Source organism: Scleropages formosus, chromosome 11, assembly GCF_900964775.1.
Source record: "Scleropages formosus chromosome 11, fSclFor1.1, whole genome shotgun sequence".
Classification (NCBI taxonomy): domain Eukaryota; kingdom Metazoa; phylum Chordata; class Actinopteri; order Osteoglossiformes; family Osteoglossidae; genus Scleropages; species Scleropages formosus.
In genome coordinates this window covers 22,528,171-22,589,118 of record NC_041816.1, presented here as the reverse complement: position 1 = coordinate 22,589,118, position 60,948 = coordinate 22,528,171, and the positions used below count along the sequence as shown (strand labels likewise).

At 42.4% G+C, this 60,948-nt stretch overlaps 4 protein-coding genes across 9 annotated transcripts; 1 reads left to right on the top strand and 3 right to left on the bottom strand.

Moving 5' to 3' along the window:
* Positions 1-1,057: 1,057 nt before the first annotated feature.
* On the bottom strand, positions 1,058-22,723 carry LOC108940995 (dysbindin domain-containing protein 1-like). The gene is made up of 4 exons (XM_018763420.2): positions 22,368-22,723; positions 18,737-18,877; positions 13,228-13,365; positions 1,058-2,318 (listed from the first exon to the last, which is right to left on the bottom strand). The coding sequence occupies exons 1-4, from the start codon at positions 22,396-22,398 to the stop codon at positions 2,164-2,166; spliced, it is 465 nt and encodes a 154-aa protein (XP_018618936.1). The 5' UTR covers positions 22,399-22,723; the 3' UTR covers positions 1,058-2,163.
* A 2,390-nt stretch (positions 22,724-25,113) lies between these two features.
* On the bottom strand, positions 25,114-34,302 carry drc4 (dynein regulatory complex subunit 4). Of its 3 annotated transcripts, none has more exons than XM_018763405.2 (11): positions 34,193-34,302; positions 32,942-33,034; positions 31,963-32,160; positions 30,581-30,787; positions 30,351-30,405; positions 30,008-30,213; positions 29,436-29,603; positions 28,918-29,004; positions 26,723-26,932; positions 26,368-26,433; positions 25,114-25,896 (listed from the first exon to the last, which is right to left on the bottom strand). In XM_018763405.2, the coding sequence occupies exons 1-11, from the start codon at positions 34,193-34,195 to the stop codon at positions 25,747-25,749; spliced, it is 1,443 nt and encodes a 480-aa protein (XP_018618921.1). In that variant the 5' UTR covers positions 34,196-34,302; the 3' UTR covers positions 25,114-25,746. The 3 variants fall into 3 exon arrangements, with proteins under 3 accessions (XP_018618921.1, XP_018618923.1, XP_018618922.1); XM_018763407.2 differs by lacking the exon at positions 34,193-34,302 and adding an exon at positions 33,865-33,915; XM_018763406.2 differs by lacking the exons at positions 32,942-33,034; positions 34,193-34,302 and adding an exon at positions 31,027-31,076 and having other exon boundaries at positions 31,963-32,038.
* A 4,678-nt stretch (positions 34,303-38,980) lies between these two features.
* mthfsd (methenyltetrahydrofolate synthetase domain containing) lies at positions 38,981-44,193 on the top strand. Of its 3 annotated transcripts, none has more exons than XM_018763409.2 (9): positions 38,981-39,158; positions 39,275-39,378; positions 39,936-40,049; positions 41,177-41,290; positions 41,462-41,552; positions 41,924-42,036; positions 42,115-42,240; positions 43,396-43,824; positions 43,973-44,193. In XM_018763409.2, exons 1-9 carry the CDS (start codon positions 39,131-39,133, stop codon positions 44,051-44,053), a joined length of 1,200 nt encoding a protein of 399 aa, XP_018618925.2. In that variant the 5' UTR covers positions 38,981-39,130; the 3' UTR covers positions 44,054-44,193. The 3 variants fall into 3 exon arrangements, with proteins under 3 accessions (XP_018618925.2, XP_018618924.2, XP_018618926.2); XM_018763408.2 differs by lacking the exon at positions 39,936-40,049 and adding an exon at positions 40,106-40,219 and having other exon boundaries at positions 39,006-39,158; XM_018763410.2 differs by lacking the exons at positions 39,936-40,049; positions 41,462-41,552; positions 41,924-42,036 and adding an exon at positions 40,106-40,219 and having other exon boundaries at positions 39,006-39,158.
* Positions 44,194-46,731: 2,538 nt separating this feature from the next.
* Positions 46,732-52,757, bottom strand: LOC108940820 (forkhead box protein F1). 2 transcript variants are annotated; one of them, XM_018763203.2, is made up of 2 exons: positions 51,421-52,757; positions 46,732-48,354 (listed from the first exon to the last, which is right to left on the bottom strand). In XM_018763203.2, exons 1-2 carry the CDS (start codon positions 52,400-52,402, stop codon positions 48,191-48,193), a joined length of 1,146 nt encoding a protein of 381 aa, XP_018618719.1. In that variant the 5' UTR covers positions 52,403-52,757; the 3' UTR covers positions 46,732-48,190. The 2 variants fall into 2 exon arrangements, with proteins under 2 accessions (XP_018618719.1, XP_018618718.1); XM_018763202.2 differs by having other exon boundaries at positions 46,734-48,357.
* Between the last annotated feature and the right edge of the window lie 8,191 nt (positions 52,758-60,948).

Here is a 60,948-nt window from a genome sequence, read left to right as displayed (position 1 = left end):
CAGTTTACCACTTGTCTGTTTTAACATTGTTGCAGTAGCAGTGCCCGGGGAGTGTGGTACGTGTGTGAAGTGGTACAGCATTTCCCTATCCACCCTCACACCTGCTGGTGTGGGCAGGTGGACTAGAGCCACACCTACTGGACCCGCCGCTGCTTTCGCCTTTGCCTTGTGAAACCTGGAGGACAGAGCTCACCGTTCGCGTGGCGACAGCGGGTACGTGATCGGAATCCAAGCCAGCACTGCCTGCTGAAGACCTGACTCGCTGGCTGGGAGGAAGGACAGAATGATGGAGGGGGTTGCTCTTGTGCCATAAGAACAGTTGCAAGTCTGTGTGTGTGTCTGTGTGTGTGTCAAGTGGCATGCTGTGCTGAATGCTGACTAGATGGATGGTGTGTACCAGTCCCTTGGCATGTTCCCCCTGAAAAGAGAGCCCATGGCACTGTAGCCTCACTCCCAGGCCCATCATTCTCCCTTTTGGGTCTGAAAAAAAGCCCGAATAACACTTTTCAGTGCTGGAAAGAGTCCGTGACACACACAGTCCATACCTGGACAGTGCTCTGGACTGGTGAATTCAACACAATTCTTTGCTTCTATGAACAACACAAGCGGGATGAGTCACCTTTTGTTGTGATGCTTCACGTCCTGTGCTTTGAATGCTGCCTGGGACGACAGGCCGTGGGCATACGGCGGAGGCTTAATGACCTGCCGGGGATGTTCGGGTGACTGCTAATTATCCCCTTATTATCCCCTTTGCCGTGTTGCGAAAGAAAACATTTTATTTCAAGGCCAGGTGACCGCACGTGTTCTTCCCGACAGATTTCTCCGCAACCTGTGTTTTCCCTGAGCTCGCCGCCCCGCCCCCAGTCCCACATAGCGAAAAGGAGGACAATTGTGCGCTCGGCCACATGACCGCGAGGCTCCGACTCTGTCCTCTCCAATGGAGGTATTGTTTGCAGTGCCATTGTGAGTGTTCAGTACAGCGAGGGGTAAATGTGCTGCTTTTTTCGAACTGGAAACGATGGGGGTGGGGGGGACTTCTTTAAAGAATATTCTTATAAATGTTTGCCTAGCGCACAGCAGCATACGCTGCATACTTACTGACAATCAAACGCTGTACAATAGGTCATTCTGAAGTAAACACAACAGGTTTTATGTATTTCACCGCATTTTATATTTACCAGCAATGCAAATGATACAACATGATGATTCGAAGGAGTCCAGTGTCTCAGAACCTGAAAACCTCGCTTTTCCTAAATTCTTATGTTAATAGTAATTTTTCTGTCGCTTTCGCTTTCATTGCATGTAATTGGAAGCTGAAATCTGAACGCTTTGCAAGAACCGGATAAAACTTCATATGTTTACTGCGAGGAAACTCCTGAATAATTTTCTTCTTATGAATGGCAGGGTGTTGTGGATTTTGGTTCCCTATGGCAAATGTTTTTTTTTTTTTTTTTTTCCCCCCCTTCCTCTCATTAATGCTAGAAGGATGGGGGGGAATTGCTAAATATTGGCATGGGAATGGTCCACTCTTGTGTTTTCACCGAGCGAGTTTACTTGTGTACTTTTAAAATTGATCAACTAATCAACAGGCACATGAAAAAAGGTGCTCTGCTACCGCAATGCTACCAAGTGTGTATGTGTCTCTCTTATATTTTAACTATCTGTTGGCTGCTTTGACACCAGAGCTCCTCTAAAGGCAGCGCAACACACACTGGTGTTGAAATGGGTCACAGCTGACGTGGTTCACATAATGACTTGTAGGAAGCCCACTTGACAAGCATTGTGGAGAGGACAGCACTAGGAGACTCTCCTCATATTTGTTCACACCAACAAACAGTCCTAGCGGGTGCAATCCTAACCTAGTCTTTGTGCTGATCCCTCTGGCTCCTGTAGCCAGCTCCCAGCATGCACCACGTCTGGGTGTTCTTGACACAGGTCTACACCCAGGAGGTGCCTAAGTGGAGATCCGGTACTCGACCCATTTCGCTTACCGAATGACGAGTGACGATAAAATGAGCGCGTACATATATGCCGAAGGAGCGTGTGCATGTATGCGTGTGTGTTATGGATATTTCACTGGCATAGTTTACAAGGCACAGCGCTTAGCTGAGCCAGTTTATTTAGCACCATTGGTCTCCGGGTTGCAGAGCCGAGCCGAGCCGCTCACGGCTGCTTAGCCCGCTCTGTCTTCAGGAAGGGTTCTGTGTTTTCCGAGTCACTGTGGTGCTTCCTGTCACGCGGCTGCTCCCCTCTGCTGCAACGGGTCCAGGAGGGCGAGCGTGCGTATCCTCCCCGCGGCACAGGGGGTTGGCGGTGACCTGGGGGAAAGAATATGCGTGAAACACAACTGCGGGGATCACGGATGTACGGCCCGTTCTCTCGTGAGATGGGCTGCGAGTCGAGAACAGTCAGAGTTCCAGGTTGGTCTGCATGGCTACAGCACAGTAGGTGGTGTAGTGGTTAGAGTTGCTGTCTTTGTACTTGGATGTAGCAGATTCACATTCCACCACCAACCGTTGTACTGTTGAGCAAGGTACTTACCCTAAATTCCTCTAGCAAAAATTACCCAGCTGTATAAATGGGCTAAATCATTGAGTACATTAAGTACTTTGGGACAACTGGTAGTGTAGTGGTCAGTGCTGTTTCCTTTGGACCCAAAGGTTGCAGGTTTGAGTCTTACCTCCAGCTGCAGTACCCTTGAGCAAGGTAGTTAACCTAAATTGTTTGGGTAATGCTACTCAGCTGTATAAATGGGTAAATAATCGTAAGTACCTTAACGTTGTAAGTCACTTTGGAGAAAAGCACACCGAGTAGCGCTGCTGTCTCACAGCACCTGAGTGGTCCGAGAGAATGTGGGTTCGATCCCCGCTCAGTCTGTGTGGAGTTTGCATGTTCTCCCCGTGTCTGCGTGGGTTTCCTCCGGGTGCTCTGGTTTCCTCCCACAGTCCAAAGACATGCTGTTCAGGTTCACTCATAGTGTGCGAGTGACAGAGAGAGTGTGTTCCACTGATGTATGGATGAGTGACCCATTGTACGTCGTGTATTTAGCAGCGTAAGTCACCGCGGTGAATAAAGTGTGTGGACTAGTAACACTGCATAGTATCCATTGTAAGTCACTTTGGAGAAAAGTGTTTGCTAAGTGGACAAATGTAAAAGGATCAGCTAAATGAGTCCACTGAAAGGCTTATATAATCTGAATTATTATACCTACAGCTGCAAATGTATGTTTTATCCATTTAAGGTGGCTATTGAAAGAAGACCATTGAGATAAAGTATCTTCCAATGCACCTTCTCATCGCAAGTCCAGTTTCATAACTTTGTTGCCGGCTGATAGTCAGGAGGAAGAATCCTGTAGACAAAAACCACGCTCAAACTGCAAAGTGGCAACTGAGTGTTACATAAGTAGCTGAATAATGCACGGAAGGGCTTTATTGAGAGAACTCATCTAATTTATTAAACAGAATTTTGCCTGTAGGCGTCTTCAGCTGCCTCTCTCTCTGTGGTACCACAGTCGCTCAGGTTTTCTCCAAATGGCATCTCTTTGTGTTCGTGCGGGGGTGGTGGTGAAATTACCGCACGGGGAGTCGAACAGCACCCAGTCAAACACACTGATGGTAAAAGCTGGGTACAGCTGATGCCGTTTTCTTCCAGAATATCCAGTTTCCTACTGCGCTCTGCACTGGAATACATTAACCTCTGGTTTTCCGGTACGCCAACATAAAATATTACCACCATCGTTCCCATAAACGGAAACTGTGCCTCGAGAGTAGATTTGACAGAAAAACTTATTTTAATTAAATTTTTTCTTGTAAATTCTGCTTTGTTTTACAAATGCAGGCAGAGCGTATGAATTAATTCTCTGTGAAAGAAGAATCGGTCACCTTTCGTTAAGCACTTTTTGTGCACAGGTACAAGGTAAAAATATAGGCAGCTCTTTATTTACTTTAACGAAAATAATGAAAAGGACTCTGGCTAATGCTGTGTTTCTCACATTTCTTTAGAGGTTCTCTGTTGCTGTACTGTCCTGGGAAAAACGTTATTGATGTTTCAGTACTTCAGCCTTCAAGCCCCTGCTTTTCCAATTCATGCGGCATAAGAGAACATCCGAGAAATGAAAGTAGAGTGAAAGTAAGTTTTGGGTTGGTGGAGGGATGTGACTGAGTGAGATCAGCATGGTGCGAGAGCAGGACGATGAGGACTCTTGAACTCATTGCTCTCTCATGGCTGGAGTACTACAGATGAACTCTGCTGCTCATCTTTCTGTCCCGAAAGCCACAGAGTAGAAGTCCAACAAGGACTACTGTTCTTTACCATAGTGAGGTCATGTTCTGAACGCACAGTTTCTCGTTCTACTTAATCCTAAAATCCCAATAAAGCATTTTTGCTGTTATGATTAAGAGGTTAATTGGAAACATAACAGGAACAGGACATATTCATTCATTAATTCATTCATGTAAAGTATGGATGATGGCTATGGAAGCATGAATAATGGTAGTTGTGTTAAAGTACAGACCTACATTATCCAAAAATACATAATACAGAACATAGTTATATGCATATTTGCATTAAAGCCGGAGTATCTGGTCCATAATTATACTTTTATCTCATAGCCACTTATGCTATGAATGACTGAAGAGTGAGATGTCCTTATTCAACAGCATTATTTAGATGAAATGCCCTATACTTTACTCTTGTAGCTAGAAAGACAATGTTTTACTTACTGTATTACTTATTGTGTATCTTCATATTTAAAAAAATTGTAAGAGTATTAGGATTTGTCTATTCTGTGTTTTATGCACCTACTTGAACGATGAACCCTGGTGCAGCAAGTGGTAGGTAACAATCTAGGTTTACTTGAGAGTCACGTCTGCAGCTGTCTCTCTCAATGTAATGCATAAATTGTACATCACTTTGGACAAAAGCATCTGCTAAATGAATAAATGTGTCTGTCCAAAACCAGCTGGTACATGCTGTATAATGGTTTCACATGCAGAGAACAGTCCAAAAAGGAGTTTAATAGTTAATACTGATACTAAGAAAGTAGTTTCCAACCCTGGTTCTGAGGAACAGCAAATTACTGGTTTTTGCTTTAACTTTGCTCTTTATTGAAGTTGATTCAGACAATAAGTTTCATCAGCTATTATTTAATGTGGACATTAGGCACAAATTAAACTTTTTTTTTTTTTTTTTTAAAAACCTTTATAAATAATCATACTGCACAGTTAAGGTCCTCCATCTAGTTGAGGTTCTGGAACAGGTGTATTAAATAAAACTGCGTTAGTTATGTATTCCGTGCACTCTTGTTTCTTGTCAATCTACCAAGGGTGAAGATATCGATCTCCTTGACATTGATTGTGTTGCTTTCGAGACAGAATTCAGACTGTCCCACAAAGCCCTCCCAGTCCTCCCTCCTCCAACTGCATCGCAGCAAATAGCCAAAATCTCTCTGTCCGAAGAGCCCCGGGGCCATCAGCAGTCCTGTCAGACCCCTGGAGTGCTGACGCGTCATTGATGGCACGGTGAACGTGGAACGAGGACGAGCCACATCTCTGCTGGACTTTGACAGCGGGGATCAAATGTATAGCAGCTGCTCGAGCTCCCGTGTCTTGCAGATTGCGCTACACGCGGCGAGACGTGTCACATTTTCCCCCCTCGCTGTAGCTTTCCATTTACATTAATTAATGCAAGCAAGCCAACACTTTTCTCCACTGACATCATCAAGCTCCTTGCACCAACTGGCCCATTTAAACAAGAGGGTACTTTTACCGGAGCGGTCTAGGGTAAGCCCCTTAAAGGTACTACAGCAGAAGGTGGGATTCAAACCAAGGTCTTTTGAGTGCAAGGTGGCAGCTCTGCTACCCCTTCCAGGAGCAGCACATAACGGAACCACTCCACACTTCTGCCTGGGCTCTAGAAGGCTGGCAGCTAATATTGGCCGTTACTACAGGAAGCAAGTGTTACGCCCCACACCCTACCCCACTTTAGGGACATCCCAGGCGGGAGACAATGTCACCTCTCCTGTGGGTAAGGGCAAGTGAAGAGCAGTTACTTGTAAGGAAAAAGCAGAGCAACAGGTGCACTCTGAGTTCTGGGAACAATGTTAGTCTGCCTTTCAAGGCTGCTGCTTGTTAAACCTCGGGGGGGCAGGAGCCTGTTAATGGTCCAGTGTTAAATTCCTCTTCTAGCTGCCTTAAGACCTTTTTAATCTTGCAGCTTACAGCGTGTGGCTTAGCCTAATTTATTCTGTGACACATTCGATCAGAATAATTCTAGTTGTATTGAAGTGATTAAAAGGCTTGTTTATGTAAGGTTTTGCAATTATTTGTTTCTTCAACATGAATGCAATCGCAGCCTTGTGACTTCTCTTAAAGTACAAGTTAGAAATATTTGCAACTATTTGAGTCTGGGTACATTTTTAAATAAATTAAAAATAGGGGGATGTGGCGGGCTTGGCTGGGTCCTGCCCTCTAGCAGGTTTTGGGTTCGAGTCCTGCTTGGGGTGCCTTGTGATGGACTGGCGCCCTATCCTGGGTGTGTCCCCTCCCTCTCTAGCCTTGTGCGCTGTGTTGCTGGGTTATATAATTGTAAGTTGCTTTGGAGAAAAGCATCAGTTAAATGAATAAATGTATCTGATTTAAAAGTGCAAACAAATGATGGAAAAAAAAGAACAGAGGGCCACTATGTCTGGGCCCTGTACTTCATGTATCTTATTCCCTGTGCTAAAGTCCCTGCTTTTTGGTTATATTATACAATATGTAGGGAGTGCGGTGGCGCAGCGGGTTTGGCCGGGTCCTGCTCTCTGGTGGATCTGGGGTTCGAATCCCGCTAGGGGTGCCTTGCGATGGACTGGCGTCCCGTCCTGGGTGTGTCCCCTCCCCCTCTAGCCTTGCGCCCTGTGTTACTGGGTTAGGCTCCGGTTTGCCGCGACCCCGCTTGGGACAAGTGATTTCGGACTGTGTGTAAATTCGCAAGGAAACCGCACCAGACTGACGATATACCGCCAGTTACATTTAGCAGACTTTTCTTCAAGGCAGTATATACACTGATTAACTAGCATTAAACTATTTATCCAACATGACTTACTTTGCTAGATACACTGAATTACCTAGTCATCCACCCATCTATACAGCAGAGCACTGTAACATACAGTTACACACTGCAGAATTTGAACACGGGGAGACCATTCAAACGCCAGACAAACAACTGGATTCAGTCCCATCTGTCAAAGCCCAGGCACTGTGCTAATCACTGCTTTTTATTTAACCAAACAAGTAACAACTAATAATGAACTCTGCGACAGTGGACACTAAAATACTGTATACAATTCATTAACACTACATTTACATTTTAAAAAGCATCAGTATTTGTGATCATCTTACTCTGTAGAACTGGATACACACTGAACTTGGAAGTAGCTTTATATAGCTGTAAAGTTTCCTTAGCCTTGGTGTGTGCGCGACTGGCACTGCTCAGACCCCGGTTACCTAGCTCTGCTGGGCCTCGACTCCACACAGACACGGCTGGAGTTAAAGGAGCAGCCTGTCCGTCACAACACTTCTGACACGCTGAGTATGTCCACTCAGACACCACTGCCTGAGCGTTTTGGATTCACTTCCGAATGTGGCATCTGTCAACACGAGCGCTTTCCTGTCCGACTGACTCTGAGGCAGTGTTCCCACCGGCGCTGTGCAAGCAAACCGCTCGAAGGGGACACAAAGAAAACGTTCTCCTGCACATCATATGTTGTGGACACTACTGTGTAACAAGTCCTGTATAAAAACAAATGACAGCGACATCATTTCAGATTCTTTACAGTGCTGTGTTTCAGTAGTACAGTACAGCTACTGTCACATCATAATTATAAAGTACAGTATTTATCACTTTTCTCTGCTTTATTAATCTATTTGCTTATTTTAGTTTACTTCTCTTGCCGTTTTAGCTCTACAAATTAATACACAATTACATGCAGGAGATGTGTATCATTTGTGACCTTGTCAATGTGGACTCAGTCTGAGTATCGGTGTACAAGAATACATTGTACTCTGTTGTAAAATAATGTGTGTGTGTGTTGTTCACAGTCATTGTATATATGTCCCTCTTACTTTTCTTTCAGTGACTCCAGCCAGCGGACACAATATCAGAATTACTGCTGGCTCCCGGGTCTTCGAGCGGCGCTGGATAAGAGGGACAAGCCGACGTTACGTAATCCCGCAGATGTTCTACCAAATCTTACTTTGGTCTCTGCGTTAAGTGAAAACAAAACAAAGCGAACCCCGAGGGAGCTCGAGCCGTGAATAATTCAGCACTCTCCCTTTCGACAAACACAGTCGAAAGCGTACATTTTCAGCGCCCGTGGGATTTTCTATTTCTTTCCCGTAGAATTCCCTTCGTCAGCCTTTCGATCGGACCCGATAACCCCCTCTTGGCTGCAAGCCCCTTTTGGTCGTAATCGCTGCAGCGCTGCGCAGAGTCTAGAGTAGACTTTTAAAAAGTAACGTCCTTGTGGTAGATGCGAAAGCGACGCTGTCAGCAGTACTGGACAGCGCACAAGCATCAGACACGTAAGGGATGGATGCAGTCTGCCGTTCAGATTTTTAATGAGCGCTTTGAGTGTTGTGTAGCATAAGGCTTCTGCCACGTAAGTTCAACACGTAACCTTCCCAGTCTCTTGGAGGTACCAGGACTAGCGTTCCTGGAGAGCCTCCCTCCCATTCACCCATCCGCCAGTGGTGCCTTGTTCCAGAGAAAGGACACAGCAGCGCCGGGGTGTGGGCCAGCCCCCTCCCAGCAGGCCCGGTCTCACCACATGCTATATTTGAGGAGTGATGCGTCAGAAGATCAGTACAGCTGGAGGTCTGGCGTGCCGTCCGACAATTGCTGAGGATGAGGGAGCGAGGGGAGGGAGGGAAGCACTGCGAATCCCTCTTGTGCCTCACCACGGCTGGTGCGGAGCTCTGTTTTGGACAGGCATCTGCCCTGCTAATTGGCTAAGAGCAATCTGGGGAATACACGTTTACAAACGGAAGCAGTTCCAGAACAACGGGGGGCCCATCCTGATGCATTCCAATTAATTGCCATGATCTGGGCTCTGCCTAGCAACCAGATGGCCTTCAGGCCAACCAGACAGCATCTGTGACCAGCTCTGGATTGCACGCATGATCGGTGATTTATTAAGACATTGTAGCCACTATGGAAATGGGGGAAACCGGAGGGCTTTTGTTTAGTCTACAGCGATGAATATCTTTTTCATCAGGCACCGAGAATGGTCTGCATGGGTGTAGCCAGCAATGTACTTCGCAGATGGCTAATGACCTTAGTGATTTATCATCACAGGCAAGACTGCACAAGAAATGAGGTTAGCGTGAGACACGGGGCTAACACTGCGGCCCTCTTTCCACAGACCTAATTTCAGCATTGTGCTGTACTCCTAGTTGCCTCTCAGTAGAAATTAATAATCCTGAAATTACATTACCAAACATGAACTGCCAGATATTTACTTGGGCAGTAGGTGGCATAATGGTTAGAGTCACTGCTTCTTGAAGGACTCAGGTGTGGTGTTTTGTTGAGTATAACATTCTGAGCCATTTCTTAGTTATGATATTAACAAAATACAGCTTTTGCTCGTGTAACAAATGCTCACATCACGAGAATTCGGACTTGAGAGCTCAAGTAATTTCTCCTGTGCATCTCCCAGACGTCTCATGACTTGAAGCGATGAAACGCACAGAACTCTTAAAAAAGGCGACATTGTTAGGAATGAATTGTGCGATTTCATTTACCCTTTATTTATTGCAAATGACACCTCACGAATAGCTCAACAGAGAAGGCTTAAGAATTACATTTTCTCTAAGAGATAAGGCAGGAATTTTCCACGTTTTGTGAAAAGAATGGGCAAACTTTTGCCGCTTAGAAACCCATTGTTTATATTTCCCTTTTAAATTAACGGTAACTAAGTTTCTATTACAAGAATTCACTTCACAAGCAGATTTTTCAGGAAGGAGCTACGCTCATTATGCAAGGGAACCTGTATTGACAATGATGCATCTCGTAGAAGTAAACAATGGACCAAACCTGCTGAGACACTCAAATTGCTCAGATGTTTAAATTTTTCCCATTCTGCAGACACCACCATTCCAATGGGTCAACATGCAATTCAGGCTGTTAACAAAAATATTTTATACCCATACATGTATATAAATAAATAAAACCGCTACTGCGGAGCAAATTTCATCGTCTCTTGTGACAAGGCACAGATTTAAAGCACATAAAAATACTACATTTTCATTCCCAGTCTGTTTGCGATAATTACATCAGTTATGTTTACTTACATTTTAATGGAGATTTCTGTCTCATGGCGTGTGAAGCCTGAAAGCGTTCTTACACCCCCCCCCCCACATCAAATCCTGCGTTGGGGCGTCAATATGCAGCTTCTCCGTTTTAACCAGACTGTTCAGTTTCACACCAGCTGGGGCAGCTTGTTGCACAGGCCTAAGGGCTGGCGTCCGCTTGGACTGCAGGGGGTGGTTTTACACCAGCCATATGACTCATCCTTTTGGGCCCTATAGCTCTGCCACAGTGGGACTTACTCTCACGCAGCAGGGCATGATGGGGACACCCCAGGTGGTGCACTGTGCTCCAGGCACGAAGCAAAGGTGAGCCACAGTGAGGAGGAGGAACGCGTGCCCCTCTAAGTCAGGAGTCGGAAGGTGGCACTGCCAGAGTCCATGAGCTGTAACTCATCTAGCCTAGAGAGCATTTTATAACACATTTGCAGAATCATGGCTCCCCTTCTACTGTTTGCAACAGTTTTAATGGACACCATGCGGCATCTCAGCGAGCGCAGCTGGGGGGCTACTGTGTACACAGGCTGCATAGTCTGGCTTTGCTGTTTGACAGCGATGAATAAAACATGAGTCTTTTTTTTTTTTGGTCACAGAAGGTGGAGAAAAAACATAGGTGGCTGCCAGTTAATGTCTGAGCTTGAATGCTGGTTAACATCAGTGACATTTTAACCAGTACAAAAGCGTAATGCTCTATGATAGGCTGCGTGAGCTTTTTCGGAGGGGGGGACTCCTGCCTGCGGTCGGCATGCATGGCTGGCTTTCGATTACCTTACCTCAACTATTTAATTTAAGGTCAGCCTTTTTAAGTAGGTCTTAACTGAAAGGTAATTTAAGGTACTCTAAATTCACTGTGTGGCACCGCAATGATAGCTGGTAGTGTAATGCTTAGAGCTGCTGCCTTTGGACCCAAAGGTCACAGGTTTGACTCTCACCTCTGGCTGTTGTACCCTTGAGCAAGGTATTTACCCTAAATTGCTACAGTAAAAGTACCCAGCTGTATAAACAAGTAAATAATTGTAGGTACACTAACACTAAGTCGCTTGAGAAGAGCGTCAGCTGAATGACGCTTCCCTCTTTACGAAGGAAATTTATCAGTTCCCAGCTTGACACTAAATAACCCAAAACATACGTTTATATGAATAATGTTACTATACTAAGCTTTACAAATAAAGCCCTAACCAGACTAGTTGTCCCATAAAACATATTTCATAAAGTACTACCGTTGGTGTAGCTTGATGTGGCTCAAGAGGTGCGATACGGATATTCAGCCGTGTTCATGTTTCATGACATTTTTCATAGTTACCTGGAAACAGCAGCACAAGCCCGATTTAAAGAATATATTATTGTAGTATTCAATTAAAAGGAAAGTCAGAGTGGAAAGGAAACTAACAGAGCGAACCCTAGACATGGTTTTCAAGAGCTAGAGGGAGGACTTTGTCTGTAATTTAACGTTACATATGAAACGGATTTTCTTTGTATGGCAAATTATCACAACCCCCCCCACCCACCACACTCAATCCACAACAGTTCTAAATTTACACTTACGCCATTACTGTTCTTTTAGCTGATGTCTTTGTCCAAAGTGACGTACAGCGTTAGTTTTGTCCACCACATCCATTTATACCACTGGGTCTTGCGTTGAATCGGTTTAAAACTCTTTGCTCAGTCTCAGTCCAGCAGGAGAAGCGTTTGAACCTTGAGGTTGCAAGACAGCCACACTAATCATGATACTGCCTGTATAGATAACTGGAAACCGTTTACAATAGGATGGATGGTGCAAAAAAAAAAAAAAAAAAAGTGTCACAGGGGACGGCTGTATTAATTTAATGCAGCACAAATGTTATCCTAATTAACAAGCCAGTCCATATACTCTCTACCTATTTTACACACACATACAGTACTGCCTAAAAGTACATGAACCCCTTGTGTCCCTCGGTTTTACCACAAAACAGTTATGTAATGAGAATCAGTGTTTCTCATGTGACACACTATGTGTCACGACCAATTCCATATGTTTATTTAGAGGAAATCGTGTGTAGTAGAAACATGCAAGTAGTGCAGGTGTAAAAATAAGTGAAGCCCAAGTTGTACTGATTAAACCAAGTAAGTAGAATCAGGTATGTAAATCATGGTCATTTTATAAATTTGTTGGTCATTATTCTTGTATAAAATATTACATCCCCACAGGGTTCAGATACTTTCAAGCACTGTATACCACTGTAATGTATGCTGGTAAAAGGGTAGTATTACAGTAATTGACTGCACTAACAGAGTTGCACCTCTACATCTATCCCTGTCTGTTTCTGTCTATTTTCTCCGAGTTGTACATTGGTTTTAAAAATAGCTTTTGCTAAATGAATAAACGTGAATTAATATAATATTCATCCCTCTCACATGCAACACGCCTAACCTGGGTCCGTCACCCCTTCTCACAAAGACACACCGTGTTCTCATTACGCTGCCCACAGCGGGGAAACCTTTAAAAAAGCTTTTCAACTATTTTTTTTTTTTTTTCTTTTTTTACATTTTAATGGCCACTCATGAAATTCTGGTTACATCTCACATACTTATGATAGCAATGCTCAAACAGTGGAAACAAAAAAAAAAAAAAAAAAAAAAAAAAATTCAGATGTTTCTGTGCTCAGGGCTTCCAGGTTTAAATACAAATCCACTTATTCTGTGATTTGTGGGGCAGAAAATTTGCATGGTTTAATAAGACGGTTAAAAAAAAAAAATCAGATTTGCAAGTTAAAGTCCTAGGAAAACAATTCTTTTCTATCCACGGATAAATGTCACCTTGGATTAAAGTTAGGAAACACAGTATAATACAGGTAATGCTAGTAATGATTACGATAACTGTATGAATGCAGCGTACTGGACTCACCAGCAGGGGATTCGTTGTGGTTCTCCTCATCGGAATCGGCAAAAACCTCTGCCAGCTCCTGGTCAGACATGTCCGTCAGCTCGGTGAGGTCCAGGAGGTCAAAGTGCACCTCCAGCGATGAGACGCTGCTCAGGGGTTCTGACCCGGTGAGAGAGAGAACAAACAAAGGGGCAGGGTGAGCAGCCTGCAGAGAGACTGCTCTGCCCCAACATTTACACTGCCATTCTAATCTTGCACTTGGCAGGCGTGAGCAGCGGTCACTCGCAGGTCATGATGCGGCAGGATTATTTTCATATTAGGTGACTGGTTTCTACTGTGTGCGCGCAGAGAGGAGAGGAGAGGGAAGAAAGAAAGAAAAAAAAAAAAAAAAACCACACACAGGACGGTCAGATCTTTGTGTGTTTATATTTAGTTTGTGTACCCGAACACAAGTTGTGTTTTTTCATTGTTACTGTGTAAATATTTTATCGTTATCATTTACCTCCAATCCGTGGAAAGCATAAGAAGCATTAGTTGCGTTTAAGTTCTCTCTGCACCGACATCTCTGGAAGTGTGTGTACGTGTGAGACAGGAAAGGAAAAGGGTGGCAGTTCCCGTGGCAACATTCGCAGCGTGCGATGGTGTGGACAGCAGGTCCTGGGTCTGCAGTACAGCCCGATTCTGCTACCGGCCTCCCCAAATACACAAACCAAATTCAGTTAGAAAGGATGAAATGTCTTGCCTGGTCTCTCAGCATGTCCTAGCCCTCCTGACCTGTCGCAACCTCCATAAACTGCTATGTTTCTCCCCTTGATTAAAGCTTCCTAATCCTGTATTTATTTAAAAAAAAAAATAAAAATTTTTTGAAAAAAGCTAAGTCATGATGCAGATAGACATCAACTTGGCCCCACTCTGTGTTCCCAGGCACCGGCCAGAGGACACGCTGCTAGCCCCAGCTGTTCCAGCTTTTCCTGCTGGGCATCAGGCCAGCACATGGCTGGCATCTAATCAGCTGATACCGCACCCCTGGTGCTCCTTCTGCAGCTTGACGGCGACTCTCAGAGCCCTCAGCACCGCCATGTTTAAAGCACCCCTCCATTGATGTGTGTCTTGCTGCTGCACTTTAGCCTCTGATATGGCTGCAGCTTGCAACTGGGAGCAGCGTGTTCGTTTCGCCGAGTCTGTGCGCGCAAACGCCTTGTCTGCGTGTCCGTAATCTAAAAATTGCACCCTCTTGGTAGGGTGTGTACGAGCATGTGGGAGTCAAACAAGAATATCAGTCCCCTTTGTCCTCTTAGACCTCTGCAAGGCACCTGGGACTATGGCAACACATCACATCTGATACTTCTATAACATGGTGTTCTTAAGGTAATTTTAGATAACCCCCTACCACTTTATTAAAATAATTTATTTGGAAAACTGCTTAGGATTTCATAATGTATTTAATAATGATGTTTGTTTTTGTTTCACAATCTGGGAAGGTAACATATCAGGAGGACTGGAACTGAGCAAGTTGGCAGTCTCTGACCAGGCCACAAAAGCCATCGCGGACAGGAAAGGTGAACATGGACAGAAGCTGCCCATCTTACCAGGACATGTATTTCAAAGGTTTTTACCAGTACGCCTGATATGGAAAGTGAGTCAGCTGTAGCAAATTACAGCAAGCTCTTCTTCTGAGGGCTGCACTCGAGATTTTCCTTTGTTCAGCACCACTAGTAAAACAGTTCTGTGTCCCATATCCAGAAACATATATGATAAAGGAAAATATGAAAGGTGTTGGGCAGGCTTTATAAAGCTTTACTTTAAATAACCACTGTTAATTGCACAGTAGATCTGTGCACAAATCTATTGCTCACATAAGACAGTTTTTAAAGTTCAAAATTAGCTGTACAAGAGGTAAGTGTTCTAAGGAACCCACATGTGAGAAGGGCTTGACTGACACCTTTAAACCACATGCAGATTGAGGGAGGCACTCCACTGGCAACATTTAAAAATGACAGGGTTGTGGTGGTGGGGGCGGGGGCATGGGCCGGCATGCTTGTTTTGGAAGCAGGCACTTTTGTGCGCTCAGATGAATAGGTGTGGATTTAGCATCTTTTTAATAAGACGAGCTGCCCCGGTTGCAGCGGAGGAGCCCCAGGCTGCTCAGACAGACAGAGGAGGCTTTATTTTAGGAGCAATTAGGGACAGAGCTGGAGGGACTTTGTGCTCTCTGTCACTCAATGAACCCTCGGTAAAAGACTGAAGGAATCGCAGATGGTTGATGGCTCAGAGCTTCCCAAAACAGCAAGTCAGCATGGAATGGAGCCTTGGACCAGGCACTGGCTGGGCTGATCCATCTTTGGGGACAGGTTCATGACAGGGTTGACATGATGGGGTCCACCTGTGTTCCCATGAGCACTTCTCATAACATGCAAAACCAGAATGGAGGGACAGGGGAATGGAGACAGTGGACAACCATCTGCTAGTGACATGTCCTCTTTAGGTGACCCTAAACAAGACTAAATAGCTCACCTTCTGCTAAGGCAGCCCACCTTAAACTGCAGTTCCCACAAAAGTACCGGTTTACATTTACTCACGTAGCACACAATTTTCCACAGTAATAACGTGGTATTTAGTGGACACCTTTACCACCTTGACCCCCGACGGGGGACTTACAATGCTCAATACACTGCACTCAACTCGCCACAATCATTCATACACTTGTACAGCAGTGCAACATAATACACACTACAAGGTGAGGACAGACTACAGGACTTAGAGGAAATCCACACAGGGTGCTGGAATAGACAAAATTTAATCCATTACTTTTCTTGATTCCTGGTTCTCTGAAGGTGAGGAGGAAACAAAGATTTGATTCAGAGCTTCTTCATTCCATTACCACAATAAATGGGAATCATGAAATTCCAATGCACATGTCCCACTGCATCCTCCTTTTTATCTTCTGCAATAAAACTGAACCAGACTTTTAGGTTGCTCGGTAAATATATACATTCTACACTGAAAACTGCAAGAAGTCTATACTGACACCTGGGTAACCGCAAACTTTCAATACTGCAAAGAGCATTAAGCCTCTACAGAATATGAGCACAAATCAAAACAAAAGTTTACATATTAGGGAGAATGTACATGCAAGCTTTGCGCAGCCTTCGCGGAGATTGAACTTCACCCAACCGGTCGAACTTCATCCACACCACCTGATCCAGCACGGTCCAAGTGCTATGAGAGACAAGCACTATCTGCTACACAACTGTTCCATCACTTAGCTGCTTTCAGCTCACTTACAATTTACTGGTATCCCAAATTCCATAACACTGGTATCTAGGTTTTTGTCTCCACTCGGGGTCATTTGACTCATCTCCCATCCTGCATAGGCCACTTATTTCAATGCTAGCTACAATTTTTACACCCATCATGCAAACCCCCTCACTCGCAAGCACTCTCATCCACTTACAAAACCTTGCACTGTCTGTAAATGTCCTTTTCAGTTTTTCCAAAGGCTTCACATCATTTTCACAAGTGGTCAGCCAGGTACATAAATGCAAGTTTTTTTTTTTTTAGCAAAATGACTTAGTGTCACAGTGGTAAAATATCCCCAACATTAATATGACCCAATAACCAGCAGCATTAGATCTACCAGCCCAACAGTCACACGTCCCAGGAGGTATTCAGTTTAGATTTGTCCCTACTAGAACACCTGACTACATCAAGCAACATAAGTCACCATGAATCATCCCACTTCGCAGGCGGATTTGACGGAGATGAGAACTGCTTCTCCAAACTGGTGCGATTACACGAAACAAGCAGCGACGCACAGCCAAGTAGGGACACCTGCAGGAGATCCATAATGCACCAGCCCCTTTCCCCTAATTGTTGTTTCAAAGGGACTCAGCGGAAGGTGGGGGGTGATGTCAGGGTGCAGAAACATCTCTCCCAGCTTCCCCAGGGATCTCTCCCTCTCTGAAGGAGCAGGATGCCGCTGTCTGTCTTGGAGCCTCCCGGCAAGAGATATTTAAATGAAATGCAGGACTGGGGGGGGGGGCTATTTAATAAAGAGGTGACACCCCCCCCTTCCTGGTTTCTAGTCAGTTTTCTTTGTCTTTTTTGTTTGAAACCCACCCCCTCTCTGTCAATAATTAATGAAGAACACACGGTAGGGACAGACAGATGAATCGCTGGCTTCATCTGAACTCAAACTAAGCGTCCCAGAAGGTAAGGGTTACTGAACAGTCATCTTGAATCGAGTCTGGTCTTCGTTTTAAACTGATTACAGCATGAAGTGCTGTACAATATTTTGCCAATGACAAAAAAGTGTGCGCGTGCGCTCGCTCATCTATTTGAACAACACTGAATGCTCCTATCGCAGGACTGAACCTCAGAATCACCATCCCAGGTCAGGTACCTTGGTCATGACCCCAAAGCTCCGGCCTGAGTTTCACCTTGGGAAAAGGGCTGTTTGTGCACTACAATGTCAACACTCGTTGTTGATGTGTTACCATAGTTACGCTGACTACCCTCATTGACGATTCGCTGATATTCACTAGTGATATGCTAAGCCATTGGTGCCACGCACAGGGTGGCTCCTACACGGGGGGGAAAGAGTACTAGTGTTGGTACTATGGCTCTTCATAGAGTTTGTGTCTGAATGTATATTCCAGGAAGCTGGTGATGGGGCCTCCTCTCTCGGATACTCATAACCCTCCAGTGATGGCTCTGACAGGAGCAAGCACACTCTCCTGTTTGTGATACGGCACTAGAAGCATTTACAGTCTCCTGCCATCTGTAACGATGGAACTGTCTCACAGGCCAGCAGGCGACACACACACACACACACACACACACACACACACACACAGTCTGAACAGGTGTTCCTCTCTACTAAAGTACCTGAAATCATATAAAATATAACCGTCTTTCATAGGTTACACAATGCCACAAACATTGTCCATTTTTTGCATTTTCTATTCAGTTTTGCTACATTAAATGTATTTTTGGCATTATTTGTACTACATGTCCATTTTTACAAAAATATTCCGCATTCTTGAAATTAGCTAATTTTGGCACTGGGTTCCAGGCACCATATATTCCATACCTTTTAGAATCAGACGGCTTCTGAAACGTTCTGGTGCCTTCTAAAATCTTCCAATGACTGCATAGTACTTCAAATTAAAGACACTCTAGAAGAACTAGTGGTATTTTTTAATTGGTAAACTAATCATAATCAACATAACTAAGAACTTTGTTACATTTTGTCATTATTAGAGGGAAAAGCTGCGCTGTGCGGTTCAGAATGTTTCCATGGGAATGGTTTACAATAAGCCCAGGCCCTGCTACAATAACGGAACCCTACAGTACCACATTCCTTCAGCAAAATACACAGCTATAAAAATGGATATACCAGAGGTACCGCACCTATTCAATGGGGGGGGGGGACATCTACATACTGGAGCCACATTAAAAATAATATCCAATTTCACACATCATGTGCCCTTGCCTCATACCCAACCCCCAGCACAAGCCCATCACTCACGTCTCCTCTCCGTGACCTGGAGCAGCCCAGAGGTGGGCACGGAGATGTCATCCTCTCCTGAGGGACTGTGGGATGACTCCGTGGTCAGGTCTCCCGAGCCGGACGGCTTCAGAAGGGTCTGGACGTCTTTGTTCGGCTCGGCTGCGGGAGGCAAACAAACAGGCAGCGAGGAATTCTTCAACAGGCTCGGAAAGTAGCGTCCACACTTATCGTCTAGTAAACGTGCATCACCGCATGCGTGCTATTTCGGGGCCCTAACATCTTGGCGTCTCCTCTTAAGAAGTTCTGCATTTCATACGTCATTCACACGGACAGCTCGAAAAACGGCGTATGAAACACAGGTAAAGGAATAAGGGGGCACAGCCAGCAGGATACAGACTGTTAGGAACGGATGGCAATCACTGCCCTTCTTTTTCACTTCCATCTCTCTGCTCACTCTGCAGTGTCTCTACAACTGAAAACTTCAATGCTGCAACTTGAACTAAAAGAACTTGAGTCGCTGTGTAAATAAACTAAAGTATTAAAGTGTTAACACCAGACCTTCCAGTTGGGATGACTCAAAAACTCACTTTTATCGTCCTGATCAATATTATTGCTATTATTTTTTATGTCTCGAGGGGTAAAATGTTTTTCCATAAGACCTTTTACAAGGCTAGCATTTGACTGAGCCGTACAGTTTAATGCCCTAAAAAGGTGATTTATTGGGCTGTGACCTGATTTAGGATTTTCTCAACATGACTACTGTAGGCAGCTATTACCACAGAATCCCACAACATGGCCCAAGTACAGCAGGGCAGAGAATAAAATCATCTGCAGCACACAACAGACTATTCTAGCATTTACAACAGCTCAGCAAACACTGTTGTATACTGTACACTCTTGAATAACATATTCCTTATGTCCAGTTAATATTCATGCTGTGTTCTGGATGTAGGTATTCATTCCATCTCTGCATTTTAATTAAATAAGTGCCAACATCAGCTGTGACGGCAATCTCTTTCTCAGCTCTGACTACAGGTGGATAAGTGCGTGCGTGTGTGTGCGCGCGCGCGCGCACACACACACACACACACACACACACACACACACACACACACACACACACACACACACACACACACACACACACACCTCTGTCCCTCAAACACAACCACCCACAGTTTCCTTCCTTAAAATATCACACGGTGATGCTCACATCTGACCAGGGTGTTCAGGACTCAACAACATGTGTATCAGACTATCATTTGTCTTGCCTGGCAACAAGAAGCAGAGCACTTGCTGGGCCACACTGTTTTGGAGAGGAGCTGTCAATTAGACCAGACACATGGTGCCGGGACATCTTGAGCGAGGACTGAACACTCTGTTGGAGTAATATTCATATGCAACAGTAAGATATATCAAAAGCACATTTCTTTAGCGCTGTGACTATAATTGTACATTTTCAATTAATTATGAAGTTCTAACATCCTATTTTATGTTCAGAGGTGGATAAACAGAGCAATGTGACAAATTCCAATCATACTTTTTGTTGTCCTCACTCATGACGACGACACTTCACTGTGTATGTCAGAGTTACTCACCGGAAATATTTTAACATAAAGCCCTATACTTAGCAGTACGGAACGAGTAAAACATTCCTCCAGCCCCACATTTATTTCCGTTGTCAACGTACTACGTCCATGATTTAATGTTGATACGTAACCCCAGCTGTAAGCGTCTTGGGGCGAAGTGAGTTTGGCTGGGACCTGCTCTACGGTGGGTCTGCAGTCCGAGTCCTGCTTGGGGTGCCTTGCAGTGGACTGGCATCCAGTCCAGGGCGTGTCCGCTGTGCCTCCAGCCTTGCGCCCTGTGTTGCCGAGTTAGGTTCCAGTTCGCCACAACCCCACTCGGGACAAGCAGTTGTAGACATTGTGTGTGTGTGTGTGTGTGTGTGTGTGTGTGTGAGAGATACAGTCTTTGTGTCCTTCACATGTTTGTGGGTTTCTCTGGCATTCTGACACACCACCTAGAGATGTCATAAACTCACCTGAAGGACCTTTACTGTGCCACTACATTTATGAGGACAGTGCAGTGGACTGGCTTCTTAGACAGGAGCAATTCTGCCTCAAGCCCTCTGCCTCCTGCGATCGGTAAACAATCACTCCCCCTCTCATTCACAGCCAATTACTTTTTATCCTAAATCAGGGTCACTGAGGTCCAGAACATCGTCTGGAAGAATAGTGCACGAGGACAGTCAGGGTACATCATGGAGTACACCGCTCCGCTGCAGGTAAAAGACCACTTTAACCCTAATTTTGTAAGCTTTTAATGCAAATTAACTGCAATAGTCCATTTTAACTGTGCTTAGTCAAAATTAAAGAATTTAATTTCTACAGGTTTTTAAACACAGGGAATCGTAGCGGTGCCGCTACCTCGCAGTGCCTGGGCTGCCCGAGTGTGGGTTCGAACCCAGCTCATTTTGTAGTTTGCATGTTCTCCCTCTGCCTGTGTGGGTTTCCTCTGAGTGCTCTGGTTTCCTCCCACAGTCCAAAGATATGAAGTTCAGGTGAACCCTACTGGTGTCCCAGTGCACCTCTCTCCCCCCATCTGCAGAGCCCTCATTATAAGGCTTGGTTTTGGATGCTCCCGTTTCAGAACCGTTCAAAGAAACGCCTGGTGTTGGATCCCTAGAGCGACTGACACCCTACTCTTTTTCAGAGCGTCTCGTGGGTGTGAATTAATTGAAGGTAAATTAATTTCAACATCTTTCTACAAGAGGAAAAATGCAGGTTTTTGTGGGAGAGACAAAGGGTTTGGAGGTTTTACTGGTCAAACAGGTCATAACGGCAGATCTGATCACCTCCAAGGTTACTTACAATCACAATGTCACATAACTCTACCATGATTTACCCATATGCATATCTACGCAAGCTATTCTCGCTGTACCCATTCTGGGTAAATAACCGTGCCCTGATCACACAGGCTGAGGCTTCAGCGCACGGGTCGAACCCGGGACCCACACGCCGTAAAATGAGGGTTTCAACCGGGACACCTGGTGCCTTTGCTTTGGCCACGTCAAGCGCGAGGGCGCCTAAGCCTTAGGTGTCTGTATTTATTACGGAATTATTTATTACTGTACTGGGACACAAGGGTCACATGATTTACCGCGGAGCCCCTGCGCTGTGGCCTCTCCGCTCGCGGTGTTTTAAGCAGTTTTACACTGTTAATTGTGCGGCTTTAAACAGCTGATGCCGGAAGGAAGAGCAGCGCTGTTTGCAGCGGAGCGAGCGCCTCGCTCGAGCCCCCGGCTGTGCGCGCGCCCTGCCTCAGTCCTCCTCCTGCCTCGCGCTTCGCGCCACTCGGTCCGGCCCCACACCAGCTCTCCTCGCTATCGTTTCTCTACCCGTCAAGAGGAAAAGTGTGTCGTTAAAACGCTCAAAACCAGTTATACAGCCGCATGTCTGGGCAGGGACCAGAAGTTAGTTTAGATGACACTTAATTTACCTTGCTGACCAGTAACGCAGCGAGTACTTTTTTTCCCCTTTTTTTTTTTTTTTGCGACACGTCTCCGTCTGCCGTATGTGGCTCTTTTACATCCACCGTTCATACGCGTATGTTCCCTTTCCCCGCGCGTTCCCGATGCGACACGTACCTGGGCTCCCTGCCCCTCCTTGCGCCTCCATGCAGTCGAAGGGGGTGCGCGCGGCGCTCTACGGCAGCACAAACGCACCGGCTCTTCGCTCCGCGGCATCACACTCCAGCGACACCTCCTTGTTTGTTTGTCCGTCCCCCCTCACCGCCGGCGCATCCCAGCAGCGCGCTCGCGGCAGGGAAGCCCGCGTGCTGCGGCAGCCGGACCGCACCGCCGCACGCGTCAAAACGGAGGGCGGATGGACGGACGGGCGCGAGTTCGCTCTGCTTGCTGCGCTCGTGCAGGTACGGCGGGAGATGATGAGAAACACTCACTGCCCGGGAGGGGCGCGGCTTCGCTACCCACGTGCACAGTTCGTGGGACCGCGCCTAAGGAGGCTAGTTGGTTCGCGCAAGCGGGCGCAGCAGGTGACTCTGTAGTCCGGTCGCCTAATGCAATCCGGAGAGCCCGGGTTTGAGTCTCCCTCCTGCTTATAAAACCCTTGCGAAATGACAGTGTACTTACTCTGAATTAGTAAAGAATACCCCGCTCTATAAACAGGTAAATAAAGTATATCGCTGATTGTGCCGTCACTGCTTTGATGTAAAAGAATGACGCCGCAGCCTCGTGCGATTTCTTTTGGGCGGTGACATTATTCATATCTGCAAGGTGCCTCGGAGCAAAGCGTCAGCTCGGTGGGGGTTCGTTGTGCTGTAGTTTCGGAAAACATTGTTGCGTTAAGTATTTACTGTATATTTCTCGTAAGTGAGCAGTCAGTGCAGGCACGACCTTACTCTTGTCATACTGCGCCGAGTGAACGGTTTTTTATAACTCCTACTTAGTTTATACAATCAATTGGACTGATAGACAGGTAAACCTTCATTGAAAATTGCACACTGTTATACTTTTATTAATACCATCGGTTTGTAAAAAGAAAACAGTTTCAGTTCTCAGCCTTTTTCTTCAGATAGATATAATGGATTACAGTGAGTAATCGAATGTCTCAGTTTAAACTATATTATTTTAGCCAGAAATTTACCTCACGTGGAAATGTGGTTAAACTGGTAATATTGAATTTTAGGTTAATAATGGACGATGCTGAAGGTTTTTCAGATACAAAATTATGTACTAGTGACAGATATTGGTATATACTGCCCTCTCGTGGTCAGAAAGCAAATTAGGTTATTATTTTATCATTACTTAATGAAACTTACATTTAAGTATACATTTAGATGTGTAAAGAAATCAGTTAAAGGAATTACACGGCAAAGAATAAAAACAGCTTCGGTTTTAAAATCAGAACAAGTTATGTTATTGCAACACCTCGATTGTCTTTCTGGTAGAAATAGTACCTGTTTTGTGGTGACCGGACACGCGGGAAGGTTCAGTTCTATTTCTTATTCTGTTCACACCAAGTGGATTTCTTAGTTATGCAGAAAAAGTCCGACAACTCAGCTTCCAGTGCCTGGCAAAACAGTACTGTTAATAATTAATTTAAAATTAAACACTGCGCTAAGGAAAAACTACATCCTAATGCTGCCCGCACTTGGTAAAATGCGAATGTAACTGCTGTTTAAAACTGCACTCATCCTTCCATAATTTTGATATCACAGAATTCAAACACTAGTCCATCAAACATTGATTCTTCTTGCTACTTGGCAGCAGAGGATCTTGAAATGACATATCAAGACACATGTAGATGGAGGTTTTATTTGGGGAGAACAATTTCTTTATTAATTGTGCTCCGGCTCAGAACACCTTATGCGGACAGTGTGAGCCGCAACAGCGCAATTTCACCGCACGGTGGCGCCAAAACGCATTTTAAACATCCCCCTTTTTCAAATGTCAGGGTCATTTTACTGTACTCAAATCTTAATCTTATTTTATGCACCCATTGCTCACATAATGGGGTTATTTCGCTCCATGAAATCAAACAATTAGGCGAATTACCACCGTGAGGCAGTTGATTTGTCGTTTTTGTTCTGGAAAAAATAATTAGTTCCCACACAAAACGTCACCTAAAATTAAAATACAAAAAAAAAAAAAAAAAAAAAAAACATTATTCATGCATGGCAATGATAACAACAATATATTTTATATTTGTAATAGAAATGATCATTTCTAGCTGTCTTTTAATTTTTTTTGTCATTGATTTTTTACTTGCTTATAAGTAGTTTACGGCGAACAAATAACCGATATATTTGCATCCTTTAAGCCCTTTCCTGTTCCAACTCACCTGTGACTAATAAAATAAAGTACATCCTTTAAAGGAAAGAAAAATGTTATATACATACATGAGCATATACAATCTTTTAATGTTATATTTTCATTAATTTTCCAGCCCCAGCCGTCCAGTCTGGGGTCGTGGTGATACAGTACCTGTCCAGGATGCATATAGGAGGGTACAGACTAATTGGAGACATACTGATAATATGGCTCATGGACGTTTAGGCCATAAAGCCTTTATGCAGCTACTGGTTCATATGGGAGGATGTGGAAAACTCAAGAATCGTGTCTGTATTCAAATCTCTCCAGCTGATGTAATGCGCTTGTCATATTGTTGCTTTAGAGAAATGCTTCTGTTAAAGGAGTGAATAAAAATGTAACGTTAATAAAGAATTAAAGTTCACAATACCACTACCTACAGTATGTTTCACTCAGCAAAACAGGTGGACACCATGCCTTTAGAGATGCTGTGAAGCATTATTAACAAATGTGATGTTTGATCGCAACTTTAAAGCTTTATTTATGCTACTACAAGGCCATAAATGCGTATTACTGTTATACTGATTAATAAAACTGTCTTTTGAAATTGAAATGCTCAGTCTGACACCCATACCTGCATGTGGATCATTAGAAGATGAGCATCTGGTACAAACCTCATATTCACCTCATTCCTCACTATCGAGAGAAGGTGGTAGTGTTGCTGCTAGAAGTTTAGTAATAGAAAACTGCTGGACTTGAAGAGAAAGGATGTGGTTCAGTTTGAGAGTTTTGGGTTTTTTGGCCTCATGAGGCTGACGAGCCATTATTTTGCCGCTTCATTGATTTCGACAGTTTTGTGTTTTGATTTTTTCTCATCGTTGAGCTTCCCAAACAGAATCTAGTGGAAGTGCAGCCGCTGTCACCCGTGGCCTAGTTTCTCCTCACACCTGGTGTGCCCTGGTGTGTCACAGGCCTGTCCACCTGCTCTGCCATCACAAAATGCAATATTTTCGTGTCACCTGGAAAGCAACGCTAAGTCTGTTTTATTGGAAATTTAGAAGATGCTCACATTTCATAGAATTGCTATAAAGAAAAATTCTATAAGGGAACAAAACAAAGGTGAGCATATCTATTGCCAGTAAGTAGTGTCACAGTGGCAGGTCATTGGGATGCAGCTCTCTGGGTAATCCGGCCATCACGTAGGGGTGGTCAGCAGCCCTGCAGGCCCCAGGCCCAGAGTGTGGCCAGGTATGCTGCTCTCGAGCGGCTTGAAGCCCAGCTCCTCCACAGATACCCCAAAGGAGCTCAGTTTGGCCTCACATGTTCGGAGCAGGTCGTTGTGAGCCTGTCAGTGAGAGAAGTGCAGATTGGAACGGCCCTAATTACACTTCCATAGTAACTCTGAAAAATATTAGAATAAGGCTGAAGAAACCAGCTGGAGCAGATGTGAGTGCAGGAGATATTTGTATCAGAGTTCACCCGTGGATCTGACTGCTAATTCTTATTCATTAATACGTTTGTTTATACAATAAGACATTTTGCATATTATAATTAGTGTGTGGCACAGTAGTGGCATGTTGTCGGTACTAATACTAATGGTAATTATAATAATTGAAGTAACTTTCACTTACTATAGTGAGATAGTAACTGAAATAATCATTTTCTCAGTTATTAAAATGAGAAAATTAGTCATTTAAGTTGTGATTTTCTCACATAGGATTTCGGGTTGAAGGAAGAAAGACAGCAACTGGATCAACAATAATTAATAACCTTAATTCTAAGTGTGTAAAACCTCAAAACAGAGAAATATTCCCACCTTACAAACTCGAGCCACCTCATACTGCAAGTCTTTAATGGCGATGTTCTTAGAGTCCAAAACGTCCTATAAAAAGATGAATATGTATTTATCAGCAAGCCTGTGGTACAGTGAGCTGCATAAAAGTAAGAACCAAAATATTGTACATTAAGGACTGAATCCATGCACTGCTGTTTTCTGCTGTTTTATTTTAAAGAGAGCAGCCATTGTGTTACGCAGTGTTTGGTGCACCTGCAGACCTCTTACAGGTTGGGTGAGAAAAGCCTACAGAGATCTCGTGCAGTGGTTCCACATTGTACATTTGCAGCAAACAACAGCTAAAAAAAAGTCTAAAGTGTGTTGTGGGCAGCTGTACCTCCAGTTTGCGGGTCACCACACTGAGGGCCACGGGGTCCAGCCTGGAGGCAGACAGCACCTCATTCAGCTGTGCCTCCTTCTTCTCTAGGCTGTCGCTGAGGGTGTTCAGTTTTCTCTCCAGCAGCAGGTTCTTGAAGCCGCTTTTCTGCTGCACCTCCAGAATGGCCTTGGTGAACTTCTCATACAGCTCATCCCTTTCTGCCTGGACCTGGATGTGCAAATGAGGGCTACATTGCATCAGTAGAACTGCTCCCAGCTATCTAAAGACTAGATCAACCGCTACAACCCAACCAGACCACTACGCTCTTCCACATCTGCCTGCTTGGTGGTCCCACGCACAAAAAGTAAAGCGCGGAGGTTCTCGGTTTTGGCTCCGTTGTGGTGGAACGACCGCCCGCCTCACTCAGAACCGCTGAAGTTCATGTAAGGTGTAAATGTTCATGCACCACAACTTTAAGATCATGCCTGGATAAACCTTTACCCAGATACTCCTGTAATGTACATAAATGTCTATCTCAAAAAAAAAAAATAATAGTAGGAAGGTGATCAGAATTCGTCAATATTGTGAGTTTTATGCAGCTACTCATGTGATGAACATTGGTTCATATGGTGGAAAGAAACTAACTGCATTTAAGAATCACACATTTGCAACTATGTCTCTCTCCTAATGTAATGTACAAATTGTATTTTCTATGAGATATACGTCGCTTTGGAGAAAAACGTCTGCTAAATGAATACATGTAAATGTACATTACACATAACTGCAGAGCCACAGGGAAAGTGTGAAGTTCAGGGATTGTTGCTTGCTCTTAATACATATTTATTGCAAAAGCACAAACTAATTTAGTTATTTATACAACCGGGTAATTTTACTGAAGCAATTTAGGATAAATTATTACTATTATTTTTAATAGAGCACTCTTCTCAAGAGTACTGCAGCCAGAAGTGAGAGTCAAACCTTCAACCTTTGGGTCCAAAGGTAACAGATGTAACCACTACACTACCAGCTGATACCTTAAAATATTTTCAACTACTTTTTCAAGACAGACTTATTAATTTGAAAAACTGATTTTTTTTTTTTTTGGTTAACATATAGGTTTAAATTATAGGTTTCTCTCACATAATGAGTGGAATGTTTTTCTGAAAATGTGGTTACAAGATTAATTCTCACAGAATAAACTCCATTTAATTACAAAACTCTTAACTGCCATTAATCTAAACAGGACCAATAAGTAATACAATCCCAGAGGCACAGGTACTTACACTATTAAAACACAATCTAACTAGGACATTCTCATAATGTAATTACTGTTATCACTCTTAATGCTTGTAACCCCTCTCTGCTGAGTTATATGTAACTCAGTAAATTAAAGGACTGTAAATTCACACAGTCCTTTCAGTGATATTCTCTTTCAAGAGAATATTTTGCTTTTTTAAGATTTAAACTGATACATAAGGCTTTCCAACCAACCAATGTCAATAATCGCTTGTCCGGAGCGGGGTTATGGCAAAGCGGAGCCTAACCCGGCAACACAGGGCACAAGGACAAGGGGGGGAGGGAACACACCCAGGACGGGATGCCAGTCCATTGCAAGGCACCCCAAGCAGGGCTCAAACCCCAGACCCGCCACACAGCGGGCACTGGGCAAACCTGCCTCGCCACCAGGCTTTCCTTTGATTTTTTTTTAAAAACTTCTTTTAGCCCTTTCTTTAAAACTTATTTTGCTTTAAGGCTCAATATTATTGTAGTAGATAACGATTTTATACTGTTATCTTGCCAGCAGGCACACAGCTACAAGGCAACTGAGATGTGTAGCAGAATCCATGTCCCACTTTAGGGGGAACACTGTTCACGTTGTGTCGTGTTCAATGTCATCCAGACTTGTGCTTCTACGTGACGTTCCTCTTCTCATAATGTCTTTTTCGTAAGTGCCAGGTAATCATTATATGAATTTCACATCACGGTACAAAATGCCTAAGGTGTTGAGCTGAATTTACCAAAAGCATAGTTGATTGTGCTTCATCCTAGTGGTTGTCAATTTCAGAACAATAGTAAAAAACTCACATATGTAAGACTAACCAGTGCATAAATGAGGACCTCACAGTGGTATATAGTGTGGGAAAAAACAAAACTCTCACCAAAAAATATTTTATTTTGTATTTTCAGTGTTCTGCAGAATTGAAGCACCTCACCTTGATAAAGTTCTGTTCCAGCACTTCATGTTCCCATTTCAGGTCTTTCATCTCTTTTTCTGAAACCTTAAGACGTGCCTTGGCCCCCTGCATGGAGAGACTGCATCACCCATCTTGCTTGCTAATGCTCTTTGCCTCGGCCCACTACCCTGTCTTCAAATTCAGACCCCACCTTTTTCAGCTGGACTTAACCATTTTCACTTGGTGTGCGACTAAAATCACTGGCAAATGTAGTAAATCTAATAAAAACATCATAAATTAAATCTACAGTTAAAACAGAAAATACAATCTGTGCCTGATTATGAGCTCTGCATTTCTACAATTGTGCCAATTTGGAGCACGTTCACTAATGTTCACTTTAGCAACCATGCTCATAAGCATGTTTTCGCAAAAGCCTACGTGACCGACGAATAACCGCCACTGTGCAGGCTGTACGGCTTAGGCGTGGTGTATGTATTATTAGGAGGATGGCCTAAACACCGATGGACTTGAGCATGCCAATCCTGAACAGTACTCACCGCTAGCGAGACCTTGTCCTTCTCGTAGTTTTCCAGCTGCTTCTTGAGCTTGGCCAGCTCCTCCTTGGCCTTCTGCAACGGCTCTGTGAGCTGCTTGTTCTGCTGCTGCACCTCTGCCATCTCCTTTTCCAGCCTCTCCTCCTTCCTCTTCATCTCCTCCACTTGTTCCTGCTCAAAAAGCAGTGATATTGACCACAGACTCAAGCTGCCGTATCAATACATACTTTGCCATATTACTTACTGCACTTTTCCAACACACATTCTGTCTCAATACACAGTATGGTAAGTAATAAAACACATCCAGTCCCACTATAAATTGTTATGGTGTAAATGGTACTTTTCCAGATTCCATCCATATTAGTGATGCCAAGCAGGAATTATTTGTATATTACTAAATAAGTGACTCTACAATGATAATAATATAAATCCAATAAAAATGTGGCTCCACTGTTTGCAATAAGCCCGAGAAGCCAATTTCTACCCTAAAGAAATAATTTTGATATTCATGAATTATACTGGTCATAAAGAAAAAAGGGAATTCATTTTTTAGAGGGCATGTGCTAAGTTCTTGCCTTGAGTGTGTTAATAAGGGCAAGGTTGTTGAGAGTGATGTCATTGTAGTAGTTCTTTATGTCACTGAATGCTTTCTCGTGGTTCTTTATCAGCGTGTTGATGTGACTGTTCTTCCTCTCCTCAGTCTCGTGGATTTCAGTTTTCCTACGTAAATCCAACTCCTGCCTCAACATCTGCATCTTCTTCTCATACTTTGCTTCAATATCTATACAAAAATAATTTTAGGACTAGATTTAGTTTTATGCCATACATACCTATTAAAATCAATATGTGAAATAAATTTTTACGCCGTTATTGAGCACAAAGCTCCTAAAAAACACACTTGCAACAAAATGATCATACCTCGCACTTGTCTTTCAAAGTCCTTTCTCATTTTTGTCATTTCTTCATCATGTTTCTGTTGAAATTAAAAGAGCAAAGAACAGATGTACAACATAATACACAAAATATACTTTCTCTAGGAGGAAGTGAAATAATTAATTGAAATCTAACTAAAGAATTCTAATGGAAAACTCAGCTGTGTAAAAAAAAAAGAAGTCCCATATTTACATCACAAAGGTGTGCCTTCCTACCAGTTTAAGACTCCTGATGAGGTTCTCATTTGAGAGATCCTGCTCTTTTAAATCCACTTTAAGTGTGCGCATGGTCCTCCGCAGCTCATTTTCTTGCTGGTTTTGCTCCTGCTGCAACAGTTTGGTGGCCACCACTCCTTCTGCCTTCAGCTCCGAGATGTTGTTCTGATGCTCATACAATAGATGTTTCACCTTCTGTTTGTAGACCTACAAAGGGGTACGTGAGAGAAAAAACATTGAAAAATCAATTTGTCCGAGAACTTGAATCGAGACTTTCCTTAACAAAAGCAGCCAATGTCTGCAATATACATCTAATACGTGGAACGTGGAAAAAAGTTCATCATCATTCATCATCTATGAGATTTCTCATTCTTCTCTCATTACAAGGGCACTCGCTTCCATTTAAATTTACCAAGATGTAATTTCACATTCCTTCTTGAGCTGACCTGAACTGAAAGCTGATCTCAGATGTGGAAGAAACCTGAGTCTTCACTTTCTGTTTTGAAGATTGACAACAGAATCACTTTATTAAGCATGCATACTCTGATCAACAGACAGACATCGCGTTTCCTCTCGTCTTAATCCTTAAAGGAAATAAGAACAGTGCCTTCAATTTACAGTAATAATACTTTTACGGTAAGATCATTGCAGCTGCCAGAAAACACCTGCAGTTAAGATGGTTCCTGCAACAATTTATCCTATATCAGAAGCAAAACTAGTTTAAAACTGCTCCAGCACTGTCAAGAACAGAAAGAACCTTCAGAAAGAAAAACATGTGATATGATGCAATAAATTCCTGTCTAGCAATAAGAGATACATGACAATCTTATACTTTAATAGAAAGTCATTGCTGGTTATATTACATTTAGCAGATGCTTTCTTCCAAAGCAGCTGACAATCATTTACCCATTTGTACATCTTGATAATTTGTGACTGGAGCAACTTAGGGTAAGTACCTTGCTCAAGGGTACTACAGCTGGAGGTGGGAATTGAACCTGCAACCTTTGGATCCAAGGGAAATAGTTCTGACCACTACACTGCCAGCTGCCCCATAGGTTCACATCTTGCTTAGTCAGAAATTAATAGAAATTACTACATGACAGAAATAAACATGATCAGGACATAATATTGCTCCATAAGCCCAAACCAAACCAAACAAACAAGCATTAATCAGACAAAAAAAATTCCCTTAAGTCCACACACAAAGGTCTCAGCCTTGCCACAGAACTTATTCAAAGCTGGTGTGAAAAAACAAAATACATTTCCATTTAGGCAGTAAGTGACACACACTTTGATCCTTTCTCGAGGCTCTTGCTTTTGCTCCCTTCCCCACAGGTCGGGGGGGGGGTTTACACTTTACACACGTTACAGCAGTGTACCACCTTGACTTCCACTTGGTGTCGCTCTTCTGACTCCTCCATCTCCCTGTCCCGGTTCCTGAGGTCAGCCTTCTTCTCCTCCAACTGCCTCTTAGTGATCTCCCAAAACGTGTGGATTTTGTCCCTCTCCAGCTGAAAGTAGTTGCGCTCCTCCCTCTCTCTGTCCAGCTCCTCCCGCAAGCGAACAATGTGTTCCTCCAGCTTTAAAGTTAAGTAAAAATTAAAGAAGCATTAATAGGCAATTTATAAAGCCCATACTACATTTAGCAGATGCTTTTCTCCAAAGCAACTCCCAATGAACTCTATGTGGTGTTATCAGCCCACACCTTATTCACCATGGTGACTTACACTGCTAGATACACTACTTACACTGGGTCACTCATCCATACATCAGTGGAACACACTCTCTGTCTCTCTCTGTCACTCACACACTATGGGGGAACCTGAACAGCATGTCTTTGGACTGTGGGAGGAAACCAGAGCACCTGGAGGAAACCCACATAGACATGGGAAGAACATGCAAACTCCTCACAAACTGAGCAGGGATCAAACTCACATCCTGTCACACCACCCAGGTGCTGAGACAGCAGCGCTACTCGCTGTGCCACTGTTCCGCCACGCAGTTGCGTATGTGCATTTGCGTGCGTGTGGCTTTTCCTATCCGTTTTCCATCACTGTGTATAAAACCTCAACCATGGGAACACATTAAAACACATTCTTCACCTCATATTAACGCAAAGGTAAAACAGGGAGGTAAATCCGCATTCTCAGCTGTCTCAAGCACAACTTGCAAAGGAGCCAATATCAGAGTGAGCAGCAGGCAGGGTGTGGGGTCTTCACACTTGAGTTGTAAAGCGCTTCCGAATCTCACTAGTACCGCCTCACCGGTGTGCCTCACTCCTTTGGAAAGAGCAAGTGAGATCAGGGACATGTACCATTATTGCGGATATTTACTGTAAGCGGGGAACACTGATGCCCCTACCTGCTCCTTTGACATTTCCTCTGTGGAGAGCCCATCCACCACTGTAGGTGTCTTTCCCTTGGCAGCCTTGTTTCCAGCTTTCTTTTTTGGAGGCTGAAAAAGAGGAGAAACACTTTACTGGCTGTTATCAATCTTTCTGAAAGAAGAACACTCCTCTTTCATGTATACACCAGGGGGCGTAGCGATTAAAGCCGCTCTTACAACCTGAAAGCGCAAGGTTTCACCCCTGCTGCCTTGTCCTTGATCAAGGTACCCTCAACTGATACTGTAAGAATACTCTGTTGTGTAAACGGGTAAATCATTGTAAAGTTCCTGATGAAACACTGTAAACTGCCGTTAAAAAAAAGTAGCAAAAGGAAAGAAGAAAGAATGAAAAACACATCGTCAAAGTTGTTGGTCACATTCCTGAGTGGATGCAAGCTGATACTCCTGTAAAGACAAGCGTTTTGTGCAGCTGACATCACAGTTTACCATATTCTTTGTCCATTTCAATTTAGTGGCAGGTTTCTGCACACATTTACTGTCCAAGCACTTGTTGAAAAATTCTATTCTAAGTATTATTTTTAAATAAATAAATATTTAAATATCCAAGAAGCTAATACTTCAATAATAATGTTTTATTTGTGAATGGGAGCTGTCACTCCTTTTCCCTTTTATGGCAGGTATGTAAGTATTGTACCATAGTACTGTACTGTACTGCCCGTTTCAGTCTCTTCTCACAGCAAAGCACCAGTTCATTGTCGCTTATTCTCTGGAAACTGAGGTGAAAATGATACATTTATAGATGCTTTGATGGAACGTTTATCTGCAATTTGTTAATATATCTGTCCACCAGCCAGCAGGTGGCGTAGTAGTTAGTGCTGCTATGCGGACTCGGATGTTGTTGCAGGTTCGAATGCTGTCTCATTAAGCAAGGTATTTACCCTAAATGGCTCCGGTAAAAATTGCACGATTATATAATCATAATTGGTAAATCATTGTCGTAAGTCGCTTTTGAGGAAAAGGAAGATAAATGTAAGCGAGCTCAGCTTCCAGCCCAAACACAGCTGATCTTCCTGTGTAGCGAACAAACTGGCAGCGTAGGAGCACAGCTACAGCCTGTGTTGGACAATCAGCATCATCACAGAGTTGAAAACCAAGCGCTGAAGAGACAGCTTCTCCACTTCGGCGACGCCACAGCCTCAAACGGATACTAATTAATTACCGTCTGTAGTCACAGACAGGAAAGCAGGATGAACGGGAGGGACTTACCATCTTTATGTTTTCAGCTCACGCCAAAATACTTGTAATAAAGACAGAAAGAATGAAAGAGAAGGCCAACGGATGATCGGCTAGCACACGTTGCTAAGTCCGACGCGATCGTACCGTCAACAGACTAGCGTCTTGGCAACAGCCCCTTCCTATCTCGCGATATTTCAAAACTGCGGCTGTGGGACGTTCCGAGAGGCGGGAAAACCGAGTGCACGTGCGGGCAGTGGCGGTTAGTGTGATGTGTGTGCCTGTGGTCGCGTGGCGCTGCGATCCCATCGATACACGGTAGTGGCTGTGGACACTTGGAAAATATGTATATCGACAAGAATGTGAACATTAAAAGCTAGTTCTTTTCGCACCGTCGTGATTGCGCAATTTGGTTTGAAGCGAAGGGAAACAGAATAAAACCTGATAGTTGTAGTACTAATACTAACTCAAAAAAAGATGCACTAGCTTATCGGTAACTTCTAGAACTGTCGTTAATTTCAGATGGACCGTTCATTAATATTTTCTAGTGTTTTTACGAGCGCAGGGAATATTAAAAAAATAAACGATGAAAAAAACAAAGAATATGAACGCAGTGTGACAACGACGGAAATTGCAGTTCAGCTGTTTATTTTGTTAGGCTCACTGTTTTAACGTTACCACATGATGTCAGCCCCTGTATTTCCGATAATTGATACTTTCCCGGGATTACGAAATGTCGAAATTCCAAAAATATTAAAAAGTCACCTCACCTTCTCGTGAAGAGGTCTGAAAAAAGGGACTGGGTCTTGACTAATCCATTACGTAAGCAAACAAACTTCTGACCTGCATAATTAGCATAATTACAGCATCTCATCTGCATGCATTTTTGTTAAGAAAATTCTTCATAAAGCTGTTTTCCGGAACTTCACGTCCCATTTTCGTCGTTGTCTCTGGTTCCTTGGCCTCCTGCATCATCCGTTCACCTTCTTTCATCATGGCCTCCTCGTGGACATGGGTGGACGGATGGACTTGGAAATACTACCAGCACGTGAAATATGTTATGTTGTTGATTTAAATTAATCAAATCTCAAATTTACATTTACATTTATTCATTTATCAGATGCTTTTCTCCAAAGTAACATACATCTCTGAGAAATACAATGTGTTCATTACATCAGGAGAAAGACAGTTGCAGATGTGTGATTCTTAAGTAAACTTAGTTTGTTTCTTTCCACTATGTGCACTAATGTTCATCACACAAGTAGCTGCATGAAAAACAGAATAGATGATTCCTGATTACATTCTTACATTTTTTTTAAAGATACACAAACATTTACATACAATACAGGAATAGCGGCTATGTAAAGCCTTATTCGGGTACAAAAAAATAATTTATCAAATACAAAGAAAGGAAAGTGCAGGGCATGTTGCTAGTGTGACCTTCATTAGCATAACAGCTTTGAAAATAGTGGGATGATGGACACTGAAAAAGGCCTGAGACCACAGATCCTGGGTTAAAACAAAACAATTTATGTGTTCCATATAGACCCAGAATAGAGTTAGGTAAATTACAATTTTGTTGAATGAAGCTGTTCAAAGGACTCTGTGTTACTACTCCATTTACACTGATTTATTTTGCTGACACTTTCCTCCAAAGTAACTTACAATTATTTATACATCTGAATATTTTAACAGGAGCAATTTAAGGTTAGTACCTTACTCAAAGGTACTACAGCCAGACATGGGGATCAAGCCTGTCACCTTTGGATACAAAGGTAGAGACTCAAATCACTATGCTTCCAGCTGTCCACTGCCATTTAAGAGCAGGTTCGCATAGACCTTTGCAAAAATATGACAATTTATTGGGAAACTTGGCACATAGTTGAATATCCATAACACACTACTTTAGATACACCAGGCTTAAGCTGACATTTATGGGATGTTGTGCGAGCACCAAGCTGAACCTGAAATCACACACTGAAGCCTACTGGCAATTTCCACACATTTCACCAGTGGACGGCCCTTTGCATTATACTTCAGCAACCATAGTTATATACAGTATTCAGCTCTTAGTTTGCAGAGTAGCATGCAAAATCTTTTTTGAATCCGCATTGCACTGCAAAACATATGATTCTCTTTTTGGTGTATGTATACAAAGTGCTCACGGATTTTTCTTTTTTGTTCTGTACTTATTAAACTAAAAGAAGGAAAGAAGGATGGAAACAAGGTCAAACCAAAGAGAGGATAGCCTGACAATGTGTCAATTCCATGATCAGGTAGTGCATTTAGAGATAAATGCAATGCAGGCTACTCTCTCGGTTGCATTTGACATCCAATTACAGCAAGTGAAGAACCTGAGTAACCAAAACAGTAAATCTGTACCAGGCTAAGGTCATATTAACATGCCAGCATTCTGTCGACATGCAGTCTCTGTCTACGTTTGCAAACTGTTTTCAAATGTTTTTCTGAATTCAGCGCCATACGGTTTATATTCAAGTTGCTTCAGGACATACATTTCAGTGGAATTAGTGCTATAAGATTACTTATACTGCATATGGGTCTAATTTACATGAATGCATGTGGATTCTAAAAACTGAGAAGAAATACTAGAATAAATATTCTTTTTTATGTCTTTTCAAATTACGCATAGATAAATTGAAAACTGGCAACATAATGGTCAACGAAAGCTACTGATACACCTGTATATGGTCACTTTCAGCTGTTTATATCCATTTCATTGCTTCACCTGTAGATCAATCATTATGCCTATTTCTGTTTCACGTGAAATTTTGTTAGATGTTTTGACCTGTCTCCACATCAGATCTCACATGCTGTGTATTTCATCTTTTATTTCTACCTTAATTGCTAACAAAAATGAAAGTACTCATTTTGTTTTTATAAGGCTGGAATTTTCAGAACTTGCTATAATGGACGGGGGTCCATTTCAAAAGGAGGGCATACAGGTCACCGTAGGCTTCCCGTAAAATATGACCATCCTGAGCCAGAGAAGCCCTCTCAGATGGTGCCGAGAATCCCCGTCACGAGCCTCCTGTGGGTCACCGAGGTTCACTGCCCCAAGGTGTGATGAGCGCGGCAGGGACTGAGAGACGCCACAGCCTACCTTTCCTGTAACTGCGCCTCTCATGCCTTGAGGCGAGAGTCTGGCAGTGCCAGCGCCACTCCAGTCTGGAGTCACTGAGGCCCCTGAATTAGTGAACCAATGCAAGCCAGCTGGGACAGCTGGAATATCTGGAAGGGTTGCAGCGTTCGGAGAATAAAGGTTGACTTCAGCCTGAACGTTCTCTTCAGGGCTGGCATAACTTTGTGAGATGTACTTACAGCTGATTACTGGGTGAAATTTCAGAGAATAGGCCTGGGGTCTGGCCATGCCAAAGTATCTGTAAAGAATTTGCAGAAGTACAGTGAAAGACGGACACACAGGAATCTACCAATATACTTGAAAATAACTCAGCGAAAAGATATCTGTTACAAGGAAAAACAAATGTTACAAGGAATAACTGTTAGGAAGAAAAGGTATTCAGTGTCTGCGTGGTGCCTCAGCTTGCTTATGTTTTTCCTGTGCTATATCCAAGATTCCTTCAGAACGTGGTCCACGCCGAGCAAATGTTGAATATTTGTGGTGGTTCTCTCACTTTGGACAAAACCTCATGAGATTTCCTTCATTTGAACTAGTGCACAGCAGCCAAAACTGGGGCACCTTAGCAAATCAGTGGTGAGACCATTCATTATTATTTAATTTATTAATAATTTGGGTCCCCCATTATTAAAGGGATCCCCTATTATTATTATTATTATGGAAATTAGCACACTCTTTCTCTCAGAAGCATCTACAAATGTTATACCAGCTACTTACTTACACATTTATACAGAAGGATAGTTTTTACTTGTGCAATTCAGGGTAAGTACCTTGCTGAAAGGGGGTGTGGTGGCGCAGTGGCACAATGGGTTGGACCACAGTCCTGCTTTCCGGTGGGTCTGGGGTTTGAGTCCCGCTTGGGGTGTCTTGCGACGGACTGGCGTCCCGTCCTGGATGTGTCCCCTCCCCCTCCGGCCTTACGCCCTGTGTTACCGGGTAGGCTCCGGTTCCCCGTGACCCCATTATGGGACAAGCGGTTCTGAAAATCTGTGTGTGTGTACCTTGCTGTGCCACAGTGCTGAATAAGTTTAGCTTTGTGTTTGGTGCCCCCTTCTGGACTGGAGTGACAGGCTTTTTAATCCTTAACTATAATATAATATAATATAATATAACTACTCCAGAAAGAGGAGGAAAAATATTAATGAGCCACCTGTACCTGTATCATATACAGAAACATTAATGTTACATTTACTTTAGCCTATGTGTCTTGTCGTTAATTTATGATAGAGAAGGGCCTCTTAATATACACTGTTTCACAGTGAAATTAGATGCATTCCAAGACCACATTGCCGATTTTGACTGAAGATGACACTATATAACCAGTATGTCAGGTGTAGATGCCATGTGCGGCTATAACATTAAGTATCACGGTCTAGAAAAGTCATATTAAACATGATTTTTTCACTAGGAACAAGAGAGAACGGCGAATGTTGGCAGGAGGGGGGCATCATGGTGGTTCGAGCTGCTGCCTTCAATGTAGTGCCCTTGATCAAAGATACTTACCGTAAAGTGATACATTACAAGTCACCTAGCTGTATAAATGGGTAAATCCTTGTAAGGAGTGAGCTTGTTTTAAGTAGTTTGTAAATCGTAAAGGCCACTGACTGAACTAAATACTGCACTGGACTGAAAACTGCAAAGTCGAAATATCAAGCGGAGTGGCGTTAGGTTTGGTCCTGGTGGGCCACCGTACCTCATAGTGTCAGGTCTACGCCAGAGCGGTGTCTTTAGCGCTTTTATGTTTGTATCACAATGTAGCGCAGTGTTACATGTCTTTGTAGTTTCTAACTCGGTGTCTTCGCAATTGAAGAACAATGGAGCCGTGTATAAAGATAAATGCTGGTGATCTCTTGTTTTTATTTTGCATTGGATATTGTTTCATTTCATTGTTTTGGAACTCTTCGTGCAAAAAAAAGCCGTGAGTCTGAGTACTAAAACTGTTTGTTTCCCCTGACTAGGGGCAACGAAGTGGGAGATCCGGCACAAAGTGTGGGATTACATGGAAAACAGAAACCTGGCCAACTTTCCGAGACCTGTTCATAACAGAATTCCTAACTTTAAGGTACACGACATATCGTAATCGTTACATAATTAACATCACACCGTTGACGTTGTCTAAATGCAGTTAGGATTCTATTCTATTTCAGACTCGCTTCTCTCTTACAAATCAAGTGGTGAAATATGATTGGAATAAAACAGCAAGGACAACAACCACAAACTACCAAGGGCCTTTTAAAAATATCAGGCTTCACTTACACTGTATTGTATTAATTAGTCAAGAAGCTGATACTAAAGTTTATCCAAGGTGACATACAGCTATTTACTCATTCTACAGCAGGGGATTAATCAATAATTTTTTATATTCACTATATATATAATAAACAGCAACAGATTTATCCCTATGGTTAGAGACCTGGTGGCTAGACTTGTGTGTAATGATTTACCGTGCTAGAGTCATCATCAGCAGTGAAAAGAAGCGAAACCCTGTCAGAGCAAGGTGAGGTAAGCGAGCTAATCGTGCCGTTCACCCAAAGGGACAGTTAAACATATGTCCACGCTACAGGGAAAAGGGCCATCATGCGAGTCATTTCCCGTTGGCCGTCTGTTCTGCTCGGACAGGGAGCTGCGCAGGCTGGAGACAAACTCCGCGCTTTGGCCAACTTCAGGTCCAGTAAGGTGGTGAAGGTGAACCCAGACGCACCCCAGCAGCAGGCCCGCTACGTGACCCTGGATGTAAGTTTTCACTCAGCGTGCTCAGCACACTCACCATGCTCTCCCATGTGCCACAGGGGGCTCATCAGGCCTGTGGAGCTCTCACTGAGCTCGAGGCCTTTGTCAGGACACGTGAGGTGAAGGTGGATCCCGACAAGCCTCTTGAAGGGGCACGGCTTGCAGTGCTCCAGGTAACTGCTTTGTGTCCTGAAAGATGGCTGCGATGCTGTGTGCCTTGGGTTGACACAGTTTGTTATAAACTGGTGCAAAGCTTTGCAAAGCCAGTGTTCTGACATTTTAAGGTGTCAATCATTTATAAGGTTCTTTTCTGAGAACTACACTCTCACATTTACTTTTATTTATTTATCTGAAGCTTTTGTCTACAGTATTATACCGTGTTAAGCTATTTACAATGTTACTCATTCATATAGGTGGTCATTTTTACTGTATCAATTCAGGGTTAGTACCTTCTTATTGTGGCATGGTGGCACAGCGAGTAGCGCTGTTGTCTCTCAGCACCTGGGTGGTTCAAGAGGACGTGGGTTCGACCCCCACTCAGTCTGTGTGGAGTTTGCATATTTTCCCCATGTCTGCATGGGTTTCCCCTGGGTGCTCTGGTTTCCTCCCACAGTCCAAAGACATGCTGTTCAGGTTCACCCATAGTGTTTGAGTGACAGAGAGAGAGAGTGTGTGTGTTCCACTGATGTATGGATGAGTGACCCAGTGTAAGTTACTGCGCTGAATAAGGTGTGTGGGCTGATAACACTACGTAGAGTTCATTGGAAGTCGCTTTGGAGAAAAGTGTCTGCTAAATAAATAAATGTAAAATATAAATGTACTGCAGCAGGAAGCAGGATTTGAGTTTGGGTTTTAGTTTCTAGGTACAAGGTGGCAACTCTGATCATCATGATACCTGCTGCCCCTCACTCACAAAAATATATTCATATCTTCAGTTCCTACACTTCAGACTTTGTTCTTGTTTCTTACAAGGGGTCACCACTTTATGACTCTAAAAAGGCCCAGAAAAATATGTCCTATAGTGTTAACAACATATAGCATAGACATGCTGTGCTTATGTTTTATGGTGGTATTTCCATAGCTGTGAAATAGTTGTGCTTGCTTCTTAAAGAAGGTGTTCTGGTTTACAGGCTCGAAAGATGTTACTGGTCCCCACTCCCCGTTTGAGGAACGGCCTGTTCAATCACATAATCCCTCCCGCGGGAGCAAGCAAAGAGGACCTGCGCGTGTGCTCCACCTCTCAGGTAGCTTATGAAACCATTGCACCATTCGTTTCACGCTTCACGCACTTTAATTTGTATGGGGAAGAGTGACAATTTCAGTGTATTGTCCATGTAAACTTTCTTTTATAATATACTATATTGTGTTCTCATTAAATGTAGTTAGAAATATCATTGTCATTTGAATTTGCTTAGGGAGTCAAAGAGTTCAGCAGGCCTGTTGGCTTGGATGCTAAAGTGACGGTGGACTTGGTTGTGGTGGGATCCGTGGCCGTTTCTGAAAAAGGTAAAGGCTGTATCAGCTTGAGGAATATGATATTCCTTGTTTTGAGACAGCTGGTAGCGTAGTGGTTAGCGTTACTGCTTTTGCACTCAAAGGTTGCAGGTTCAAGCCTCACCTCTGGCTGTAGTGCCCTTGAGCAAGGTACTTACCCTAAATTGCTTCAGTAAAATTATCCAGCTCTATAAATGGGTAAATAATTGTAACTTCAACACTGTAAGTCGCTTTGGACGAAAGCGTCAGCTAAATGAATAAATGTAAATGTTTTAAACACATTTTTCTTGCCAGTTTAGCCAAAAGTCAGTTTTTGTCAAGTTTCGTGCACATTCTCTGAGCTCTTTCACCTTCGTTGGTATATATTTTGTCAAACGAATCAGGGTATCGCATTGGGAAAGGAGAAGGCTACGCTGATATGGAATATGCCATGATGGTATCAATGGGTGCTGTGAGCAGTGCAACTGTGGTTGTCACTATAGTCCATGACTGCCAGGTTAGTACCTGCAACAGAAAAAAATTTAAAATTAATTTCGAAATGATAGGTTATCTATTTTATATATTGATTTTACAGGTGGTAGATATCCCAGAAGATCTCATAGAAAGTCATGACGTCACCGTTGATTATATCCTCACTCCAACCAGAGTCATCCGGACAGATTGCAAACTCCCCAAACCAGAGGGTATCATCTGGGCCAAAGTGAGTAAGATCGCACTTTCTCTTTTGGTTCAGCACAGCTTGCAGTCTATTTTGCGTTTATGCTTATTGTGGTTTTCTTGTTTTTTCTTTCTGTAACCATAGAAACAGAAAAATATTGTATTGTAAAGTCACTCTTAGACGGTGTTTTGGGCCTGACCGTCTCTGACCCTTTGAAAAAGGCATCAACAATAGTTGGGAACTTTTTATCATGGGACAGGAAGGGCATGACTAATCTTCAAACACGTTTACCCGGGCAAACATGGCTTTGTATGTCTCATGGAAATCGTGGTCAGGAGGCCAAGATAAAACAATAGACTTGTGTATCCTGTGCAGAACACCCCATAATCTGAAATTGTCTTACCTTCTCTTCACTCTCAAAGTTCCCTTGTCTTAAAACAAGCTTGGTCTAGATTATTTGTTGTCGATAGATGGGAAGAGAGTAAGTTTTATTTGTGAACCGAAAAGCATTATCAGTGCCCCGGAATCCATGCCTAGTTGCTAATGCTTATAAGGGGCGGGTTCATTTGTTATCAGTAGTTGGGTTGCGCATTTGCATTTATTCGTTTAGCAAACTTTAGATACAAGTGGATTGAAATATATATATATATATATATATATATATATATAGTCCTTTTTCTGATCTGTCTTTACAAACTTTTAGAAAACACTAATCGCTCATTTTGAGTTGTCTGTGTGTATATTATGTGACGACATGATTTAAGATGGTGGAAGAAGGGTGTATCCAGATCTTTTTCTTCCCTGGGGGAAAACATCACTCAGGACCTCTCAGTGTATTTGATCGCTCTGAATCACTGTGGAAATTGTAGAGAGGATTTTATTTTATGATGTTGCCTCTTTTTGGTTTGTTTTCCAGTTGCCATTAGCAGTAGCCACAGTTCTTTTGGGCTGCAAACCCCTTGTTAACTTTTGCGATGCAAATGTGCTAGAAAGTTCAGTGAAAAATATGTATTTCTTGAATTCCCAAGGTCAAAAAATACTGAAGCCTTGACCTCTGTTATCTGTGGTAGCTGGAGGCATGAGTGAAGGCACTTGCATGGAACTCATCTAATCTTGAATTCCTCCCTAATTCCTGGAAGGGCCCCCAGTGTTAGGACTTATTTGATGGAGTTCTGAAATCATGTTTTTCACCTCCAGCTGGATGCTGACATGTTAGGAAAGATCCCGATTCTGAAGACGCTGCGTGCCCTAGAGCAGCAGTCTGGGAAAGATGTGACTCTGGGAAAGGCGGAGCAGAGAGCGAAAGAAGATCTCCCCAGGGAGTCACGGGAGAAGGCTCGGGGTGAGCCCGAGGCCGTCGCTACGCTGTATGTGGGCGGCATCCCCTCAGGCCTGCGTGTGGGTGAGCTGAAGGGAGCCTTGCGGGATCGCGGGGTTCTGCCGCTCAAGCTACACTGGCAGGGTCCTCAGCGCAGGGCCTTTTTGGACTACAATGACCGCAGGGCTGCAGAGGCCGCCCTGGCCGCCTTGCAGGGGCTCTCCGTTAACGGGCACGGCCTACAAGCGGAGTTTGCCAGGAGCCAGAGAAGCCACAGGAGGCCAGTCCATGCACAAAGGCCAGCCAAGGTGCCAGAAACCCAGACTGAGGCCAAGCGCTCCAGCCAGGCATAAACATGCTACTTCCTGTCTGTTTGTCGCACAAACCTCACAGCCATAAATGCAGGGAGGAGAAAAGGGCTAATTTAAGAATTAATCTTCCTTCCTCTCCTTTTAGGAAGTCCAGGAAAAGCTTTTGCTTTCTTCGTTCAGCCATCTCTGCAGTTATTGGGAGTTTAAAGTTAATGCAGCGTCCTAGCAGGCTTTCAGAAACGTCATGCTCATGAATACAAGGGGTAGCGAAGGGCTGCATTTAAAAATAAATCTTTCTTAAGGAGAACCCAGAAAAGTGTGTCGGTGTTCTTGATATTACCATCCATGTTATTGTTGAAGTTTGAAAAGCACCCTCATTCATGCCAGACTTGCCTAGGCTTCCTTTTCCTTGTGGGCAAATATATTTTGGAATGACGGGAAGTTAAAAAACATTGAGACATTTTATTGATTTAAAAGCTGACTGCTCTAAGGTAGAAACTTGGGCTGATCGCTGGGAAGCTGTAACATACAGACTGCAACGTCCAAATGTTTGTTTATTCCTACTTGAAAGAGCAATTTATTTTCAGAGGAAATGTAGGAATGTAATTACGAGAAGAGTATAACTCAGTTTGTTCATTTGAGCAAAGTATCAGTGAAAGGGTTTAATGTTATGATACTAAATCGAATAACGTGGTTCTGACAAACTGCTTAGTAAAAATGTTGCTCTGATGTTGCACTGATCTTCACTTAGTGTCATTTTGGCAAACCAGCCTAAGCAGCGTTGGTTCGGGCCAAGTGTGGAGGACGTAATGACATTACCTCTGTGCTCGGAAGGGGAAGCCAATGTTTTGCGGAGTTATGACGGAAGAGTCATTGGGAATGACAGAATTTTGATTAGTCTTTATGCAGCTGGATTCTGATTCTCGATTGAGATGCCTGGGCATAGAAAGGAGGGTCTAACGAGGGAAAATGTCGAGCTTACCATTCACGGAGGCAAGGCTGCAACACACTTCCAGCCTACGCCGATGCGGTTCCAGCTGCAGTAGCAGTGTGTGGGTGTCAACCTTGCCTCATCCCCTCTCTGGCTCCCAGGGTGCATACCTGTACCGGCAGGGCTAGCAGATGGGTGTCGTTGTGTCCAAGAGGCTGATGGATGAGCAAATTGCGTGTCTGCTTCACTAAACAAGTCTGGCTTTTTATGGAGGCCTCATCCGCCTTGGCGAGCAGTCATGAGCTGTGAGGAGGAATTTCGACCCCGGCTACAGCCAACATGCTCTGTCTAACGTCATAAGCAAAGCCTGATGTGTGGTCCACACATACCCCCCACCCCTTGTCCCCACCCTCTGTGTGCGTACATGGGAATTTTACCAAGTGCTCCCCACCAGCTCGGCATTGCGTGATACAAAAGGCTGGCAAAGGATAAAAATTTAAAGCTTTATCTGTCAAGAAATGTATCCACTAGAGGTCAGACACCACTTTAAAAGGAGCTTGGTAATTTTCCAGAAAATTAATTTTTGTCAAACTCGAACATTACTGAAACAACTCACCTCCTAACTCTCTTTTGAAAGTTTCCACACAGTAACAAGCAAGAGTGACTCTTTCGTGCTGTGCAATTTCTTGTAATGCTGTGTCTGCAGCTGCACGGTTTGCAGTCATTAATACCACGAAAAATGTATATGAAACAGCGCTACAATTTGAAATGCAATTTAGGAAATTTAAAATCTTACAACTAGCCATAGCAAAGCTAAAGCGTTAAACCAGTCCAAGCATCCGTCTTGACCTTTGTACCTGTAAATTTTATCGCAAACCATGTTAAAAGAAATTAAGTGAATGTGTAACAGTCCTATTACAATTTAAAGTATCTCTGAATGTTTAAATCCTTTTGTATGATTTATCACTTGGGATTGTTTTATTTTTTACCAAATATTGTTGTATATATTTATAAAAACCTTAGAAGAAAAAAAAAAACCTTTTTGCAACCGGCGGTAGACTATTCTGTACACAGTTACCGTCCAGAAAAAGAATTCAAATTCACCTCAGTAAATTTTAATTAAACTTAATAAGGTTAACACCACTTTCAAAGTTCAAGAAAACGTACGATTTGTCATATCTTGAAATAGGGGAAATGCATACTTCCTAGGCATAACTTATAATTGTAATCATTTTCAGTGTTTAAATTATAATTTATCCCAAAAACAGCTTTACAAATATTTAGTATAAATGTCACTTGGTCTATTTTCATTAGGCTATTGGAATTAATTGGTTGGTTTTTTTCTATATTTTTATTTTAAATGTGCCAAATAACATATTTTCAAGGGAGGACATTTTAAAATCTAAAGTTTAGTTTTATAAATGCAATACTGTATGTCAGTAAAAGGATGTGGGCAAAGCAATGAGTGCCCCCTTTGAAGAAGGGTGCCAAACATGAGTCCTTGAGGAACCTTTTTTTGTTTCAGTATGGAAACCCATATAAGGTGCTGTTTTAAGACCCCACTGAACAGGAAGAACAGGAAGCCTTATGTTAGCTGCTGACATTTGTTTTAACAGTGACATTATTCCAAATGTGGTTAAGTTCTGATGTACATACTGGGTTTCTTCTAAGTCACTTTGAGAACCCCAGAAATATTCCCCATGGCATCACCCCGCGAGACAGATTTTGGCCTTCTCTTTAAGAGAGTAGCTGTGGGGCCTATGATGACTATTAATCAAAGTATCCCACAGTAATTAAAAAAAAAAAAAAAACCTAGGTCTACTAAAAACATCCCATCTAAAATGTCATATTTGAGAAGAAGCAGTGTACAGAGAAGGTATTCTGGTGGGAGAGGAAGAGTGAGCAGCAGCGGTGGTCATGATCCCACTCCCACTCACAGTCCCACTCAGAACGTGATGCAAAGTGGGCCTCCCTCTGTCAAAGCCGAAGCTGATTTGTTGGGGTTAATTGGGACACAGCAAACGGTTGCACCACATACACCGTTTCTGGTATTTTATCCCATGACATTAATGAAATGATTTTTTTTTTTTTAAAGATATAAAGCAGAGCTCCTAGTTCTGGTTCAATTTGCCTTCATTATCTGACAAACTGTATATTTTGACTGCTTCTTTTAATAAAACTATCATACGATCATGTCACACACAAATCAAGTATCCCACAGCCTACTTAGTATTTTTCTATTTTCTTATTACTGTTATTCATAATCCACGTGCAATGTCAGTTGTGGTGCAGGTTTTCTAAATACTCATTCAATATTTGAGGACTCAAGTACGGAGGCAAAGGGCAACATGTATTTGGAAAAAAAGGACATTTGTTTATAGGTGTTTCTAACAGTTTCACTCAACTGCATGCCATTATGTTTAGTTTTATACAAATACTGTGTTTATATACAGACTAGTCTAAATTTTTGAACATAATCATCATTAAGACCATCATGTACAATGCATACAGTGCAGAAGAAATACAGGTGTCATTACATATATATACACACAAGTACAGGAATACGGCCTATGTAACAGTCGCAGTTACACAGATAATTTTCCGACTGTATTTCATATCGAACAAAGCTTCATGGCAAATATTGCCAATAAAGTACATTTTCATTCTAAGGCTATAATTTTACAATTAAATGGATACGCTGAATAAATAAGAGGCTGCTTTGTTTTTTTTTTTATTTATTTAAAAGTGCCATTTTTCTTTGGAACTGATAAAATCGTGTCCACGTAAAATTATTAACGAATAAGTCAAAAACACATCTGGATTGTCCCCGACGGACACAGTTTGTCATATAAAAAGTATACAAACTAATAGCTTCGCTATATTGACTGAATACCTCAAAGAAAAAACAAAAATGCCATTCAGATTTTGCGTTCTGAAGAACTGTACGGAATTCAAGACAAAAAAATAAACAATGATATTTTACAAGCAATCAACGGTAGACTTAAGTGGTATTCATCCGCCAGCAGAGTTAGTACCTAAACTGGTTCTGGGACAAAGAAGATGTACTTTATTATATTTTACTGCGTTACCTTCAATGGCAGGCAGCCGTTTCTTGGCATTAAATGGGAAGCCTTTCCACCTTTTTTTTTTTTTTTAGTGTTTTGTTCTCCATTTCCTTACAAGCGCGAGCTGTTTTTAGATGCTCTGCAGTTAAAGGACCTCTTTTTTTTTTTTTTTCAGTTAATCGAGTTCGTGTACCGATCCGCCACTTGCGCTTCTCCGTGTCCGCGGTGGGCTGTTGCGGGGCGCTCCCTCCCCAACTTCCCCCCCAATCCCTCCCTCCCTCGTGGGTCCTCGGTCGCACCCCAGCCACGGGTCGCATGCCATGTCTGCGGGTTGCAACAGTGACTCCTCGTCGCTGCTCCTCTGCGGTCACATCACGCAGGGTTTGATGTCCTGATAGGCGACCTGCTGGTGGTGGTAGTAGGAGCCGCCGCTGGGCGAGTGCATGGACGGGGACGTCATGGCGTTGAAGGAGAAGACGAACTCCTTCCGGTCACACATGCCGGGGGACTGGGAGTGATACCGCGGTATACCTGCTGGAAGAGCACGGTACAGCACCAGGCTCGTTACATTCACATTTAGATTTACTCTCTTGGATTTTACGTAATCACTCGGCTAAGTAAAGTACTAAGTAGTACTGACACAACTCTTCTTTGGTATTGATTAAGCTGTCAGTTCATATTTCAACTGTTCAGCTGATAGATTATTAGATAGGTACCACGGATTACTGTAGTACTGATACTCTTTTATTTTTTACTATAATTTTTTAATTACTGTAATTATTACTCGTATAACTGCAGTTGATCCAGTTCACCGTTTCTACTGGTGCGCTTATTAGTACTGATGCAGTTTTTCATTGATTCTGATGTATTTAATACACTGATACATTCATGAAAGACTTTAGTTTAATTAGAAGGCTGATTACATTATATTTACATTTATTTATTTATTTATCAGACACTTTTCTCCAAAGCAACTTCCGGTGAGCTCTATGTAGTGTTATCAGGCCACACACCTTATTCACCAAGGTGACTTACACTGCTAGATACACTACTTACAATGGGTCACTAATTAAAATCTCATGAAATATGTCTAAATCACTTGATTTTTGTAGCGATTTAAAACGTTAGCTTTACAATTATTTTTACGTTCTTATTGTCTCATCAGGATAATACCTCGATCAAGAACTATCCCGCAAGAGTGGCCTCCAAACCAGGAACCTTCAGATTGCAAGGGAAGAGCCCTAAATCTGTGTTATTATGCTTTGCGATATCTGTTTACACACAGTGCTCACAAAAAAAATGTGTTACATTTTAACTCTATCACTATTTAAAAGTCGGGCGTCGCGGTAGTGCAGCAGGACTGTCTCACTTCGCGTGGGCTGTGCGATCGAACGTAGGTTCGATTCTCATTTAGTTCCTGCTGAGTTTTAATGTACTTGCGTGGGTTTTCCCCGAATGCTCCGGTTACCCCCCACAGTCCAAACTTGCGATTCCTGATGGATTGGCCACTAAGTTGGCTGTACTGTGTGTGTGTGTGTGTGTGTGTGTGTGTGTGTGTGTGTATACCCTGTCGGACGACTGTCTTTTTTCTTGTGTACCCTGACCAGCCGAGTGCCCCTGTTTCCAGACTACGGGACGGTCGCAATCCTGCTTTAGGAATAGCAGTTAGTCATAGTGTGAGTTACCTAACCGCGTAAACAATTTAATTGCTAAACATTTAATTATAAGTAGGCCAAACATAAAGCAGAAGTGCTGAAGCGCTTAAAAAAATCTGAACATGCTGTTTTTGCGCAGCGCATCAATTAACTTTTTAATTAAAATAAACGTATGTAAAACTTCTATTCAGATTGCCACACTTGTGTCAATCCATATCGGCGATTCTCTTGCAAAATAGAAAACTTACCTAAAATACTGTAATAAAGTACTGTAACTGCGGCAACGACTTTTTTTTTTTCCAAAATGAAAAATAGTTTTAGTTCAACTTGCAATATGCATTTAGTTGTCTGTTTTTCCCGTTGTGACCTTTTCACTGAGAGAGGTGAACTGTCACCTTAAAATATTCATGTATATTGTGAATAATTACTTTAATACAGTTAATAATTTTATTCTCGGAATACCAAATATTAAGTTACTGTATTTTAATTATGTACACGCATATCTTAAGTGGAAGTTACCGAGTAACCTGTTTTGTACTGATAAATTTACGTAATTTAGAGTTTTTCTGCTATAAAGAGGACAGATATTAAGATGAGGTAAATATTTTAATTTGTTACTTTCTTTTACTTTAGTGGGACAATCCAGTGTTTAGGTTTAGGTGTCTGCATAATCTGCAAACTCGGACTGAATGTAGCATTAAATGCGTTGTATGTAAGGGAAGCAGGGTGATTCCCGAGTCGTGCAGACTGTGGTTAAGGAACCGCCGGGGATCGTGGGATTGTGGGACCGTTCGATAACTGACAGCGCGCCGGCGGCGCGGCTCCGCGCGCGACTCCCTCGAGCACGCCGCCCTGACGCGCTAGCGCGCTGGTGCGCTGGTGCGCGCGCGCTCACCGGAGTGGCATTGGCAGCGTCCTGAGCGCGTGTCCCCACGGAGATGCCCCCGCGCGTGCTTTCTGGAATCAGCTCCAAGGGTTTATTAGGAAAACAGCCCGGGTTGAGCCACTCTGTTTATTATTATTTAGTCGGGTCCTCGGCCAGTCAAACGAGGACAGGAAGCAAAAGCACTTAAGGCGCTCTGCTGCGGGGTAATTGCAGTGCCCACTTCGGGTTTGACATGTCTCTGAACACATCCATGTCTTTATTAAAGCATCTGCTGTGATACCAACAACCAAATAAATTAATATATGAAAACAGAACAATGGGGGTTTGCTTTGTCCATCAATGCAGCATCTTTCGTCTATGAGAAAGTCAAGAATTGGGAAATGAATTATTACGGTTACAGCCTTCTTTATTTCACTGTGCCAAAAATAACTTTACCTTTTGTCAATTTTAAATGCTATCGAAATTGCCACTTTATGTAAAAAGCTACATTTTTTTGATGAATAAAATAGTTGAATCTCTTTGGGTTTCAGTGGTGCCCTCCAACTTAATTTCAGACTACAGTTATGCAAATATAGCCAAAGATTTGCTTATAAAGACTACCTTAGTAAATTAAAAATGCTGTATATAGCATATGCTGTCCGTACTATTGCTGCTGATTTCATTTTACAGTTTTGTTTTCAATTGACTTTTCATTGAAACGTTTTAAATTAAATGTAAAAAAATAACCCCTTGGTGCTAGTTATGGGCAGCAGGTAGTGTCCTGATCAGAGCCGTGACTTGGGAAATGAGAGGGTCCCGGGTTCAAATTTCCCTCTTACTGCACGACCTTTGCTAAAGGGACTCACCAAATAGTAATAATGGCATCGCTTTAGATCTGTAAATAATTGTAATTAACTTACTGTAGAGTGCCAACACTATAATTCACTTTGTACAAATGCGTCAGCTACATAATTAATAGTAAGGGTGACAATTGTCCTCCACAATTTTCAGTGATTTGTCAGTGAAGACTACAACTTACAAGACGCATGCGGGTGTTGAAGAGTATTTAGAACATACCTTGCAGGTCGGTGGTACTGTGGCCGTTTTGGTGAAGATATGACTGATCTAGGGAATGTGTTGGTAAGCTGGGCTGCAGCGGGTTCGCTCCGGGGTTACATGGCGACAGGGGCTGCTGCTTGATGTAAGATGCGCCGTTATTTAAGGACGCCGAGGCGCTCGGAGCCCAAGCCGTGGTGGAGCTGGAGTAGACTGGGTGTGGATCCATAACTCCTCCGCCGGTGAGCAGTGGGGAGGCAGAATTGTCGTGGTGGCTGTACTCGCCCCCCGTGGATCCGGTACAACTCCCCATGTAGGAATGTCCACTGTTGGCCGACAAATGCGACACGGAATGTCCTGCCAAACCCATCCCATCCATGTTGCCTGCCAAATGTCCGTTCATCATCCCAATCCCGCTGTCCAAAGATAAACTGTTTGGAGGACAAGACAGCGCTCCTCCGGTCCCCTGGAAGTTGTAGGACTCGGGAAGATGGTTGAATCCAAGGCCGTTCATCATGCTGTACATGGGCTTCAACGCCTGACATTTTCTCCTGAAGCCCCGCGGTCTTCTGCGGAAAGATCCTTCTTCAAACATGAACTCACTGGCGGGGTCGATGGTCCAGTAGTGACCCTTCCCGGGTCTACCAAGACCCTTGGGCAGCTTGATGAAGCACTCGTTGAGGGACAGGTTGTGACGCACCGAGTTCTTCCATCCCTGGTACGAACCTCGGAAAAAAGGGAAGCGGCTCTGGAGGAACTGGTAGATCTCGCTGAGTGTCAGCCGTTTGGTCGGAGAGCTTTGGATAGCCATGACTATCAAGGCTATGTAGGAGTAAGGAGGCTTCTCCGGGCGCCGAATTCCAGCATTGGTCTTCTTGGTTTTAGTTGTGGACGAGGCGGTCTCCATCAGCGAAGTTTGTCCGTTGCTTTTGTCCGACGGTGCAGACATGGGGCTGCTTTGTGCCGGAGCCTGCACGGAGGGCTGCTGGACCTCGGCTGTCATTCGTACTCAGCAAGATCACCTAAAATCGCCTTAAAAGTGGCTCAAATAAATTAAAAAAAATTAAAAAAAAAAAATCGAACGGTGCGCAATGCGTTTATAATAAAACAGCGCTCGGCCGATCGAGGAAAGGCTCTGCGAAGCAGAATCAAAGAAAGTAGAACAAATCAAGTTTCCCCTTTGACGCGAGTACAGGATGTCCCCTTTCGATGAAGCATCGATTCCTATTCAGCTGTCCCCAGTTCAAGGTCCTGGAATGGGACTCGGGTTCCACTCCGCCGCTCTGTTCTTCTCTTGTCCAAGGAGATCGCCTTTTACTTATCTGCTGCCATCAGAGTCCAGCAGGCTCTTGACAGTGTCGGACGTCAGAAGCAAGAAGAAGACCACCCAATCCCCTCCCACCGAGAAGTACATGGTGGGATGTGACCAGCGAGCGTCTCCCCGCCTTTATTTCGAATAAGCGGGCTTTATTTTTTATTCTTTGCTTCTAATTCCGCCGCACGTTCTTGAAAAGGAAAGTACACACAAGCAACATTTTTATATAGAATAAAATGAGAGGAAATATCCTGTAAATTCCAAATTAATCATTGCCGGAATTTTCTGTTAAAATCACGACTTTTCCGTGTGCCTCTTTTGTTTTGCGGTTTTTACTTATTGCTTATAAGCAACAAAAATATGTATGATATAGCTTTTTAAAATCATGCTCAGTTTATTTGTCCCCCCTCAACTTCATGTAAGCAATTGTTATCATCACTACAACAAAAAAGTAGGTTTGTGCGTGTTAACACATAGAGTGGCTGAAAACCAGGCACTTTGCGCTCAGATCTTAATATTATGTATATTTAAATTTCAGCACACAAAGGCGTAGCTTAATAGAGGATGGTTTTCCATTAAAAATAGGTTTCTGATTTCTTTTAAAGATAGACAGGAACATGCACAGGATGTTTATACAGCAAAATGTAAACATTTCACTGCCCTTCTTTAAATAAAAAATCAACCAAAAAGCCCCGCTAGATGAGCTTATGCCCCTTTCTGATGCATCGAACACGTACCATTTAGACAACATTGCGGGTTCGGATATAACGGTAAGTACTTTAAAAGTTTTCAGCTCTTTACTATGTGTTCACTAAAGTTTATTTGCGACAAGAAGATCCGCGAGGGAGCTGCGTTGAACAACTTTCCATCTGCGCTGCTAAACCCAGACAGGAGAGAAACCCCTGTCAGCATTCGCATTGAGGCAAGCCTCTTTTAATATTTATTCTTTGTATTTAATAAAAATAAAAAATATCAAAGTCAGAATGTCTTTTTCGGACTTCTGATCGACTGAGAAGTTAACGGATAGTGCCGACAACGAGACACTAGTTGGCGGCTGTCGAGTTTATTATGTATTTCTTCGTGCGATCAAACATTATTTCACCTTGTTTTAGACCAAATGATTCAAATTTTCTTGGACGCAGACCCCTATTTTGTACACTAAATTGTAATAATGTCTTAGTATGACAGCTACCTTTTGAAGACAGAAAAAAACGCATTAAGATACTTAAAAACAATTTAAACAATACAAAATTGTAGGGACATTTTTTTATATATTTGTTTCACGGCCTACTTTGCTTGTTGCGTAGAGCAGAATAAATGAAATTGATGTACAAGCTGTGTTTGTGATGTTCTGCCTTAATACGTGAAGTAATTCGCGGTTATTTTCCACATTGATTTGATGGGAACAGTGATACTCGCGCTAAAACCGGGCAGGTAGCGGCTTTAATCATGTTTATTTAAGGACCCCGCAGCACTGAGACCCCCAGCCTACTCCCGCTGACCTTAAACCTGAAAGCTGTGCCTATATTACCCTGTATTTACCACGTTTCCGAGACCGTTCACAGCCAGACAGACCACAGATCTTCAGATACTATTATCAGTAAAAATAATTTGTGCCAATTTTCTGTAAATAATACAAGGCAAAGGGACATCCATCTGCATGAGCGGAAATGTTAGTGGATAGTAAAATATCAAATATAAAGTTCAAAATTTGCTGCTGTACTTTTTAGAAAAATACGCATTGCACTTCATGGCATTTCCACGTATATAAAGTGAGAACATGTAAATTTATTGAAGAAGCTCTGATATTGGCGGCGAAAACCCTTGACTTCGAAAAGATTATTGGTATACGTTATTTAGTGCTGTATTTAGTACATAAGAGTCTATATTTAGGTTTGGGTGGGCTCAGAAAAGATCTCTTTAGTGAATTTGTTCCTTCCAGGGCTGACAGCTGAAGCAGACTCTCTAGTGGCTCAAGCTGAAACCCAAGAGAAGAAATGTATATAGGTAGTATTGTTTTAACCGGCCTTTACAGCGAGCGCCCGCTTGGAATGGGGCCCATGAATTTATCAGAGGAACAGACCACCCGGACCACCCAGCGCGCGGCGGCAGAGGCGGGCGGGCGCGCGCGCGCCCGGCCGTCCACTCTCCTCTGCGTTTAATTAGCGTCGATGACTTCATTGCAAGCGCGCGCTCGCTCCTCCGCACTCCGCCGGTCGGAATCCGGGCCCCTGTTTCGGCGCACTGCTCCCCATGCGTTCTGGTGGGCCTGCACGCTCAGCTCCCAAAGCCTCGTGCGAATTGATCCTTAAACGTTTACACAAACCAGAAGGGGGAGTAACGGGAGTAATTCCACAAGTTGGTAAAAGAGGAAAAAGAAAGAAGATTGGCATGTTGTTAACTAGTAAATGTTCCATCTCGAAGGTGTTGACAGAGCAGCGCCCCTTTTTATGCTCCTTTCGGACCTTAGTTTTCTATTCGCTGCGAGCACCAACAAATAAGGTCACACCGTCCGAAAGTCGCGTCGCTCTCCATTTGCAAAGCACATTTATGCAAATTGTTCCGGTGTAAATATCTTGCATTTCACCTGATCTTTTCCAGGCCAAGAACAAGTGAAAGCATTAGCCTAGGCGAAATAATCATGTCCATTGCTACAAAGTCAGCTATGTATTTCAGAATTTACTTTGCTACCTCTAAGGCCCGAGTTCAGTCAGTGATTTTTTGATGCATTCATTAAGTTATTATATTATTAAGTTATATACATTTTGCAATTAATAGGTGAGGAAATCCTACTTTGTTCTTGTCTTTTAGAATAAGGTGTTGCTGTGACTTGTCTTTGTACATGTGCGTACATGGTGTATATACTTCGTTCAATGTGTCATGGACAAATCACACAATATTTTTTTTTTAAAATGGCACGAAATAAGCGTCTCTTCGAGAATGTACTAATCAGTTCATTAATTGCGGATGTATGCACTGTATTTTGAAAGGTGGGAAAGGCAACAAGACCCATATGTGGCCAGTGTCAATAATTTTATAAGGGCACTTCTTATGACCATAACTATATTTTTTCATGAAGCTCCGCGCGCAGCCAACTCCAATTGGATCTTTGAGCCGTGTGCGCACAGTTTCCATGACGTGCTTTAGTGAAATATTTGACAGCGCCGCATCCTTCGGAATTCACGTCCACTTCGCTGGGATTCCTCAGCATCTCACTGCCCCCCCCGACCAGTTATCAAACCCACAATTGTCCCCACTCATTTACCTCCGTATTATTTCTGTTCAATTATTATTTACTGTTACATTTTATTGAACAATTTCCTTTGCCATAATATCCCCTACGGAAAATACATATAATTACTGTGAAGACAGGTTATGGAATCAGTCGGATGCACATTACAATTAAACTGATAAAGTGAAACCAAATATTCTCAATGCTTCAGATACTTTGATACATTGTATAACAGTAGTTTCAGCCACATTTACACTGATTTCTTTACCTTACCCCTCTCCAAGACGGCTTTCAATTTAAAGTTTGTAACTTTACGATTATTTACCTATTTATGCGGTTTGGTATTTTTTTAAACGGTGTTATTTCACATATTTATTGCACGTATGCATAAAACCTCAAAACATCTATGAAAAATTCTTTAAAATCCAACCTTATTTTATTTTATTATTTTATGCTTTTCAATGTATAACTGAGTCACCGGAACATTTTAAATAAAGTACATACGTGAAAACATTTCAAAGACTGGGAGATCATCTTAGATTATATTTTATATATATAATAGCAATTATATATGTACATTATAATAGCAATTATGTATTTGCTATATTCAGGAATCAGGGCTGTTCTTCCAAGAAATTATACATGATAACGTTGTGAAATGAGCTTCCTTCCTCCTGCAATTGTCACAGAGAGAAAGATGGAGAGTAACAGACGTCGTTGTTACAGCGTCGCACTTTTCCACTGATGGAGAGGAGAAAAAAAAGTCTTCGCTTGCGCGCTTTTCTAAACTGTTGCTCCACAAGAACGTGTGATGTAATGTAACCTTGCCAAAATGTATACTTTCCCCAAAAATGTGAATGGACCAAAGGAACATACACAGAAATTATGAATTACTAATGCAACTCAATGTTTTTTTTCGTCACCTTGTTTAATTCTCTGCAAGAAGACATTAAACCGTCCGTCTAGAATTTGAAATGTATCTTTAATCCACAAATTTTTGTACTTCTGTTTAATGGATCGAAAAGTGTATGGGTGTCAGAAACAACCTGTCTCAAAGTGCTTTACAGTTGCTTCAAGAATTAGTAAACAACATAGCCCGTATGAGCAGAAGAGGAGAACATTAATACAATACTATTACTGTTCTAAGTAGCATTAATATTGTAGCCCTGTGCTACTTTGTTGCGTTTGTTTGGATGGAAAAGAAGGTGAAACTTTGTATTTATTCTCTAAATGTACCCTCAAAACAAAAATGTGTTATAATGACACATAACACCCTCCCGTGTCTCGACGAAAAGATCCTGAGGAAATATGAAATTAAAATACTTAAAATTAGTTTTTATATTTTAAGTTCCTGCATGAAGAATGGAATGGAAGCGGTATTGCAAAAAAAAAAAAAAAAAAGAAAAATCGAACACAAATGGTTTAAACATAATTTATAGGTATCCATATATCCCTGAATGCGTTTCAGCCACATAAAGTGTCTTAATTATTTCTCAGTTAGTAAATGCAAATATGGCAAAGTGCACAGTTTTTGTAGAATGGGGGCTTGAAATTTACTTTTTGCTTGTATACTGTATACACTTGCGTCCATAATGTCAAAAAATGTACCTGCAGGGTATTTCTTACAAAGACAATGGTTTGACCCGTATAAAGCGTGCCTCTGAACATCAGAGATGGGCAAAGAGCCAGTGGACATGAACTAAACCGAGATGCTCATGGAAATAATATGTATAATTCCCTTCAGGTTGTTTTTAGCCTCTGTCACCGTGAACGTTGCATGCCCTTGTTCTCATAACTGTCAGTGAAAAGCTGTGAAATGTAAAGTGAAAGAAAAATTATTTTTCAGTCATGCCAGTCAGATCAAAATTTAACTTTTCTATTCTGAGAACGTGAGATGCCTATATACTAATAAACATCAGGAAGTCTCATACGGTACTTATTATAATACAATAAAATTTCCCTAGTCGTGTAAACATTTCCTCTGTACACAACAGTGCTGCATAATTAATCCCCCGTAATGCATAATAAATCACAGTTAATCAAAACAACAGGTCATTAAAATATTGTCGAAGCTCCCACCTTGTTTCTTACAATACAGCAATACTGGGGAATGGGGGGAGGGGGTGCATTACGTTTGCTTGTTACCATTGATACCCTTTTGCTTTAATAGAAGAATACAGAATGAAAATATTTTTACATTTGAACAATATTATAAAGTTATATTACCATATAAACCCATATATGCAATATCGAATTATATAATGTATATATAGTATATTTATTCTAATTATACAATGTATGTACAATAATATATATATTTAAATATTGTTATATATATGTCTTGCACAGTTGGTGTATGTAGGTGCAGTTGAGGCCCTCCGTCCTTCATGCATCACTAGGCTGCAACACTGATATAATTGAAAACAGCATGACGCAGAAGCGCGCGCCTCCTCATCACTTTCTCTGGCTCCGTAGGTGGCCGTGTATATTTTTGTTCAAGTGGTGTTTACGTTAATGAAAATGGATGGGATTACAAACAGACCGCTGATTGCACTCGTTGGGCTCCTACATTGATTTGCGCCGTGTGGAGGTGCGCCCCCCCGCCCCACCCTACCCTACCCTACCCTACCCTACCCTACCCTACACACACACACACACACACACCCACTCTTTGCAATCAACAGCGCCGCGGCTCTACTTTACCACCCCTTAATGCTTTTTATCAGTCTCTGTCAAGGAGCTGCACTTGCAGTTCCAGAATGTGCCGTTTCCGTACAGGACGGGCAATCGAAGCGGAACAGCCAGTCATGTTCAGGATCGGAGCAACTAATAGTTTGCAACTAGGCACCTTCAGATGGACTGTCTGTTTTGCTTATTCTTGGAAAAAAAAAAAAACTGTCTGGAAAAAAAAAAAATATATATATATATATACTCTATATAGTCTATTTATAATTGCTAGAATAACCCATATATATTTATATAGCACCATAACGAGGTAGGTGTGAATTCAATCCAGGCTTTTTATTCCCTCCCGAAATTGTCTATTTACATTCATTCATTGATCTGACGCTTTTCTCCAAAGTGACTTACAATGTTAAGCCGTCAAATTGTTTACGTGTTTATACAGCTAGGTAGTGAAGCAATTTAGGGTAAATACCCCGCATTTATTCATTTAGCTGATGCTTTTCTCCAAAGCGACTTACAATGTTAGGGTTACAGTCATTTCCCATTTATACAGCTGAGTCATTTTTTACTGGAGCAATTTAGGGGAAATGCGCTGCGCGAGGATGCTACAGCTGGAGGGGGGGACTCGAACCTCTGACCAACAGCCAACAGTGATAAGCACTATGCAGTTGTCCCCTGTAAACCCGGATACTTTAAAATACTTTCCCTCTCCGACACCTGACAGGTTTCTACGCCCATCTTTAATTATAGGGGATCAACTTGTGCACTTCTGAATAAATGTGCGTATATAAATAAGTGTGAAAACACTTCAGCCGGATTGACTATCCATTTTAGGATTTCATGTGCTTTAGTTCTGAAACATCTGCAGCCAATCCAAGTGAAATATTTAAGGAAATATGTTACATTAAGTTCCGTGGAAATTGCCCGGCGCGAGCGTCCGCACGCGGGCGGTATGTTTGTACCTGTCGAAAAAAGATACAAAAACCGTGCTTATTGCCAAGGGTCAAAACACATTACATTAAATGCAGGATAACTTGCACGAGGTCAAAAGGACGTCATTTTGACATTTTCTGCCCCACCTGACGTACAAATAATCATTTGCATATAATAATCATATGCAATAACATCACGCATATCCATGCGAATGACCTTAGATCATCAATCGATTTGATAGGGTTTTGTATCCAATCTGTGTTTATGTCGTTTGCTGGAGCAGGTAAACGTTTTGCGCAAACTTAAGTAGAAGATTGTTCTGAGGTTTTTCTGTAGCAGCAGGTGCCCATTTTCATGCTTGTTTCACAGACTCAGTCAAAATATCTGTCAAAATTCTTGCGACAGCTGCTTTCATACGTTTATGAAAATGTTGTACTTGCGCCGTGGATCTGACACGTTTCTTACTGGAAAAAAAAAATCAAACGAGTCAAATAGAATCATGTTGTTCTGTTCTAATACACGATAATCGTTATTCGTTATATTCTGTTGCTAATAACAATTTGCTTTCAAATATTTAGAATGAGAACTTTTTATTTGTGGCCGTAACCGTGTAAATATTATCCGTAGTAATTCGTAATTAGTTAGCTTTGTGTGTCCTTTTTACTTCAATAATGCTTTATAAATAATTATTACCAGCGATATTAATTAGTTGACTGACTTGTTTGTACGTAATTACAAAAAAGTTTGATTTTAATTCCAAACAGTTGTCAGAAGTATAGTTATTATATTTTCACATTTCAAATAAATTACTGATTAGCAGTATAGTTGAGATTCATTCATTCATTCATTCATTCATTCATTCATTAAGCAAACTTAACCTGTCTACCATATTAAATAATGAATGTAATTCTGTTGCATTTTCTTTTGTAGGGTTGAGCAATAGTCTTTCATGCTGATATATATTAATACAACATTGAATATATGCAGATGAAAGCATTAATAGCAACGAAACAATACTAGTAGTACTATTATATCAATAATAATAATAATAATAATAATAATAATAATAATAATTGCTGTCCAATTATTTATTGTTTTATTGTCATTGATGAAACTTCTGAAAAAAAATGAATTTACATGCTCTCTCCACTCGGTTTTCTTAATGCAGACTGTTAGTGCTACTGTACTTTCCTCTGTAACGGATAGTAAAGGCCTTCAATTAACAAACAGAATGCACTCGATCAAACATAATCCCGCTGAATTTGGTTTAAATTCAGGTTTTTACATTCAGTCAGAACACCCCAGATTTGTTAGTTTTACTTAAAACATTAAGACATTGTATTTCATTTGTTCAGCAAATTGAAAAATTATTCTCCAGGGTCTG

Coding starts and splice junctions, on each gene's coding strand:
- LOC108940995 (XM_018763420.2), bottom strand. CDS start 22,398: ATGGAGGCGCAAGGAGGGGCAGGGAGCCCAG. Junction 18,878..22,367: donor AGGAGGGGCAGGGAGCCCAG/GTACGTGTCGCA, acceptor TGCCTCCCGCAG/CCGAGCCGAACAAAGACGTC. Junction 13,366..18,736: donor CCAGGTCACGGAGAGGAGAC/GTGAGTGATGGG, acceptor TCACCGGGTCAG/AACCCCTGAGCAGCGTCTCA.
- drc4 (XM_018763405.2), bottom strand. Junction 30,214..30,350: donor CTTTGAAAGACAAGTGCGAG/GTATGATCATTT, acceptor ATTTTTGTATAG/ATATTGAAGCAAAGTATGAG. Junction 29,005..29,435: donor AGGACAAGGTCTCGCTAGCG/GTGAGTACTGTT, acceptor CTCTCCATGCAG/GGGGCCAAGGCACGTCTTAA.
- mthfsd (XM_018763409.2), top strand. CDS start 39,131: ATGGAGCCGTGTATAAAGATAAATGCTG. Junction 39,159..39,274: donor GTGTATAAAGATAAATGCTG/GTGATCTCTTGT, acceptor TCCCCTGACTAG/GGGCAACGAAGTGGGAGATC. Junction 41,291..41,461: donor GCGTGTGCTCCACCTCTCAG/GTAGCTTATGAA, acceptor GAATTTGCTTAG/GGAGTCAAAGAGTTCAGCAG.
- LOC108940820 (XM_018763202.2), bottom strand. CDS start 52,402: ATGACAGCCGAGGTCCAGCAGCCCTCCGTGCAGGCTCCGGCACAAAGC. Junction 48,358..51,420: donor CAGTACCACCGACCTGCAAG/GTATGTTCTAAA, acceptor GTGCTCTTCCAG/CAGGTATACCGCGGTATCAC.